General features: G+C 33.9%; 1 protein-coding gene across 1 annotated transcript; it reads right to left on the bottom strand.

Annotated features, from left to right (window-relative positions):
• Window positions 1-202: 202 nt before the first annotated feature.
• On the bottom strand, window positions 203-41,092 carry LOC139481759 (eukaryotic translation initiation factor 4 gamma 1-like). The gene is made up of 11 exons (XM_071265248.1): window positions 41,028-41,092; window positions 32,459-32,675; window positions 31,761-31,898; window positions 28,543-28,602; window positions 28,013-28,156; window positions 18,771-18,850; window positions 18,139-18,295; window positions 10,898-11,002; window positions 10,160-10,322; window positions 8,479-8,606; window positions 203-2,892 (listed from the first exon to the last, which is right to left on the bottom strand). Exons 2-11 carry the CDS (start codon window positions 32,561-32,563, stop codon window positions 1,933-1,935), a joined length of 2,040 nt encoding a protein of 679 aa, XP_071121349.1. The 5' UTR covers window positions 32,564-32,675; window positions 41,028-41,092; the 3' UTR covers window positions 203-1,932.
• Window positions 41,093-60,948: the final 19,856 nt, after the last annotated feature.

The raw sequence follows: 60,948 nt of genomic DNA, 5'->3' as shown, positions 1-60,948 counted from the left end.
TAGCTTGGAATAGTTAAATAAGTTTTCAGAATGTATGTGATGAGTAGTGAATTGGTCTGCCTTTTCTTTCTTTTTGGATCGTGTTGGAATTGCATTATCTTTATTAGTGTTGCGAGGTTCTGGTTTTCATTGTTACACAGTGGGTTTTATTTATATTCATTGTTTCTGTTTTGTGTGTAATGCTACATTTTGGACATACGAAGCGTTAGTCACCTTTATTATATGTGATTTATTACAGTATTGCACATAATTAGACAAATAAACAATAACATGAATGTAACTTTAGGAGACGGAATACATTCCTGCATCTCCATTTTCTTAGCAGATCAGAAGTTTATTCGTCCTTTTGTCATAATAAATTGCTCTTGGGTTTTTAATACCTTCCGGTTTAAAAGACTTGAATGCTGTGCCGTCTGACGAAATACTAGCAATTTGACCTGAGTTTGCACCCGCAACAAAAACATTTGAACTGTTATCAACAGCAACTCCACGCATTTTCTTAATTTCGTCACGATTTTGCCATCTCCAATGAACTTTTCCTTCCATGTCGTAACATGTTATTGTGTCACTCGAGCCACCTGTACTATAAATTTTGTTCTTGAATACAGTAAGCAGACTTGGGGTAATTGTAATTGTAATCGTTAATCAGCTGTAATTGATTACAATTTTTCAAGTAATCATTGTAATCATTAATCATCCAAAAATCTGATTACATGTAATTTAATTTACTCATGACAATTACTTTTCAAAATGCCCTGTTATCCTGATAACATTTTGATTACATTCTGATTACAATGAAACAAATCTTGAACTGTGTTTATGGTCAATACAATGTAAATGAACCTTTTTGCTATTCTTATTTAATAAATATTTAACAAGTTAAGATATTATGGTTAACTTTATCAAGCATGTTAATTGATATGTATACTTCAGTAAACAAAAATAAACTGTTACAATATTAAAAAGTCATCATTAGCCTAGGAAGGCCTTAGTAAAATATATTGTACATATATTCACAATTTATAAAAGATGTATATTTGATAAAAAAAAAAGTTATATTTAAGCAAAATTATATTTTTCTTTCACCCTGAATTATAATCTTATGTTAATATTGTGATGATTGTAAACTTTGAATTGACAGGTAGGAAACCAATTAAGGTTTGTTTTTATTGCAATTTCTAATTAAGTATAGGACAATATATATGATAAAAGATTAATCAGACATGTGAAAATTACTCTAATAAGCACAAACTAAATTAAAAGTTGAACAAATATCTTATTTCAAATAAGCAAATTTTTGTATGTACTTAGACTGGACATGTAAAATGCATTGACTTGTAGTAATTGTATTTTGTTTACAATTTATTTAAACAATTCTATTAATTTTTTACATTATTTTTATCTGGTAACTTTATTTCATTCATATATTAACTTCCAAAAACTGCACCTTGAAATACATATAAAGTCTGGAAGAGGTCAGAAAACTAACAGCAAACTTTTTATAAAGGCTTTAAGCCATATTCAATTGAAGTAAAATAATTCAGAGATCAATGATAAAAAAGTGTAATGGGTGACATAATGTTCATGTATGTCTGAGGTGAACTTTTGTGGTTTATTAAATATATGAAGTTGGAAGTTATCATTTTAAAATATATATAAAAAAATCCTTTCTAAAAAATACTATAGTTATATTAAACGTTAATTCATTCACATCATTCAAAATATTTTTGTTTTCCTTTAATTCATTGTAATCAGATGTAGTCATGATTACTTTGCCAATGTAATCATTAATTTAATCAGACACTTTCAGAAATGATGTAATCATTAATTTAATTTAATCGTACAAATGACAAAGTAATTGTAATGTAATCAATTACATTGAAAGTAATCAGACCCATATCTAAGTCAGTAAGATACTAATTTGCATCATGACTACCAAAGGTCAATGTTCATGTCTTCTACATGTGTGCATGGTGCAGCAACTATTTGTGCTTGTTTTAATTTTGATTTCTCATGAACGATTTTCGTCTGTTCAAACGAACTTGAAACTTCTCCAAAAGTCTTTAAGTCTTTTATAAAATTTCTCAGTTTGTCGTTCATTATAACTGAGATGACGTATCTATTCAAACTGCCAACTTCGCATAAAACTTCTACTTCCCTTTCAGTTTTATACAGTTCCCTGTCTATTTCCTTTGTGCTCAAGAAGGTCTGCAAATTCGAAGCATACTGCTTTATTGGTTCCATGTTTTCAAGTAGACTTTCTATTCGAGATGATTGTACTTCCATCTGCTTTGATATTTTCTCGATATTTCTTTGATGGTGGTTCTCTTTGTTGGACAGTTCGTGCAATATTTCCTTCTCTAAGATATCTAGACGCTGATTAATTTCTATTCGCATCTTTCTGATTTGTTTCTCTATCATCTCACGTTGAACTTTAAGATCATTTAAATTTTCTTCTTTTTCTGTAATGACTTCAGAAAAAAATTTCTTCAGACTATGTAGACGCTCCTCAATATCCGCGAATGCGACTGATGATTTTGCGTTCTGAATGACGTCATCAAGAGCTGGCAAATCGGAACATTTCTTATGATCTGTGTCGATGCATCGTTTGCAACAAGGAGTCTCGTGACTTCGACAGTAGTTTTGGAAACTTGACCCATGTTTTTTACAGTGATGCTTGGTTTCTAATACAAAAGGGGGTAGTTTCAAGTAATTTTCTACAGCTATGACTTGATGATGTTTTGTTGCCTTGGCAATACCATGGTGTTTAATACATTCCGAACAATAGGCTTCTTCACATTCCGGACACCATTCGACAGCTTGTTTTGATATGGACTGCCCAGCACATACGTCACAGGGGGGACTTACAGATGTAGCCATGTGCCACTTATTCTGAAATTTTAAAAGTAAAAAAATGAAGATCAGGGTAAAAATCCAAGGTAAATAAGGCTTAATTCAGCTCTGGGGTAAATAATAGACTTAGGAAGTCATTTAATATTCTAGATAGAAGTCAAATGTTGAAAAGACCCATTTATACACACTTGGTCCGAGACCACAATTATTTCGTACTGCATTTCTTTTAGAACATAAATGAAAATTAAAAAAATCCCACCTGCGCTTTCTCAATGAAATTTTCACAGTGTGTTGTACTACTTTTGAAACAAATTATATCAAAATTATAAAAAACTTCATCGGCTCTAACTCAAAATATGGACAAGTCAGGCCTCTACAATAACTTTTTTTTCAACTTGTCCTGTATATACAAAATTTACTTGTCCGAATGAAATTGTTACTTGTCCAAAAAATTTCTATTAAAAATAACCTGTTTACATTTTTATTTGATTAAAGGAGCAAAACGAATTAAAACAATATAACAGAATTTGGTAATCTTTTTTTTAAATACTTTTCAAAAATATGAGTCAAGCACAACTGCGAAACTAGTCATATCACAGGAATTAGGTTCTAATTTCCATCAATGCTAGTCTCATCAGACTCTAATCATGAGGCACCATCTGATAGGCCTGTACACTCATTGGATTTGTATTCTGTTTGGTTTTTTTTTCAATTAAAAAAAGTTTATTCAAATGCAATCAATAAAAAGAAGAAGATAAGCCATCATAAGGTCTGATTGCCAATGAGACAACTCTCTGCAAAAGACCAAATGACACAGAAATTAACAACTATAGGTCACCATATTGCAAGTATTGTTTTTTTCTACTTATGATCTAATATGATTTTGTGAATTTTATCGTAAATAGAAAAAAATATTTTTGTGAAAAAATTACCAGTATGGTATTTATTATAAGGAACATAATAAGGTAGCAAAATGAGGTACTGATTTGTCTTGGTCTCGAAATGTCTCCTGCCTTGTCAAACTGTTAAAAATTATCGATTGCAAGTAAACATGTTGAAGAAAAAGGTTTTGCATTTGAATAAATAGAATACACATGTCAAATTTATATTTGTTTTCTTGTTTTTTGTTTATGATAAATTACTTTGTTCATCAAAGTTGGATTAAATTTATTTTCTGCAGAATAATTGTACTTGTCCCGACGGACAAGCTTGATACAGCTTTTACTTGTCCGTCCTTTTTATACGACCGCAAAAATTGAAAATTTTTCGGTCGTATATTGGTATCACGTTGTCGTCGTCGTCGTCCGAATACTTTTAGTTTTCGCACTCTAACTTTAGTTTAAGTCAATAGAAATCTATGAAATTTAAACACAAGGTTAATGACCATAAAAGAAAGGTTGGGATTGATTTTGGAAGTTTTGTTCCAAACAGTTTAGGAATTAAGGGCCAAAAAGGGCCCAAATAAGCATTTTCTTGGTTTTCGCACTATAACTTTAGTGTAAGTAAATAGAAAACTACGAAATTTTGACACAAGGTTTATGACTACAAAAGGAAGGTTGGGATTGATGTTGGGAGTTTGGGTTCCAACAGTTTAGGAAGTAGGGGCCAAAAAAGGGCCCAAATAAGCATTATTCTTGATTTTCGCACAATAACTTTAGTATAAGTAAATAGAAATCAATGAAATTTAAACACAAGGTTTATGAATGAAAAAGGAAGGTTGGGATTGATTTTGGGCGTTGAGGTCCCAACAGTTTAGGAATTAGGGTAAAAAAGGGGCCCAATTAAGCATTTTTCTTTGTTTTTCACACCATAACTTTAGTATGAGTGAATAGAAATCTATGAAATTTAAACACAAGGTTAATGACCATAAAAGGAAGGTTGGGATTGATTTTGGGACTTTTTGTCCCTACAGTTTAGGAATAAGGGTCCCAAAGGGTACAAAATTAAACTTTGTTTGATTTCATCAAAAAATGAATAATTGGGGTTCTTTGATATGCCGAATCTAACTGTGTATGTAGATTCTTAATTTTTGGTCCCGTTTTCAAATTGGGGTACATTAAGGTCCAAAGGGTCCAAAATTAAACTTAGTTTGATTTTAAACAAAAATTGAATCCATGGGGTTCTTTGATATGCTGAATCTTAAAATGTACTTAGATTTTTGATTATTGGCCCAGTTTTCAAGTTGGTCCAAATCGGTGTCCAAAATTAAACTTAATTTGATTTCATCAAAAATTGAATAATTGGGGTTCTTTGATATGCCAAATCTAACTGTGTATGTAGATTCTTTATTTTTGGTCCCGTTTTCAAATTGGTCTACATTAAAGTCCAAAGGGTCTAAAATTAAACTAAGTTTGATTTTAACAAAAATTGAATTCTTGGGCTTCTTTGATATGCTGAATCTAAACATGTACTTATATTTTTGATTATGGTCCAAATCAGGATCCAAAATTATTATATTAAGTATTGTGCAATAGGAAGAAATTTTCAATTGCACAGTATTGCACAATAGCAAGAAACATCTAATTGCACAATATTGCGCAATAGCAAGAAATTTTCAATTGGAGTTATATTTCTTTGTCCAGAATAGTAGTTGAATCAACTTAAATCATCTTTTTATACAACATACAATGTATATTTACTTTTACTACCAACTGATAAATTAAAACAATCTTTACCATTCAGTGATAACAAGCACTTTTTTACATTGTAATATTTTATGATGTATTTAAATGAGTAGTTATTGTTGCAAACTCCATTAGGAATTTGAATTGAGATCAGTTTTGGAATAAGGGAAAGGGGATGTGAAAAAAAATGGGGGTTCAATTTTTCTCATTTCAGATTCCATAAATAAAAAGAAAATTTCTTCAAACATTTTTTAAGGAGGATTAATATTCAACAACATAGTGAATTGCTCAAAGGCAAAAAAATTGTTAAGTTCATTAGACCACATTCATTCTGTGTCAATTATTTAATCAAAATCCAAATTTAGAGCTGAATCCAGCTTGAATGTTGTGTCTTATACTCGCCCCAACCGTTCAGGGTTCAACCTCTGCGATCGTATAAGGCTGCGCCCTGCGGAGCATCTGGGTTCCCTCTGGTACCGGACAATCGGACAAGCGTTATTGTCGAGGCCTGCAATTTTATGTTTAGGGCGTCTTGAAATCTTTTGCCAGCTTCCGAAGTGCTAATTTTTAATCTTTTTCAGCTGGACCAAATCACTACTTTCCTTTAAAATTCTGCACCCAAATTTTTTTACAGTGTAATTTCACCCCCCCTAATTACAATTTGAGGCATTAAACATGGAGAAATTAATTTGGAAGGGGTATCAAAATTAATGGCAAGTAACCCAATGTCAACACTAGGGACTATATTCGTGAACAACGAAAATCAAGGGACGACAATTGTGGTCTCGGTCTAATAGGATAGAAAGAGTTGACCAATCTTAAAAAAAATTGGTATGACCAAAGCTTTATACATATATAAGACTGCTTACAAAGTTTCATAACAATATGATATAAATCATAGACAATATGTTAAATTCTATACTCATCTTTGCGCGTTAAATTTTGACGTTAAAATTAAAAAATTTCAACTATCAACATTTGGGGCTTTAAAAATTAAAATATTGCAAAAAAATACTTTTTAATTGCCTTACTATACCAGATGCTTCGCAGGGCGCTGCTTTAGATGACTGCAGAGGTCGAACCCTGAACAGTTTGGGAAAGTATGGAATATGGACACAACATTCAAGCTTGATACAGCTCTGAATTTGGATTGTGATTAAATAGTTGACAAAAAAATAGGTTTCTGACACAGAATGAATGTGGTGTAAGAACTTAAACGTAAAAACTTAAGATGTTTAAATTGGACATGGATAACCGGGGCCAAATATTAAAAATCTAAATACATGGTTTGATTCAGCATATTGAAGGACCCCATATATTCAATTGTTGTTGAAATCAAACAAAGTTAAATTTTGGACCCCGATTTGGACCAACTGGAAAACTGGGCCCATAATCAAAAATCTAAGTACATGTTTAGATTCAGCATATCAAAGAACCCCAAGAATTCAATTTTTGTTAAAATCAAACTAAGTTGAATTTTGGACCCTTTGAACCTTAATGCAGACCAATTGGAAAACAGGACCAAAAATTAAGAATCTAAATACATGGTTAGATTTGGCATATCAAAGAACCCCAATAATTCATTTTTTGATGAAATCAAACAAAGTTTAATTTTGGACCCTTTTGGCCCCTTATTCCTAAACAGTTGGTCATAAACCTTGTGTTAAAATTTCATAGATTTCTATTTACTTATACTAAAGTTATTGTGCAAAAACCAAGAAAAATGCTTATTTGGGACCTTTTTTGGCCCCTTAGTCCTAAACTGTTGGGACCAAAACTCTCAAAATCGATCCCAACCTTCCTTTTGTGGTCATAAACCTTATGTTAAAATTCCATAGATTGCTGTTCACTTATACTAAAGTTATTGTGGAAAACCAAGAAAAAAGCTTATTTGGGCCTTATTGGCCACTAATTGCTAAACTGTTGGGACCAAAACTCCCAAATTCAATCCCAACCTTCCTTTTATGGTCATAAACCTTGTATTTAAATTTCATAGATTTCTATTTACTTACACTAAAGTTATAGTGCGAAAACCAAATGTCTTTGGAGACGACAACGACGCCAACGTCATACCAATATACGACCAATATTTTTTCAATTTTTGAGGTCCTATAAAAATGGCTTGGTTAGAAGCATCCCCTTAGAACTCATTCTAGAGATCACACTATACATCTTAACACATAAATTGTATAAAGCAATTCTCAGCATTTCATTACTTTGTTATACCTCAAACTCACACTGAAAGTGAGACATTAATGCCACATTTGTATATGATGTACAATTGAGAAAGTATACAACACTTTTTTAGCATTCTTTCTTAATCAAAGATTTTTGTGTTTTTAAGTCTCAGAATAAAGTTCAACACTATTTTTATCTGGCAGGGATAACTAATATTCATCATAGACTTTTTTTCATATATGTTCCAATACGAATTCTATATAACGTAGGTGATTTGATTTTGGGTGTTTTAACGACACGTTTAAGCACCGCATTTAGGCTATTTCGTGGCGGTCAGTTTTTATTGGTTGAGAAAGCCGGAGTGCACGAAGAAAACCATTGACCTTCGATAGGAAAACTGACAATCCTATTCAATAAAGATTAGAGTCGAGTTCACCTGCACGAGAGGGGTTCAAAACCACTGTCATCGTATATTTGTTCCGCCTAACAGAAGTTCCACTGGAAAATTTGTTATAAACAATGTCATAATACCTATTCCTGTTGGAATAAACAGTCTATACCATTTACAAAACTGATTTATTCCGTTAGAAACTTATACTGTAATATTTATTCCTGTAGAAATAATATTCCAGAATATTTCTTCCTTTTGGAACTTATATTATGAAGGAACTTCTATTCTGTGACACCACAACCTCAGTGTTTACTGGATAGTGATTACAGGAGTAACTACTTTGACCACTCTGCCACTATAACATAGGTGAGGTCATGTGTAAAGCAGAGGGAAGTACATATATCACATCATTATGCATATGAATGTACTTACTTTGGATAGTCTTAACCTTGCAGGATCAATAGTTTGTCTTTCTCCTTTCCTACTGGGTGGTCCAGCAACTGTACTCCAGCCATCAGGTGTAGCACCCATTGAACCAGCGTCTTTACCAAGTCGTGGATCTAAAATGTTGGTTTTTATATTGTATTGATTCAACTAAGGTACATGTTTTAAATGGTCTACATATTTCAGTTTCACATTTGAATGATTTGTATAGGCGTACATGTTTTAAATAGTCCACACATAATTCAGGTTTTTGAACCATACTGTCCTAAAAAATGAGGGACTTATGTTTATTTTCATGTTGAAATGTTTCATCTATAGGTATACGTTTTAAATAGTCTAGATATATTTCAGTTTCTTTGAGTGTCAATGTTCAACTACTGTAAATTCAGATATTATTGCGATGGTTTTATTATTGCGAGTTGTAAACGCAATAGTTTAAACTTTCATTTTGAAATATTTTATATGAATTTAACAGGATTTTTCACAAAATAGTAAAAATCAATATCGCACTTAAGTCGTAAATGATAAAATCACAATAATAAATGCACGCAATAGTTTCAGAATTTTACAGTACCATTTTTTTAAAATGAATAAACTACTGTAAATGCAGAAATTATTGCGATGTTTTTATTATTGCGAAAAATGCGACAGAGTTATAATCGCAATAATTTAAACTCATGCACATTTTGAAATATTTTTTATGAATATGAAAGGATTTTTCTCAATATCGCAAAGATTTAAATCGCATTTGAGTCTAAAATGACAAAATTGCAATAATAAGTGCACGCAATAATTTCTGAATTTACAGTATCATTTATTACATTCTGAAATATAATAATTTTTATGATAATATGCAAGATCTTTTTTTTTATCCAAAGTAAGTACATTCATATGCATAAGGATGTGATATATGTACTTCCCTCTGCTTTACACATGACCTCACCTATGTTGTAGTGGCAGAGTGGTCAAAGTAGTTACTCCTGTAATCACTATCCAATAAACAGCTGCGCTATGAGCGCATGATACGCCCGACGTCTGGTGTGGAAGTTTAATGCAATAATCATAAATAGTTTCTGAGATACGGCGGGACATGTGAAACCCCCCCTCTTTTTTTTTTTACAAAAAACTATAAATATCACTAAAATCAAATTTTGAATCAAAACCGAAAAGTTTACAGATCTTTAGATTAATATAACAAAGAAGTGTGTAAAGTTTTAAGCAATAATCATAAATTGTTTTTTAGATACGTCGCGACATGTAAAAAAAACCTCCCCCTTTTTTTTTTATACAAAATACTCAATAACTCAAAAATGAAATTTTGAATCATCACCAAAAAGTATACAGATCTTAAGATTAATACAACTAAGAAGTGTGTAAAGTTTTAAGCACTAATCAAAAATCGTTTTTGAGATACAGTTCGACATGTGAAAAAAACACACCCCTGTTTTAGTTACAGAGTGCCGTAACTCAAAAAGTTTTAATTTTATTTTCACCAAAAAGTATACAGATCATTTGATCATCATAAGAAACAACTATATAAAGTTTCATCAAATTTGGATAAGTCGTTCTCAAGTTATGGTGCGACATGTTTACGCCGGACAGACAGATAGACGGACGGACAGACAGACGGACGGACACCGGACATTTGTATACCATAATTGACTCCTACCTCCTCCACCTCGGCCACCACGCCCACCACCTCCTCCAGACTTTGCTTGTGTATTCAATGACTGGACCATTAATTGTTTCTCCTGTTCCTCCTGCTGAGCCTCTTTGTGAATCTGTTCTATCGTCTTTGGATTACTTTTATCTCTTCGTGGTACCCAATTGCTCTTTAAAAATAATAGATATAGTTTAAACACATTAAGGTTGTTTTTTACGTCAAACTCAGTATTGTCTAGTTTATGTATTTCCAAATACAATTACTTTTTATGTAAACAGCAATATATTATTTTTGATGTAACCAACTTCAGAAACGAGGAATTCAGTTGTTCACCAGCATTTATGTAAGCCAGGGATAACTTTTTCATCATCATTAGCTGAATAAACACGATAAAAGCAAAAAATTGGCACCTAAATCGTGTGTGAAAAACAAATGGTGTTTTATGGTCTGCTACCAATAATTCTGCACACATTATAGATTTTTTTTGCAACTTTTGTTGTTTTTGTGCCGTTTTTCAGGGGACTGACTCATATACTAGCTTATAGCAGTCATACATTACGTTTTAATTTAAATAAATCATATATCCATTTAGATTAGCAGTTATTCATATTAATCTGGTTTAGAAGGTTTTCTACATGTACTTTTTATTTGAATATTATTTGGAATGATATCAAGCACCAGAGAAACAGTTGAAACAAGTGGCAACTATCCATTCCCTCAATTTTAGAATGTTTATATTCTTACCATTCTGAGTTCTATCACATCTTGTAAAATAAATTTCACTCTTAATGAGGTCTTCTTTTCTGCTACCAACTTATGCATTATTTGGAAATACTGATCTACTCTTGGCTGAAAAAGAGAATACATTTCAGTATAAATCTATAATCATGATAATCATGTTGTTACAATGGTAATGTGGTAATGTTTAACCAACTTACACCACAAGGTCCTTTCTTTAGATACATTGAATTCCTTTTTATCAATGAACAGTAATTACTGATAGTAAAATTTTTTCAGTAAAGCACAAGTAATTATATTTGCACTTCATTATTTTTTATAATTTCAATACATTTATTTTCAATGTAACCAACTTCAGAAACGAGGAATTCGTTAATTCACCAGCATTCATGTAAGCCAGGGATAACTTTTAATCATCATTAGCAGATTACACTGATGAGAAACAAAAGCTATGTTATAGCCCATCCTTTGTGAGTATTTTACAACTCAATAAATATTTGTAAACTATAAAGTGTGATCTTAAATTAAATACATTGAAACGAAACATGTCGTGAGAAATTTCATTTTGACACAGAATTATTTTCAATGATCAGTTTATACAGCCAATCGGATGTTTTTTTTAAAACTTTCTTATGTTGTTGTCGGGTTGCGATCTGATGTACACTACATTTCTTTATATACATATATATATACACCTAGCAACTTTGTAAAATGAGGAATTGTCCCTCTCCCTTACAATATTTTTTCCAATGTAAACATCTTCAGTTCTAGGAATTCGTCAGTTCACCAGCATTGATGTTAGCCAGGGATAACTTATGATCATCATAAGCTGATTACCAGGTGACTAGGAGTAAAAACAATCAAATAGTCCATAATTTATAATATGTTGAAAGTACTTTTACATTTTGTCAACACTGTTAATTGTAATTCCAAATCAACAAGTAGATAAGAGTTTGACAGACACTTCTTGTCAACCCATATAGTAACCTCTGGACATTTTTGTTTTGTTTTTGTAGATGTCAAGGTTGCTAACTCATTAAATATGTTCCCAACATTTACAACTAATAATTGTCTCAATGTAAGCAGCTTCAGAAACGAGGAATTCGTTAGTTCACCATCATTGATGTAAGCCAGGGATAACTTTGTCTCATCATAAGCGTACTACACTGTGAATGATGAGAATTAGATGCTCCTTTTTTTTTAAAATATCATTTTATATTAACAGTTTAGGATTTCACAACTTATTTATTGTTTTCGCACTGTATATTGTGATCAAAAGTTTATTGGATAACACATACTAAAGGTGTGTTACATCTGAGCATGGGACATTTAATTAAGATCAAAAAGTAACCTCTTGATGCCTTTTGGGTTTTTTGTTAATTGGCTGACTAGCTCATACAATATATACCTACAAATTTTATTCACAGTACATGTTTGATTTTTGGATTTTTTTGAAAATTAGTCCATAAGTTTTAAAGAACTCTCCCTAACATAATACAATTGTCGATGTATACAGTTTCAGTTCGAGGAACTCTTTAGTTCACCAGCATTGATGTAAGCCAGGGATAACTTTAGATCATCATAAGCTGACAAACACTGTTATAGCAGTCAAAACAATTCTACAGTCCATAATTTATACACAGTATATTGACATCCAAAACGTTGAAATAGACAGACTCAAGGTAAATTCTAGCATTTAACAGACACATCTCTCAAGTCTCTATAGTTAAGACCATATAGCAAACTTCAGATGCTTTTTAGTTTAAATGGTTGTGGTCTCGCATAACATATACCCTGTATCTGTTTTCATATTTAAGAAATGGTATTTCTGAACTCTTCCTTTCAAATTAAATGTTCAGGGATAACACCTTCAGCTCGAGGAATTTGTTAATTCAACAGCATTGATGTAAGCCAGGAATAAATTTAGATCATCATCAGCTGATTACACTGTCATGTCCGTCTAAACAGCTGTAGTCAATAATTCACATGCTAGTACAACTCATTTATTATTTCAAAATTGTTAACTGAAATCCAACAAGTCATTAAAATATACAAACTTTTGTGAGTTTGAACATGTACATAGTCACCACACACCATTGTAGAGACATGTACATAGTCACCGCACACCATTGTAGAGACTTTGGGACTATTTAGCAACCTCTTCATGTCTTTGATTGATTCATATGTTTGTTCAGGTTGCTATTTAATTTAACATATACCCCTCCCCCTTTTTCATCTTTAAATAGAATTTCCTGCTCCCCCTTTCCCTTACAAATTGAAATTTCAATGTAAAAAACTTCAGCATTGAGGAATTCGTCATTTCACCAGCATTGATGTTATGAATAAGAATTCAAATAGGCCAAACATGTTAGTATTTCACATCTTCTTTATATTGTAAGCCATGATATGTTAGATAAAGCAGACTTCAGATGTGTTTAGCTTAAAATGGACATTTGCTTCTTTAACAAAGACAAAATTGGAACTTTTAAAACTCTTTTATAGATTTTTGGTTAAGGGATTACTGGCTCATTTTGGCATTAACCTACAGCTACTTTTATTTAATTCCCAGGTTTATTTGGGGATAAAATAAAATCATTTTATTTTTTTAAAAGGGGTGGAATTCCATATGAACTCTATCGTACATAATAAATTAAACAGCTTCCGTTTGAGGAATTCGTTAGTTCACCAGCATTGATGTAAGCCAGGGATAACTTTAGATCATCATAAGCTGACAACACTGTTATTGCAATAAAACAATTGTAGTCCATAATTCAAATGTTAGTTTTCACAATAGATTCGTTATTAACTGGAATTCAATAAAAAGTAAAATCACAAAAATACCGAACTAGGGGAAAATCAATTCGGAAAGTCTATAATCACATGGCAAAATCAATTAACAAAACGTATCAAAAACGAATGGACAAGAACTGTCATATTCCTGACTTGGTACATGCATTTTCAAATGTAGAAAATGGTGGATTAAACCTGGTTCTATAGCGCTAACCCTCTCACTTTAATGACAGTCTCATCAATTTCCGATATATTTACATTGATGCGTTAAATAAACAGACACAATAAATAAAATAGTCAAAATATGGGTACATCAGTCATCATCGTATAACAATTCAATAAGTCATTGAAAGATACAGACTTGAGGTGAGTTTAAACAAGTAAACAGTAAACAGTGCCAATACTATGAGACTATTTGACAATCTCTTCATGTCTTTCATGGACTTTTTTTGTTTGTTTGGTTGCTGTTTAGTTTAACATATAACCACCCCCTCCCCCCTTTTTTATAATTAAATGGAATTTTCCATTTTCTCCCTTACAAATTGAAATTTCAATGTAATCAACTTCAGCAACGAGGAATTCGTTAGTTCACCAGCATTGATGTAAGCCAGGGATAACTTTTCATCATCATAAGCTATTTACACTGTGATGGGTATAAGAAAATAAATAAGCCAACATGATAGTATTTCACACCTTGTTTATATTTCCATTCTGTTGCATAAAGCAGACTGTAAGATGACTTCAGCTTAAAATGGACATTTCTTTAACTAAGGCAAAATTGGAACTTTTAAAACTCTTTTGAAGGTTTTTGCTTTAGGGATTACTGGCTCATTTTGGCATTAACCTACAGCTACTTTTATTTAATCACCAGTTTTATTTGGGGATAAAAATAAAATCATTTTATTTTTTTAAAAGGGTGGAATTCCATATGAACTCTTTCGTACATAATAAATTTTAAACAGCTTCAGTTCGAGGAATTCGTTAGTTCACCAGCATTGATGTAAGCCAGGGATAACTTTAGATCATCATAAGCTGACAACACTGTTCAGGCAATCATAACAATTCTACAGTCCATAATTGTAATTCACATACATATCTTTAATTATTTTAATATTGTAAAATGCAATCTGATAAAGCATTGAAATATACAGACTTGAGGTGAAAAATAACAGTAAACATTGCCAAGACAATATGATATAAAGCAATATCTAGGTGTCTTTATATTGATTTTATTTTTTTTGTGGGTATTAAAGTTGAAGATCGATTCAAAATACGAACTATGTCCAGTGCACGATGTTTTGTCGATATTGTCAACATCGCAATGTCAACTTTATATTGTCGTTGTTGTGTTTACATTGTATCCTATCAATATGTTCTATACCTTTCTGTTTACATCGTTCACATCGTATACATCGGGATGTTGACAATATCGTGTCGATATCGTGTTTATATTGTATATATATAGAGTCTATAGCTTTCTGTTTACATCGTTCACATCGTATGCATCGCGATGTTGACAATAACGTGTCAACATCGTGTTTATATTGTATATATATATATATAAAGTCTATACCTTTCTGTTTACATCGTTCACATCGTATACATCGCGATGTTGACAATATTGTGTCAACATCGTGTATATATAGAGTCTATACCTTTCTGTTTACATCGTTCACATCGTATACATCGCGATGCTGACAATATCGTGTCAACATCGTGTTTATATTGTATTTATATATATAAAGTCTATACCTTTCTGTTTACATCGTTCACATCGTATACATCGCGACGTTGACAATATTGTGTCAACATCGTATTTATATTGTATATATAGAGTCTATACCTTTCTGTTTACATCGTTCACATCGTATACATCGCGATGTTGACAATATTGTATCAACATCGTGTTTATATTGTATATATTTATATATATATATAAAGTCTACACCTTTCTGTTTACATCGTTCACATCGTATACATCGCGATGTTGACAATATTGTGTCAACATCGTGTATATATATAGTCTATACCTTTCTGTTTACATCGTTCACATCGTATACATCGCGATGTTGACAATATCGTGTCAACATCGTGTTTATATTGTATTTATATATATAAAGTCTATACCTTTCTGTTTACATCGTTCACATCGCATACATCGCGATGTTGACAATAGTGTGTCAACATCGTGTTTATATTGTATATATAGTGTCTACACCTTTCTGTTTACATCGTTCACATCGTATACATCGTAATGTTAACAATATAGTTTCAACATCTTGTTGTTGTTGTATATACATTTGTTTTCGTTTTTTTTTTAAATAAGTTAACATGGTTAAGCAGTTAGTTATATAGTTAAAATTGTTTTCCGTTTTTCATGTCGGCGTCTTTTATTGTTAACTATGCCATATAAACTTTGCTCAATGTTAAAGGCCATACGGTTTTTTCATGTCGGCGTCTTTTATTGTTAACTATGCCATATAAACTTTGCTCAATGTTAAAGGCCATACGGTTATCTATAGATGTGCCAGTTAGTATGTATGTACTGGAAATTTTACTTATTTGCAATCATACCACTTCTTTTTTTATAAATACCTTTCTGTTTAAATTGTTCACATAACAATGCTAACAATAATGTGTCAAAATCGTGTTTATATTTTATATTGAGTCTATGGTACGTATATAAACGTTAAACTAACTGCATTTGTTTGCACCTGTCCTTAGTCAGGAATCTGTCGTTCAGTAGTTGTCGTTTGTTGAATTGTTCATACGTGTTTCTGGTTTCATGTTTTTTTTACATTAGACCTTTATTTTTCCTGTTCAAATAGTTTTACACTAGTGTTTTTTTTTTGTGCCTTTCATAGCTTGCTACTCGATAAAAACCAAAACTCCGTATTAATGTCAAACCTATAGGGGTATACTTATAAAAGATGTAAATTAAATAAAAAGTTGTCTCATTTGAACTGATACCGCATCTTCTTATATGTACATGTATACATCGCTATGTTAACGATGTCAACGATGTAAACAATATATAAGAGTTCAAACAATGTTAACAAAGTTGACTAGATATCGGTTTAATATTGTGTACATCGCGATGTTAACGATGTCAACGATGTAAACAATATATAAGAGTTTAAACAATGTCAACGATTTTCACACGACATCGTTTTAACCTTGTAAACATCACGATGTTAACGATGTCAACGATGTAAACAATATATAAAAGTTCAAACAATGTCAACAATGTTGACACGACATCGTGTTTACATTGTATACATCGCAATGTTAACGATGTCAACGATGTAAACAATATATAAGGGATCAAACAATGTAAACGATGTTGACACGACATCGTGTTAACATTGTAAACATCGCGATGTTAACGATGTCAACGATGTAAACAATATATAAGAGTTCAAACAATGTCAACGTTGTTGACACGACATCGTGTTTACATTGTATACATCGCAATGTTAACGGTGTCAACGATGTAAACAATATATAAGGGTTCAAACAATGTAAACGATGTTAACACAACATCGTTTTAACATTGTATACATCGCGATGTCAACGATGTATACATTATATAAGGGTTCAAACAATGTAAACAATGTTGACACTATATCGTGTTAACATTGTAGATATCGCGATGTCGACAATATTGAATAAACATCCTTCACTGGACATGAATGCAAAATACCCCCCCCCCCCTCTTTTTTTTTTTTTGCATATTCAAGACTTTAAGATGATTTTGAACATGTACACCACCATTATCAAGACAAAGTTATTTAGCAACCTTTAGGTGTATTTTGATTGACAATGTCTGAGTGTTAAAGTTTAATTCAACATATACCTCCCACTCCCTTCAATTTTTTTCATATTTAAGAAGTGGAATTTCCCTACAAATTAAAGTATCAATGCAAAAAGCTTTCAGAAACGAGGAATTCAGTTGTTCACCAGCATTAATGTAAGCCAGGGATAACTTTTAATCATCATAAGCTAATCAAATCGGGCCATACAAAAGAATAGTTGTGTTTGTCCTAATCCTAACTACCCAGAAAAAAGCTGCCTACTCACAATCTTTTATTGTCCTGATGTGATTTTTTTCCTTTTTCAGATAGACATGAAGACTAATAAATATCTGATACTTTAAATTTCTCTTTGCAAAAAAAAAATAATGCCTACCTACCTACCCACTGTCTCAATGCTGGGCAGGGCAAACCAAAAAAGTGTGGCCTCAATGATAATTTCAAAAGTTTTTTTTATTATAAATTTAATTATTCATTTATTTACCATTCTTCATTTGTATTTAATTTAAAATGATGCTTTGACTCTGGTAACATTCTTTGATGATTATAGAGACTGAATACTTTTCATGCCAAACCTTGTAAGAAGTTTCAAGCTCTGTAGGATTCCAAATACGTAAAATGTACAAAAATGCATGTAATATTTACCTTGGCCTTCTCAGAGTCTAATTCTTTTCCAATGGTTTGTAACAATTCACATAAACATTCTAAACTCTCCTCGTCTTTGGAATTGAGCAATTTAAAGACACATTCATGCATGATTGGTTCCGTTAACATTTTCAATTTAAATATTTCTCCAATGAATCTGAAAAATAAAAATAGAAACCTATGTACTTTTTTCAAATCATTAACAAATCCTATTCTTTTGATCTTAAATTATAACTAAATACTCAAGGATGGAAGATAAACATTTCAAACTAATGACTTGTGTGTGTCCACTTTCTATAGATCAATCCATGGTAACCAAGCCTTGCTGTAAAAATCTTTTAATCAGAACTTGGAACAGCTTCAACACAAGTGAATATGTTTCAATAATAATATAAAAAAAATAGCAGAATCTCAGAACACGAATCTTGAAAATATTTTTATTTCTACGAATTTGTCTTTAAAAAAAGTTAAAAAAGTAGTTTCTCAAATATCTCAATAGTCAATGTGTAACATTTTCAAATAAGATTTTTACTATATATATCAGTCATTTACTTATTCATTGTACCAATTATTTTTTTTTATCATTTTTTACCACTATATACATGATATATGTGATGAGCAAATGTTCAAACCTAATTTTTCCTAAAGATCTGCGTCTAGCATTTTTCTTAGTTACTACAATCTCTGCTTCAATTTCGGCTTTTTTGCTTTCCTGTGTGAGAAAAAACATATATTTATCAGTTTCATTATCAAAATATAAACATTATAAACAATGACTGAAACTGAACATAATAAAAACAAATATCCAGGATTACACATTCATTTTCTATTGCAAATATTTTTCACTAGCTTCAACAATGAAGATTTCATGTTAAAAAATTTACCTTTCTACCTTTTATTCATGGCTTTTAGGTTTTTCTCCATACATTTTCAAAAGTGGGACTCCCTAACTTGTGGTTAAAGAAGTAAAATTCCAATGTAAACAGCTTCAGAAACGAGGAATTCGTTAATTCACCAGCATCAATGTAAGCCAGGGATAACTTTTCATCATCATAAGCTAATTACACTGTGATGGGAATCAATAGCAATTCAAAAGCCCAACTTTTGTAATAAAATATCTAAGTATTTCACAATTCAGTAATTGTGTTCACAAATATTTTTTAAAGGAACACTTGAGGTTGATTTGAGTTGGATACTTATAGATTATTGTTGATCATCTCAACGAGATTGATTTTCTCGCTTGAGCCGGGACGGCGGAAGCGAGAAAGGCAATCGAGTTGAGATGATCAATGATAATCTGTTTATCGCTATTTTACCTATGACGACGTTTGTCAATTGCATGTCAATTTCGTTAGCAACGTCACGTGCCTGCTTAGTTTCTAGCGATAATTTTCCATCTCAAGCGAGTAGCATGATATGAAAATTATCACAAAAAAAGATCAAAGGAAAAATGCACAAAATAGCGATAAATACGCTTATCTATTGTTCAGACCAGACAATTTAACATGAAGTGGGACACAAGGACGAACAAACAGATGGAGGCAAAGATTGGAAAACATAGTGCCCCGAGGTGGGGCATAAAAAGTAGGATTCTTTTACTAATCTTCTTGTAAAAATTATCCATGTAAGCAGCTTCAGTTCGAGGAATTCGTTAATTCACCAGCATTAATGTAAGCCTGAGGGACAACTTTTAATCATCAGTAGCTAATTACACTGTGATGGGATTCAAGTGTTTAAAAAGCTGAACTTTTACAATTATGTAAACCCGTTGGTATTTTACAATTTACAGAAAATGCAGTCACAAATATTTAAAAAAAAATTAAGTCTGAATGTTGATTCCAGTAGGACACCGACACTTCTCTCCTGTTCAGACCATATTGAACTACCACTATAATGTATTTCTAATTTTTAGGTTTGCTATATCATTTGAGATATACCCAACATATTGTATTTACATGTAGTTTTGAATGTAATCAGCTTCAGAAACGAGGAATTCATTAATTCATCAGCATTGATGTAAGCCAGGGATAACTTTCCATCATCAGTAGCAAATTACATTGTGAAGGGAAACAAACGCAATCAAACAGCATAACTTTTTTTATAAAACATGTTAGAACTATCTCATAATTTGCAGAAACTGTAGTCATAAATATTTTTTAAATAAAGACAAAAGGTGGATATCAGTTAGACAAGACACTTCACTAGTGATAAGGCTATATAAATACCACAAGAGTGATTTTCATCATTTTTTTAGGGTTGCTATGACATTTGACATATACCCAACATATAGTATTTACATGTAGCTTTTAATGTAATCAGCTTCGGAAACGAGGAATTCGTTAATTCACCAGCATTGATGTAAGCCAGGGATAACTTTCGATCATCAGTAGCAAATTACAATGTGACGGGAAACAATTTTATAGCCCTTTTTTTAACAATAAAACATGCAAGTATTTTACTTTTATTATTTCTCCACAGTTTGTTATCTCGAATATTTTGAAATTAAGACCGGGTGGATTTGAGTTGCACACAGACACATCCTAATTGTACATATTCAAACCATGTATTAAACAAACCACTCAATGTCTATTAAGTTATTTTTGGTGTATTTGTGGGGGTTTCTGTCATTTTTGACTCATACCCAACATCTCTTCTTAAAGCTACAAATTTAAAGAATTGGGATTCACTTACTTTTCAAAGTATTAATTTCAATGTAAACAGCTTCAGTTCGAGGAATTCGCTAGTTCACCAGCATTGATGTAAGCCAAGGATAACTTATGATCATCATTAGCTGTTATTAGCATGTATTTCTGATTACTTAGGTAAATTGTAATGAATGGCTCATAGTGTTAGGCAGTTAATCAGATGAACTAATGTTTTTTTTAATTTAAACTAGGCTAACATTTCTTTCTTTTTTTACAATAGACGTGCTAGAATGTAACAGTCAGCAAGAAATCATGTCCCCATGCCTGGTATAGAATTCTGACTCTGAGCTAACCAGTATATGCTCGGTTATTCCTAAATGCTGTGCACATCAGCACAAAAGCGATTTTCTTAACTATGGAAAGCCAAAACTGTCTTGTTATGATCACTTTTCATTAAATGATGTGCATTTACCTTTATATGATGTGCACTTGTCATTATATGATGTGCACTTACCTTTATATGATGTCCACTTGTCAATATATGATGTGCAAACACCTTTGTATGACGTGCAAATATGCTTATAGTATGTGCAAGTATCTTTATATGATGTGCAAACATCTTTATATGATTTCCAAACATCTTTATATGATGTGCGACTACACTTATATGATGTGCATACATACTTATATGATGTGCAAATGTACTTATATGATGTGCAAATTCACTTATATGATGTGCAAATGTACTTATATGCTGTGCAAATGTACTTATATGATGTGAAAATGTCCTTATATGATGTGCAAATATACTTATATGATGTGCAAATATCTTTATATGATGTGCATTTGCCCTTATATTATGTGCAAACATCTTTATATGATGTAGTTGTGTCATTATATTATGTGCTTGTAATCTTATATCATGTGGTTCGGTTAACTTCATTATATGATGTCGAAACGTCATTATATGATGTGCATTTCATCGTCGTTATGGTCAATAAACATGATTACGATTAGAATGATTACTGTCTACGTCATAACTAATTCCGATCTGCTTCTGCAGAATTGCTATCAACCAGGATCAAAAGAAAGATTAAGATCAATTAATGCAGAAACTAATTGAAGAATTTCGCGGCAGCGGCGAAAATATGATAAAACAAATTGTGTGGCTTTTATTTATAGCTTGCTGCTCGGTTTGATTTGAAGGCCGTAATTTAACCTATAATTGTTTATTTTTTACACATGATGACTTAGATGTAGAGTTGTCTCATTTGCACTCATACCATATCTTCCTATTTCTATTCATTTCGAAAGACACCAGTAAACTCAAAGTCAATTTTAAAAATATTTTATAACGATAGCTACAAAATTATCCTCTCTTGCATATATAATTATACCAGTATGGATGATTGGTTGATTAAAATTTGTCGATTGATTGCTTTCAACACTATCATGCTAATTCGTGGCAGTGAGTTTATATTGATGGAGGAAGCCAAAGTCCCCGGAAAGAAACACCGACTTTCGGTATGAAAAACTAATAATTCTATTCAATTGAGATTGGAGTCGAGCTTACCTGCCACGTGTGGGATTCGAACTCACAACTTACATGTAAGTATTGACAGGTTAGATACTTGAACCACTCGGCCACCGAGCCCCCCCCTCCCCCCCAAAAAAAAACAGGAATAAAAGGAGATATGGAATGACCTTCAACTCGGTGCATGACATTTGCTTGCATCTTTTATTATGTTTTAATGCATTTATTGCACACTTACACGATTATGAATGTATGCTTGACGTCCAGCGGAAAATTGATATATAAAAGACTGTGGTAGGATTGCCAAAACTCTCCACAAGACACCAAATGACACAGAAATTAACAACTATAGGTCATCTATAAAAGGCCCCGAAATGACAAATGTTAACGAGAAAACTAACGGCATAATTTATGTACAAAAAATGAACAAAGAACAAATACCGGTGTGTAACACATCAACAGACGACAAACACTGAATTACAGGCTTCTGACTTGGGACAGGTGTATATTCGGACGGGAACATATTAATGTGAAATGAATATTAACCCTGTTTTGTAACAGACCAACACTCTGAGTCGGATTTGTAACATGCTACTTCGCAGAAATCGATTTCACCATACGGTGTTACCCGGACAGATTATTCTGATTCCGAGCCGAACAAGTCTTTGATTTTACTCTTTAATTTAGCAGGGAAGCAGCAAATACCATTTTTAAATTCTTTGGTTTTGAACCGGGCGGAATTCGAACCTACGACCAGTAACACTAGAGGCTAACATGCTTCCATGAAAGCGCCGTTACTAGACAGTTACTCGTAATATAAAAGGAAAGCCGTTTAGATATACAACTCCGTAATCAGGGATAACATACTGACCATTGATTTTTTTGGGATGTTTGCGGGGGAAAGGGGGGCATTTTTGTTAGTAAATGTTTGATTCTAAGTTTCTTGAAAGATATTTTATCTTTTTCAGGAGGGAATAAAAATAATTGTTTCCATTGAAAATGAGAGAAAAAAACAAAACAATAATTCTCGTTTGAAATGTTTTCCATTGTCATCATGGGGCCTTTTATACTGACTATGCAGTATGGGCTTTGCTCATTGTTGAAGGCTTTACGGTTTCCTTGAGTTGTTAATTGCTGTGTCATTTTGGTCTCTTGTGGAGAGTTGTCTCATTGGCAATCATACCACATCTTTTTTTTAAAGAACAGATTTTAAAATAAGTAAATTATAATTATTGTCATTTTCAATTTTTATCATTGGTGGTTGGGACGGGGTAGGAAAGATGGAAATTCCTCTAATCATTACCGTGAAATAAAGAAGAAAAACACAATCATTCCAAAGACATAAACTTTACACCCCCTCCCCCCCTCTAAAAAAACCAACAGAGAACAATTACACACACCTTTCTCAATACATTTGTTCGTAATAACAACAAAAAAACGCATTAAATTCCTTTTGTATTATATAAGTTTAAAATAGCTCGTCAATAGTGGATCTAGAACTTCAAGTGTGGAAGTTGTTTGCGACTTGGAATTTAATTTGGATATGTCGGTTATGGTCTGATTGATATTTATCACACCTTCATTCAATATTACTAGTTTCAGATGAAAACCATATTCTGTAAGAAGAAATTTGTTGAAAAATAAGGATTCAGATTTTAGCAGATGAGGCTAGCGGAGCTTTCGAGTCAAATCTATTGATTTTTACTGGGGGGTGGGGGGGGGGGGGGAGTACGATGAGGGTTGAACCCTAAACAGTTAGGGCAAGTATGGACATAACCATTCCAGCTTTATACAGGTCGGAATTTGAATTAATTCATTATTCAATATCTGACACATCATATGTTCGTGACAAATAATAAATGTGGCCTAAGATTTTCAAAAGTTGAAATTAGGCAATTACCTATTATATTGTCCAATATCCGAAATCTAAATATATTGCTAGATTCAACATATCAAAGAACCCTAAGAATTGCTTGTTTTAAGGGCCGTTTTGGCCCCATATCTCTAAAAAAAAATTGACTGTTAACAAAGTATTTATGGACAACGAACACATCGCAAAAACATTATTCTGCGTCAAATCTATAAATATAAACAATTGAATACCACCATTTTATTTTAAAAAAATCAAAATTAAAGGCTCCCTTAATTTCTTCCTATCCCCTCTTTAAGGGGGTTGCAAATGACCGGTCCATTATATTGATCATTACCCTATCAATGTCCGTTTTTTGTGTATTTTTTGTGTTTTCTTCAGAAAAGTGATACATAAAGACAAACTTCCACAGCTAAGGCCGTGTTCCCATTGACCTAAACTCGGTGTTGTGTAAGTGTAAGTCACACGTAAACTAAACAAAATTACGTTCCCATTGATAAAACTCAATGTTTACATGTAGTGTAAATCATGTTTTGTCTACATGCAGTCGATACTCGATGTAGGCCTTGTGTAGATTAAGTGTACATAAAACTAGGCATTTAAAACATTAGTTTCACCGTGCATATTCAAAGAAGAAACTATTTATGAATAAAATTGATATTTATAGCAATTATTATAAAGTTCTTTACAGAAATATTTGTCTAAACTTGATATATTTATTTGCTTTGTTTAGAAATAAAACTTAACGTAGCTTTATTAAGCCCTTATCAAGACTCAAAGCAGCATCTTTGCCGAACACATAATTCATTTGAAAATTAAGGTATTTCCGAAATAAACTTGACTTACACAGAAATATTTGCCACTGGTCTTTACTCAAACAACGATTCACTCATAAATGGAACACTTAATAAGTGTGAGGTACATGCATTGTTTGTGCAGTATCTCGGATCCGTGAAATTACACTTAAAAGTAAAAAAAAACAAACATTACGCCCCCCTTTTGCCAAATACTTCTTGGAGAAGAGTACCATTTGAAGAAACAGAAAAGATAGAAATATAGTGATCCCTAATATATCAATCCTTCTTCTTCGTCTGTAAGCACGCTGTTGCAGCCTACGTTTTCTAATGCTTAATCGAGACATCTTTAGTATCTTTAAACTACTGCAAATCATCAAAATGGCTTTCATAAAGAAGCAACCACTTAACTTTAAAAGGGGGGGGGGGGGTATTTTGTTTATTCATCTGAGTCAGAATTATTTCTGCGCAAACGTTTTATTCCGGGTTTTTTTTCGATGCTGGTAATCAATTTTTTTTCTTCAACATTTAACACTATAATGTATGGGGAAACTCTTGATTCAGAATATTTTTTATCATCTGTAAAACCAGAATTGTTTTCTTTATCCAATCGGGGTTCGGAATATTTCCATCCTCCCTATTCAGAGTCAAATGGTCGTTCCCTTACTGCTAGAAAAATTGTCCGAAAACTATTCATTCGATTCTACATAATGAACATTTAAGTGTCATAGAGTTTACAAGTGTGAACAAATCTTATGTACAGGTAATTAAACAAAGTGAACAAATTTAATGTGAAACCAATGTCCAGTACATTAAACATGTTAAACTAATTGTTAACAAGTTTACTGTACATGGAGATTGGTGTGAACACGGCCTAAAATGATCAGCAAAGCAAACTTTACAAAACAATGAACATACTTGAAATTCATGTATTTACTTCTTTAAAAAAAAAAGCCATTAACGCAAGATATAAAGATATTGTCAAATTATAAGGCTGGTACAATGAGCATAGAGCATGGCATAAAAGAATCCTTTCGTTAATTTAATAACTTTAACTGTATGTCCATTATTGCAGACCTGGTATGTTCATTAATGTAGACCAGTTGATTAAAACTAAACTTTGCAATTCACAATTTGACAATTTTCCAATAATATCTGGTGTGATTTTTTCATCTTAAATCGAGAAGCAAACATGACAAGGTTTTTTCCTTTTACATCTCAACCATTTTCCAAACGATAGCTACAGATTTTACCCGGGTTTATATTAATTCTGCAGAAGCAGATCAGAATCAGTTATGACGTAGACAGTAATCATTCTAATCGTAATCATGTTCATTGACCATAACGACGATGAAAGCACGTCATGTAATGACTTTGTAAAGAATCACTCTGATTCAAACAAAAAATAACTTTGTAAAGAATCACTCTGATTCAAACAAAAAATTCTCTGAAACCGATATTATCAAGATGCTTGATTTCTTGATTGACAACATATTTGTTACGTTCGGAGGACGTGTTTTTCAACAGACTGTCGGCATACCAATGGGAACAAACTGTGCCCCTCTACTTGCTGACTTGTTTCTTTATTATTATGAGGCTGACTTCATGCAGGAACTTCTTAGGAAGAAAGATAAGAAGTTAGCAATATCCTTTAACTCTACTTTCCGCTATATAGATGACGTTCTTTCACTAAACAATTCAAAATTTGGTGACTATGTGGAACGCATCTATCCCATCGAATTGGAGATAAAGGATACTACAGATACAGTTAAGTCAGCTTCATATCTTGACTTACACCTAGAAATTGACAATGAGGGTCGGTTGAAGACAAAACTTTACGACAAAAGAGATGATTTCAGCTTTCCAATTGTGAACTTTCCATTTCTAAGTAGCAACATTCCAGCAGCACCTGCATACGGGGTATATATCTCTCAATTGATACGATATTCCCGTGCTTGCATTTCCTATCATGATTTTCTTGATAGAGGGTTACTGCTCACAAGGAAGCTATTAAATCAAGAGTTCCAAATGGTGAAATTGAAATCATCCGTTCGTAAATTTTACGGACGCCATCACGAGTTGGTTGACCGTTATGGAATAACCATTTCACAAATGATATCGGATATGTTCCTCACGTTGTAACTACAATCCCCTTCCCTTTCATGAATTTGACCTACCGAATTATACTATTTACCGGATTTGTAATCACATAAGCAACACGACGGGTGCCGCATGTGGAGCAGGATCTGCTTACCCTTCCGGAGCACCTGAGATCACCCCTAGTTTTTGGTGGGGTTCGTGTTGTTTATTCTTTAGTTTTCTATGTTGTGTCATGTGTACTATTGTTTTTCTGTTTTTCTGTTTGTCTTTTTCATTTTTAGCCATGGCGTTGTCAGTTTGTTTTAGATTTATGAGTTTGACTGTCCCTTTGGTATCTTTCGTCCCTCTTTCGACATCATATAATGAAGTTAACCGAACCACATGATATAAGATTACAAGCACATAATGTAATGACACAACCACATCATATAAAGATGTTTGCATATAAAATAAGGAAAAATGCACATTATATAAGGATGTTTGCACATCATATAAGGATGTTTGCACATCATATGAGTATATTTGCACATCATATAAGTACATTTTCACATAATATAAGTATATGTGCACATCATATTAGGATATTTTCACATCATATAAGAATGTTTGCACATCATACAAGTATGTTTGCACATCATATAAGAACATTTGCACATCATATAAGTATTTATGCACATCATATAAGTATATTTGCACATCATATAGAGATGTTTGGACATCATATATAGCTACTTGCACATAATATAAGCATATTTGCACGTCATATAAAGGTGTTTGCTCATCATATAATGACAAGTGCCCATCATGTTAAGGTAAATGCACATTATATAATGACAAGTGCACATCATATAAAGTTAAATGCACATCATATAATGAAAATGGCCATAACAAGACAGTTTTCGCGTTCCATACTTAACTATCAAAAACTTACTTCTGCATCTTTTAATTTTAATCTCAGTGCTTCTATGTCATCTTCAGCAGGTTTGTCTTTTGTAAATTCCTTTTGACATTTAGTCAGCAGTATAACACGGAAATTTACAAATTCTCCAGATTTCTTAGTGGAAGGCACTTTAATCTAAAAACAAATTCCACATTTTTTCTAAATATTCTTTAGATACAAGAAATCCTTCATAGAATTTATAACAATCATTGAAAACAACGCATCTCTTGTCAGCTAAAAAGTTAAAACTACATTAAGACTATTTGAAAGTTACATGCTGATGTTTAGATACCAAAAATTTGTGTTCATAATGAAATTAAAAATGAGTGTGTTTTGTGAGAATTGGCCTTGGCATCTAGAGATAATATATTTTTATTTTATATTTGCATGCTGAAATTTTCGTCTTCTTCCAATAAAAAGATTGTACCATTCCGCTATAATTTCCTTTATACACTCTTACCCAAAAAATGTTGGAAATTTTTCTGTATACATATATGCCATTTATAATTACATGTACCTACTTGGGTTAAGTAACGGCACATGCTGGCATAGGCTACACTAAATCTTGGTTCTGCAATGGCCTGCAATAAGAAATCAATTGTGCTTTAAATAAGACTAAAAATATACAATAAAGTTCAGCAGCAACTTTGTCTTGAATGAGAGGTTCAATAGAGTTATGTTGTTTTGATGGATATATACTTATTTACATATTGTAAATAATTTCTTGTCGGACTATCAAGTTTAAAAAATTCTCTATAGTTTCAGTGCTTCCCACTGGACAATGAATAACAAAGTTCAAATCCCTTTCCACTTTTCCAAAATATTGTGAAAAAAAGGATTAGTTGTTGCTTTATTAGCCTTCTATAAAATGTTACCTGCAGTAGTTTTCTTTTGTAATTATTTTATTTTTGATGATGAAACATGTGAAATTACATACTGTGCAGTATTCGATACACATTATAAAAAATAAAGTAATACTTGACAGATCAATTAAGTCATAAGGATATAATAATATATAAATATAAATATTACAAATGATTTTGTTAATTAATCAAATAAATCAAATAAAATAAATTACATAAAAGCTGCTTCTAACAAATGCCATTTCTGATCCATTATTACTTTTTGTACAGGGGTTAAGAAACATACAGAGTATTTTTCTATATTAATCCAATATTTTAAATATTCTACCCCACCATATTTTGTGGGGGATATGTTCTTACATCTACATTTGTATATATAATATTTGAGTAACAAAATATAATTAACTGTTTTACTGTTGACAAAATCCTCAGACACACCTTAGTAAAATGACTTCTTTTGCACTGAAAGGCAGGAGAATGCCATAATTTTTAATCCAATCTATAAAGGATAGCCAGAAGTTTTGTGATACATTACATTCCCCAAAAATGAGAAAAATATTTTCTTTAATTTCTGAACAAAAAGTACAAAGTTCAATTTCTTTTAATTTACATTTCAATAAAAATGAATTACATAGTAGAATCCTATGAACAATCTTAAATTGAAAGTTTTGCAAAAAAGAGTTTCTGGTTATAATGAAGGGCACAGAATAAATAGCATTCCAATCCTCAATCTGCATATTTAAATCTCTTTCCCATTTTTCACGGGAAGATAAAGATATCATTTTATTAGCCTCCAAAAATAATGTATAAAAAAATGTACAAGATTTTGGTTCCTTTTTAACGTTTAATTTTATCTATTAATTTATTTTCAGCCATATGGTCTGGGTCAGAATTTCAGTATTGTTTTCAGCGTTAAGCTTATTTTTTAACTTGGAAAAATTTACCAGGATATCATGCCAAAATGGATTAACCTTCAGTGGCGTAGCCAGGGTTGAAATGATGTGGATGCCTTCGCCGAGCTGAGCGAGGCGAATTTTTTTTGGACTATTTTATGCAGAAAATTATATTTTTTCAGACATTGTTCCTGTAGGCACATTTGCGCCCATAGTTTATATACACTGGTTATATAGATTTTTGTTTAATTTCAAAATACCCACCAATTCATATAATTATATTTCAAACGTAATTCTAATGTTTTCTCGAAATTCTCGAAACTGAATGAAATTCATAATTTATTTATTTGATGAAAAAGTTTCCCACCAATCTTAATATTTGACATCTCATAAATGGCCATATCACAGTGGCACTTCTGTATAAAGGAACTGAAGTGACCGCTTTTTCTAGCATTTCTCAAAAAACGGCCCTATCACAGCGGCACTTCGGAATATAGGAACTGAAGTGACCCTGTTAACGCGTCGCAGGGGACATCATCGAAATACCTGGTGTCCGTCCATCCGGTCTTGTTTGCACTCTCATGTGTACAATTCTTGCCAGATTTTTATATCATCAGCAATGACAATTTCGAAAATAAGTCCTAAGCTTTGACCTTTTGAAATAAAATGGAAATCCCATTGCATTTTCTCTAAAGCTTTTATTTCTCCATTAAAAATAAAAGGAAAAGGAAAAACATTATTTTTTATTAGTTATTGCTCTTGTTCATTGGTTACATAAAATATGTGCAATGCAGGGGACATAGGAACTTTGTTCTTTTATTGAAAATAAAATTAATATGTGGCCCTAGATAGGAACTGGAATTTTCTGATAAGCCTAGGAATGATCACACTCTATTACAGATTAGTTTTTTTCACGTCGTCGTTCGTTTCACAGGAAACAATATCAGGATATGGTGGTTTAGTTGTCAGTTATGTTGTTAGTCAGTTGTAGAAGCCATCGCTCCGCTAGGCTCAATTTCAGATGAAACATGTCCGAGAATATGTGCATCATTTTCTGCACTTGCCGTAGCCGACGACGTAGTCTTTTTCCGAAAAAAATCGAGAACACTTTTCTGCGATATCTTGTTTTATTACATGAACTAAATTATCCTTAATAAAAGACCACGCATACTTCATCGGAAATAACTGGATCCTATCCACATATCCTAACTTTTGTTACATACGGATACCTTCGAGTTTAACTGCTGCGAACATATCTTTATTTATATTTTTTTCCTGTCAAAATGATGTGGATGCTTGAGCATCTGAGCATACATGCAAGCTACGCCACTGACCTTTTCTGCTAAATAAAGTAAACCTTCTGGACTTAAGTGTAAAATTTGCCCCCCCCCCCATTTTTTGCATATAACTAAGTAGCAAGACTTACCAAGGAGAGTAATTTTGAGGATCTAATAATTTATACAGCAAGACATTTTTACACCATAGCAAAAATAATAAATATTAGGCATCTTAAGACCAACATCACAGTGTTCAGACATTTTCACTGCCCTTTTCACTTTATCAGGTTTACCTTTCCATAAAAAGAAAAAGTTAAAAAAATTATTCTGAATCTCCTTCAAAACCCCTTCTAGGGGGTAAGGAAGGACAGTCAGAACTTGAACCAAAATGGGAAGTGCTAAGGTTTTAATAACTACAACCCTTCCAATATATGTTAGTTCTCTAGAAGCCCAAGTATTGAGTAATGACTTGATACTGTTTATCTTGGCTGTAAAATTACATAGAGTTTTATCCATTTTAGCAAGCTCAAACCGTAAACCTAATAGTTTAAACCTCCCAGAATGGTTCCAAACAAGATTTTCTTCTGGCAACAGTTTACTGCAGTAGTTTTCAAACCAATGGGTACATTCATATTAGCCAGATATTCCTAATGTGTGCCATACACATTTCAATGACCTCTAAGTAACTTCTGTTAGTAACTCTTACCTTTTCAAAAACAAGGTTGACAACACCCTGTAGATGATCTTCAGATGTAATTTCAAGTTTCGACATCTGTTTTACAAGGGTCTGGAAATTTTGTGGAGTAAGTTTGTTTAAGATACCCCTAGCTTTCTTGTACAATTCCTAAAAAAGAAGATGCATTTAATATCACATAAAAGAAACATCATTTCATTTTTCAGCTTCAGATTATTTTTCAATATTACTTTCCTAGGGCTGTGCAGGACTTCAATTAGGTTTTCAAAGAAAAATTCTAAGCATCAAATTGAGTCTCTGAATCCAACACTCCTTCATGCCAAAACCAATTTTCTACAGGCTTATACATCGCATTTTCATGTCTTCATTTAGGAATTCAGTTCATGCATATTAGAACAAAGAATATTAAAAAATTTGCAGTTGAAAGAAAGATATTATTTGCTTATCATCATATATTCCAGATGCACTTCTCATTTAAATTTCGATTTGAAACATCAAAATCAAATCTACTCTTGCAAAACAATCAAAATTGTATAAGGTTTTATCTTTGATAGAGGGAGTCGCACCCTCAGTTTTAGTACAATACCACACCTGTTTTAGCAAATTTACCAAGTTATAATGGAGAAGTTTGATGCAAGTTCAAAATCCATCCTTAAAATACTGTGACAACGTACATACAAACAACAAATAAATCATCTTGTTTTACAAACCTCTGTTTTAGTTTCATCTTCATCCTTAACTTCCATAGTTTCCTTAGTATCTTTATGTGTAGGTTTCCAAGGGGATTCAGCTTTGTGTAATTTTACTTCCTGCATGTTGCATCTAGGATAAATTGATTACTTTCTGAGCACTTGGTCGATCAGGAATTCTCTTATGACTTTGTTGAGAGTTTCGTTTCGTTATACTTCCACCACCACCGCCGCCACCCTACAAAATCAAGGGACGAAAATTGTGGTCTCAGACCACTTGGAGGTAATTTCAACACAGTAATGAGCAGCAGCTAATTAGATAAACATAGTACTAGTATGAGTATAATCAGAAGTCCATTACTAGTAAATAAACTCATCATAGATACCAGGACTAAATTTTGTATATATACGCCAGACACGCGTTTCGTCTACAAAAGACTCATCAGTGACGCTCGAATCCAAAAATTGACTTCTTGTATAATATAATACAGTTTCCTCGGAATTTATCTGAACTTACTCAAACTGTTATTAAACCAAATTGAATCTTTAAAAAAAATCTCGTTTACTTGATCCATTTGTAAATTCTTTTTAATTTGGTAATTTACATTCTTGGATTCAAGAGGGGCTAAACAGGGGGTAAGTTTCTCCCTGCTCCCGCCCCTCCTCTCCCTTCTCCCACCCTCTTTTCCCTTCTCCCTCCTTTTTATCTCTCCATTACCTTTCCTGACATATATTTCATCAAAATCCATGCATTAAACATTCAGGAAGAGTTTCGCTTAGACGATTAGTAATGCCATAAATCATTTTTACATTAAAGTAACAAGTATCTCCCCTGTAGGCTGTACCATTTAGAACTTTCTCGTGTAAATATTTCTTCCATATCCATCCAGATGTTCAGGAGGAGATACGCTTAACAGATTTACATTGATAATAATATAATATTAAAAACTGATCATGTCGTCATGTTTATTTTTTTTCATCACATTTTATCAAGTTGTATTAAACATTATTATCATACTTGACTTTTTATACTATTGTATGCAATGTATATGTTTGCATATTTTTTTTTATTTCTCATGATGAGGGCCTCAGGGAAGATTAGTTATATAGCTAACTGTGTAACCCTCTTAAAATAAAGTATTGTTGTTGTTGTTGTTGTTGTTGTTGTTGTTGTTGTTGTTGTTGTTGTTGTTGATAGACAGATAGGGTGCAATATGCCTGCAACGTGATCAGATGCATCTATATAGGAGGGACTTTCCAAAGCAACTGTCCATATTTTCGATTTTTGACAAATTCTAATCGGGAATAAAAATTGTGAATGTGTAACCCCAGTTTAACTCTGACTGCACGCCGTTTCGGAGACGATGTTTTTTTTAAAGTATAAGTCCAAATTGTAGAAACGCAGGATAATGTGTGAAAATACGTGGAATTATTGTGACACTATCAGTGCAATTTCGCAAGAAACCAATTTGTTTTGAAATGGTTGCCAAAAAACGCTGCTTGCAAAAAATAAAAATAAAATTCTTTTAGAAAATAATACAGGAAATAATTAATCATGTTAATCGAAAATACACAGTACAAGGAGTCGTTGAAAATCAGGCAGAAAATGATTTTTGAAATGGAATTAACAAAGAAGAAGAAGAAAATTGTCCTTGAACTTGGTTATTTTAGCGCACAACTTTCCCTTTATATTCCAAGTGTAACAAGTTTTGGAATATTATTGGACTGTACAGAAAATATGGTTCCGAAAGCTTGTAAAAATAGATTGCCAATACTGTAATTGAATAAGCGCAGTTTACACAGGACAGTAACATCGGAATGAGGAAAAGTTAACAAAGGCCTGTCATTTTGGGATGTCAACACTTAATGCGCACCCGTTGGGACAAAATAAAATTAGAAATTCAGACGATTCATTAAAAAAAAAACCAGTAGCCAACAATAAATGAATAATCGGAATTTTGATGAAGGTAAACCCATAAAAGCGCTCAGGGCGCAAAAAAAAAAGAAAGAAGAGATATGTTTGTTTGCCTATATATTTCTTCAAACGCAGAAACAAACTGAAACACTTTTTGGTACGCGTTAATTTACACTTTGGTGTTCAGGAATGGATGTGTGTTTGTTGTTGAGTTGGGCATGATGTACGTTGAGATTTTCCAACTATATTCCACTATGATGCTTATTCAAAAATAAATGTTGTCACTAAATGCTTTGTAAAATAGAACACAATCATAAACGCTTATTATACATTTTGGTCCCTCTACAAAATGCTGCGAGCGTACTGTTTTACCCGTGTCCATGCATTTGGCCACCCGTTCATCACGTAATCGGTATATAGGATGTAGCTTAGGGTTTATACAACTTATTTCGAAGTGCTAGATTTTCTTTATGTCAACTTTAAAAAAAAAATTATATATACCAAAAGTGCGCATATTCAGTCAGCAAGACTTTTCTTAAACATATGTTAAATGACAGGTTGCTAAATTTGGTGTTTTGAAAATATATAAAGGCACGCAGAGCACATAGTCCGACTTCCTCCTTCTTCAGTGTACAATTTCAAGCTGGAACTTTTATAATGTACCGAGTGTTTTACATATAGGGGATGCATGTATACATGATGTATGTTCTCAGATTTTTTTTATTGTATCCTTTTTCATGAATGGCAGAATGTTGAACTTACATTGAATAAAATAAGATTTGTCTGCAACTATGCACACTGCCCAAACGTTTACATCATACAGAGAATATACTATATTAAAAACATGTATTATGTATTTTTCACTTTTACTGATGGAATGTTTTAAGAGGGTGTCCATGGAAAAACCAGGCAGTGGATTGGACATGACATATTTTGTTTTCAATTTGTTTTCATCTATTTCATATCACAAATTCATTCTTTCTCAAAGTTGATTTTTGTTTTTTTTATTAACTGCAACAAATAAAGAGAAGAAAAAGGCAAAGACAGCACTGAAAATCATTGAAAAGGGGAGATAACTCTTCATTTTGTACTAAATGTTGTTGCATTGTTAGTAAACTTTAAAATCATTTTCTGAGCCATCCACTGTTGATTCAAAAATATCTTTGACATATATATCCTTTGTATGATATAAACATTGCATTGGAACCAAAAATTCAGTGTGAAAAAAATTATGTTGTGCCACCCATATTATAGGATTTGCCTGATATTTTCTTGGACAGCCTCTTAAATAGTAACCTTTATTGAAGGCTGCATTTGAAATGCGTCTTTTTGACACAATTAAAATTTCAAATTGTATTGTATCGTCCTGAATATGCCTGAAATATTTGCCACTGGACATTTGCAAGCTCAAATCAATAAGTTCAAATTGTACACGAAAATCACTGTTCACTCAATAACATTTTAAAAGCTGAATATGCACCCTGTTTATAGTTGAAAATAAAACTAAATCAGTAGAATTAAAAGAAAAATTTACGAAACCAGACCGAGGAAATGAAAACAAAATAACAAACACCATTCAGATCCCGTTACATATTTTTGCAATACCTCTCAGAAAAAAAACACGTTTCTCTATATTAAGAAATGTCATCCCTTTTCAGCCAAATTATATGCATATCGGTTAACTTTGAAGTAATTTATCTAAAAAAAAAACAACAAGGATGTGTCTCTATATACATGCACGGGCTCACAATAAAATCCTGGAATTCGGTAGTTTTAGTCTTTAGTTTAAACATATTTATTTATAGTGGATTGGGAAACAAGTTTTGCATTTATATTAATCCCTTTCCATTTTGCTGGTGCGAGTGCTGCCTTGTAGCGGCATTAGCCTAATCTTTTTCGGCGAAATCTACAAGGGTGTCTTTTACGTGCAAGAGATATGGCTTTCTCTTAACACGGGTCAGCCATTTATCGTCCCCTTCCGACGGACTATCACCGTTTCCTCAAGACCATACTCGTAAATGGTGTCAAGGGAGAGCCGAAAATTCAGTCCCTGAAATGTTCATCCCGGACCGGGGATCGAACCATGAACCTTTTTGTTCTCCATATATAATTAGAGATCGTAATGAATTAGTGACGAGGTTTGGAATATTTTTTTTCGTTTCTATGTCATTTTGGGGAATTTTCTGCGACTGTCATACAAGTGAAAGATTTGGTTAGCCACAAAACCAGGTCAATCCACCATTTTCTGCATAAGAAAATGCCTGTGCCAATTCGGAATATAACAGTTGTTATTCATTCGTTTGATTTTGCAGTTAGATTAAGGACTTTCCGTTTCTATATTTCCTTGGAGTCGTTTGTTTGTTTGTTATTTACTTTTTATTAGCACATTCTTGAATCTGTTAATTAACTCATTTATTAAATAATTGTTTTCTTGCTAAATTTTAATAATTTTAATATACATTTTTGTCTCCTTTTTTACCCCATTTTCTCCTTTCTCCTGTCCCTCCTCTTCTTTCTCCTGCCCCTTCTCTCCTTTCTCTCAACCCCTCTCTCCCTTATCCCACCCCTTTCCCCCATGCTCCCAATACCCTGTCCAGACCCTCATTCAATACGAACTGGATTACTTTTCTTTTCCTATTTCAATGGTGGTGATTTCCTGTTTGTTTCATGTATCGAACTATCATCATTTTAATTTTACAGTGATATCTCGTGTTTCTATTATAAAATCAAAATTTTCATTATCAAACTTTTAACTTTTATCAAAGCTGAAAGCTTTATCCAAAACATGGAAATCTAATATTGAAGTTTGAGTTAAAGCAGCAGGATTTTGTAAAATGTGAGGCGCATCAAAAAAAATTCCGGAAACATTGTTGAAAAAAAATGTAGCAACAATAAGCATTTAAGGATTTACTTCTAAGGGGAAATAAAATAAATCAAAAACTTAAAATTGATACTATTAGTCGGTAGAGCAAAATTGGTTAAGGAGAAAAATAAGTTAAAAATATTGATAGGTCAAGGAGCTCCTTTTGACCAAAATTACTATAATGGGTGGATTTTGTTATGTTAAAAACATTAGAAATCAGAGCCCATCAAAGTACACATACATGGTATATGCACATTGATGTGCTTGTCCCAAGTCAGAATCATCGAAAGTTGTTGTTTTGTATCCCTGTATATCATTCATGAACTATGAAAGGTTGGTCACAGTATGAATTAATGTCAAGTTTTTAAATTATCCAGTTTTTCCACAGGCACTTGTCTCAGGAAGAAAAATCCTATATACCGTTATAATGTGTTTTCCCTTTTACAGCGTATGTGAGGGCATTCCGGTGTATTTCTATCGCCTAGATTTCCATTACGTAAGAAATGTTATGTTATATGTACATACATATAACTGGAAAAAATCATTAATATCTATGCACACGCATGGGGAAGATTATTTCAAGAGCGTCTTAAGGAAGAATTAACACTTTGAATGAATGATTAAACATTTTTTGCGGAAAATACGAATGCCTACTCAAATCCATTCTATTAGAAAAATCGAATTATTACAGACATTTACAGAAGAGTGATGATTCCACCGTGCACTTGCACTGCACTGTTATTAATATAATAGAATAAAATGATATAAAAATGCATAAAAATTATATATACATGTAACTGCATGTAGTTTACAAGTATATAAATATAATCAGAGACATATAATACAATTATACAATTGTATTATATGTCTCTGATATAATATATAACAATAAACCTGAATATACTGATTTGTATCAATACAATATTATAATAGTCATTACGTTGAGGATGAATTCCCTGTCATTAATTTATCATCAACGCACGAACTTGTCCCAGAAAAAAATTATATCAGTACATCAACCTCACTTTCGGGTATAGAGATGTGATTTTATTCTGAGAAAAGTGCTTGTCGGACCAGGGCCGTAACTAGCCTCTTTTAAAAGTGGGGCCAAATATATCCGCCGAGCAAAGCGAGGTGAACAAATTTCGGCGAGGGGTCTTGGGGCCGCAAAAGGCCCCCAGAAGTTCTGAAAAAAATGACGCAAAATCGTGCATTCTGAGCGTTTCTCAGACTCTTTCTTACTTTGAAACGCTATTAATTTTAGCTATTTTTTTCAACAATATTCTGGTCTCAAAGCAAAATATATAGATTCATTGTAATTTAAGACTTTTAGGTTTTAGAGACAACATCAACAGACCGATATGTAGGATAAAGCAAAAATCGTAATGGTCATAATCATTAATACCGGATCTGTCTGTTCTTGTCTTGTATTATGTTTAGACTTTGGTGATTTTTTTAATGACCATCTTGACCTTGTTTTATGGTATTAATGATTCTTTCATTGTTGAAGAACCTCCAGCGACTATCAAGATGAAGAACAAGATTAACAAGAGTGCACACGCTGAAATGTCTCGCCTTATATATATGTTGATAGTCCTAAATATAAAGCTTTATTACAACTGTCACATAAACTCAACATTAACCAAGAAAACTTAACATTAACAAATGAACAATGAAAATGAGGTCAAGGTCAGATGAACCATGCAAGGCAGGCATGTACATCTAACAATTCTTCCATACAACAAATATAGTTTAAGAAAAACAGACTAAAACACAAAAACTTAACACTGAGCAATGGACCATGAGGTCAAGGTCAAATAAAACCTGCGGGACTGACATATAGATCATAAAATATTTCCATACACCAAATATAGTTGACCTATTGCATATAGTATTAGAAAAAAAGACCAAAACTTAAAAACTTAACTATAACAACTGAACCATGAAAATGAGGTCAAGGTCAGATGACACCTGCCAGTTGGACATGTAGACCTTACAGTCCTTTCATACACCGAATATACTAGACCTATTGCTTACAGTATCTAAGATATGGACTTGACCACCAAAACTTAACCTTGTTCACTGATCCATGAAATGAGGTCGAGGTCAAGTGAAAACGGTCTGATGAGCATGAGGACCTTGCAAGGTATGCACATACCAAATATAGTAATCCTATTGCTTATAGAAAATATAGTAATCCTATTGCTTATTAGAAAATGCCTGTACCAAGTCAGGAATATGACAGTTGTTATCCATTCGTTTGATGTGTTTGGACTTTTGATTTTGCCTTTTGATTTTTGATTTTCCTTTTTGAATTTTCCTCGGAGTTCAGTATTTTTGTGTTTTTACTTTTTACAATAAGAGAGAATTTAACATTACAAAAAATCTTAACTTTTTTTCAAGTAGTCACTGAACCACAAAAATGAGGTCAAGGACATTGGACTTGTGACTGACAGAAACTTCGTAACATGAGGCATCTATATACAAAGTATGAAGCATCCAGGTCAGCCACCTTTTAAAATATAAAGCTTCTATGAATTTAGCTAACGCCGCCGCTGCCGGATCACTGTCCCGGCCTATATCGAGCTTTCTGCGACAAAAGTCTCAGGCTCGACAAAAACCCTGACCATTGATAATTTGTCTTTTTTCTATGTATTGACTTTGTGTGCGATTAAGTCCCGTGAACGTTTACTCCACATTCCTTTCTTTTCTATTAAAGGGTCTGAACACGACTTAATGCAACTGTCATATACAGTGATCAAAAAGATATTAGACAACCGAAGCGTTAGACATAAAGAATGATTGATTGATTGGTGTTCGCTTAAAACCGCCTCAGAACGAGACAGCGAGTCAGATTTAATCAAATTCAAATACTCTTACAATTTAATGTAGTATAAGAAAACTCAAGTTTAAAACAAAATTACTAGATTTACACTTAGGCTATAGTCATAAAGTATGACAATAAATGAACATAAGACAAACCCGGGTACAGATAAGACACATAACTACAAACAGTCAATAGACCATCAACACTGAAAACTAAAAGTAGATTAGAAACATGGACCACGAAAAACATGTAGCGGCGACATCAGAGAGTGAAGAGAACTTTCTTCTTGCAAGACACTCGCCGTGAAAACATTTGATATGAAGACAAGCTTTTGTTTCAACACTTCTTTTTTTATTTCCAACATGAGGCATTTGCCTCATTTGCCTCCATGTAGTTACGGCCCTGCGGACCATCCACAAGAACTTGCGGTCATCCGATGGTCAGTACTTCAGTACTTTGATTATTTTCCCTAAACAAAGCCAAGAAGGAATTATTACTAGTATGTAGTTTAAATGATATATAAACTTATTTACACGACATCTCTAAACTATATAATACTCAAAAAGGAGAATCGAATGATGCCTTCCTGATCGAGAATTTTTATACAATAAAATTCAATCTGGTAACAAACAAATATTAGATTTATATAAACATGTTTAGAGGTATATTGCTGCTTAAAACTTTAATTTTTGCGAATCTGTATGGTTTTATGGTTGTCGTGCAGACTATAACTTACTGTTAGGGAGGACATCAAAAGTTCAATGTAGGATAAAAAACTTAATTCACATAGTTTTTTCGCTGACCCCCCTACCCCCCTTCTTAACTTAATTTGGGAAAAATTGATTTACCTATATGGATATATGTAAAATCGATTTTAGATTAACAAAACTTGCAGCAATGTTGACCCCCCACCCCCAAACTATTCGATTTAAGTTTTTTATCCTACATCGATCTTTTGATGTCGTCCCTTAGTATCAAATCTTACCGATTATGTTCGTGATGTGACTTGTCTAAAATCCAGTAATGGTATGAGGAAGTAAAAAGGTCCCATTGTGTATAAAAAATGGGGCTTGATTGGGGTATGTATAAAGTTCAAAGTTCTTTATTTTCCAATTTAAGGCCCCTGACGGGACATAATGACAACAATACACAATACATTCTGATTCTTAACACATAAACATATAATGAAGATAAAATTAAAATTGTAATTCACATGAAGAGATTATAATATCATAGAATATATATATCATATAAAATGTCACATCATAAAACAATTGTTATTGTTTTATTTTATAAGTTATTTTAGTTCTCTCAAAGTTTCATATCTTTGATTTTTTTCTGCCATGCCAGAGTGCCAGCAAAAATAGTTTAATAATTCATTAATTCACCATGATATTAAATTGAAAATAGAAATAGTTTGCTAACAGAGGTCCACCTCGTCTCTTATCCATAAATATAAGTTGAAGGAATAAACAATACAAGTCACTAAAATGGAAAAGAGACAAAGGTCAAACGCACTTGGAAAGGTTAGTAAGTGGAATTTTAGATACCCTCTTAACCTCCTCGTGACTAGTGCACAAAAGTAAAAACTTGTTCACTTTAATGCAGAATTCACCAAGGGATGATACTAAAAGGTTTTGGCATCCAAAATCGTATGTAATTATATTTACAAATGCATATATATATATACATATTCAACACTCTAGCATAGCAGTAGCAGGTGCAAGTGAAGTGACAAGGTCCCACTACTCTTTAATTACTATGTTCATGTTTGGCTATAAGACAACAGATTTTACATAAAATTTCATGGTCTTCATTACTCATCATCCAAATAAATTTTTCAGGATTTTGTAATTGGGTAAAATTAGGACATTTCAAACAAATAGCATTTATAAGATCATAACGTTCACCTTTATACTTTGAACATGTTGGAAAAAATGGTTCTCATCTTCTACCTCGCCAGATGAGCAATGAATACACAATCTATTTTGCCTGATAATACCTTGATATCTTCCTAACTCTATTTGAAGTCTATGAGCTGATATTCTGAATCTGGTGAAAATTCTCCTCTGTCCAAAATCTTTTATAATATTTAAATAATTTTCAAATCCAAAGTTTTGTTTAAACTTGAAGTACGTACGTAGTTTGCCATCTGATAATGATGTTTTTTGTTTTTGCCAAAGATTAATATAAATAAATGAATTTTCATATATTTTTTATATGTCTTCTTAAAACTATTTATTTTTATTGACTTTAAGCATGTTAAGTCAGTATGGTTATCAAAAGTTTTTTTGTGTGTATAAGATAAGATAAGATAAGAATTTTATTAATTTAATCAAGAACCCATAAAGGGCATCATTTTACAACACAATATGATTGGAAAAAGCAAAACAGAAAACTAATACATACTATAACGTTATGAACAGGATCAGAGCCTAACACAACATGTGTTTTATATAACTATTATATTAAATCTTATAACAATAAAATACTAAATTACTTCATATATTTTGTTTACATCTGGATCTCATTTCTAAACCTTTAATAATGTAATTTCCTAGGCACATGAGAGTTGGTAAATGCTCATTTGTGAACAGCCAGAAATATTTCTTGTCATTAGGTAGTTCTTTAAAATTAGTACAAAAAGTTATAACTTTATCAAATAATAATTTCCTCTGTTCATCATATAATGGACAATTTACTGTAAAATGGGTCTCATCTTCAATAGATTTTGATCCATGTGATAAGCAGTGATGACATAGACGTTGAGTTCTCTCTATGTATTTTTTATTATATCTATCTTTCTCAATTTTAAGATCATGAGCACTTATTCTCATTTTACATATAGCTCTTCTCATACTAAAATCTTTAATTGATAAATAAGCCTCCTTTACAAAGTCAGTCTTGAGGTTGAAATAATTCTCTAATTTACTATTACCTTGTGATAAGGTTTCAGATCTTTTGACCAACCAAAATGTTTTGAAACTATTACAAAGTTTACATTTTACAAATTTAATTAATTTATTGAGCTTTGTATCTAAATTTTGAATATCAAGTGATTGAAGTACATATTTCATAGATGAATACCAACAATTAATGTTTTCTGCATCTAAAATTTTATTACAAACATAAGCATCATAAAGTAACCCTGTGTCCAACTTGTTAAGCCTGTGTACATATTTGACCATAGATATAATGACAGAAAAATAAAGAGGAAATCTTGCAACCTCTGATAACACTGCTAAATTTGAGGCTTTCTTATTTACACCAAGAATATGCTTTAAATATCTGAAATGTGATTTTTCCAAATAATCATTTATGTAGATTAATTCAAATAGATAATCACTTTTTTTCTTGCAAGCAGCAGAGTTAATTTTAAATGAACCCCAAATTTCACTACAATATAATAAAATTGGTTTTATTGTGTGATCATATAAATGAATTGCAGTATCAATGCTTGGATTACAAGCTGACATGGATTTTTGTAATTTAAATTTTGCCTTTAAGGATTTTTTGAATAGCTCTTTGTATATATTTGTATATAAACAGAGCCATACCAAGAAGGATGTTTTTTTTCGTACATCTCTGTGGAAGTTAAATATGCATCTTTTAGAATTGGAAATTGATTATATTATATATAAGTACGTCTGAGCCAGTGACAACTCTACAACAGATTTATCCATCAGATCACCAACAGTGATGGTGATACATGGCTGTGTACATTGTTGGGTACCAGGCAGAAGCTAGCGAACAATAGCTAGCGAACAATAAGCCAGCGAACAATAAGGCGATATATCGAGAAACCAAAAAACAGAATAAGACAACAACGACCGTTAAATAAAAAAATATTTTAAAAGGCAGAAAATCAGTTAAAATATAGCAATTTAAACTCAATTTTGAAATGGTTTTTATCCAATCTATTGATTTAACAAGTCGCATAACTTTTTAGGCTAATATTCAGTACCACAATAACTATGCATCTATCAACGGATTATTTGTAGGTGTAGGGCCACCTATGCACCCTCTTCAATTTAGAACGTATGTAAAAGTAGTCCTACCCTGTAAAATATAGCACCTTTTATGTCATTGTTTAATCTAGAGCTCAAAATTTGAAAAAAAATGTCAAAAAATTAGGAGGGTCGGCCTATTCCAGGGCTTCTAGAGAAAAATAATGAGGGGTGTCACGGGGAATGACTATATAGGTCTTGTAGAGGAGAAACAGGCGCTTCTTTTGCGCTAGGTATCGAAGGGCGCTATGTTCAAAAATTTGAAACTAGAGCTCAAAATTTGAAAAAAATGTCAAAAAATTAGGGGGGTCGGCCTATTCTAGGACTTCTAGAGAAAAATAATGAGGGGTGTCACGGGGTATGACTAAATAGGTCTTGTAGAGGAGAAACCGGCGCTTCTTTTGCACTAGGTATCGAAGGGCGCTATGTTCAAAAATCTGAAACTAGAGCTCAAAATTCGAAAAAAATGTCAAAAAAATGGGGGTAGGGTCGGCCTATTCCAGAAGTTCTAGAGAAAAATAATGAGGGGTGTCACGGGGAATGACTATATAGGTCTTGTAGAAGAGAAACAGGCGCTTCTTTTGCGCTAGGTATCGAAGGGCGCTATGTTCAAAAATCTGAAACTATAGCTCAAAATTTGAAAAAAATGTCAAAAAATTAGGGGGGTCGGCCTATTCTAGGACTTCTAGAGAAAAATAATGAGGGGTGTCAAGGGGTATGACTAAATAGGTCTTGTAGAGGAGAAACCGGCGCTTCTTTTGCACTAGGTATCGAAGGGCGCTATGTTCAAAAATCTGAAACTAGAGATCAAAATTTGAAAAAAAAATGTCAAAAAATTAAGGGGGTCGGCCTATTCTAGGACTTCTAGAGAAAAATTATGAGGGGTGTCACGGGGTATGACTATAAAGGTCTTGTAGAGGAGAAACAGGCGCTTCTTTTGAACTAGGTATCGAAGGGCGCTATGTTCAAAAATCTGAAACTAGAGCTCAAAATTCGAATAAAATGTCCAAAAAATGGGGGTAGGGTCGGCCTATTCCAGAAGTTCTAGAGAAAAATAATGAGGGGTGTCACGGGGTATGACTATATAGGTCTTGTAGAGGAGAAACAGGCGCTTCTTTTGCGCTAGGTATCGAAGGGCGCTATTTCAAAAATCTGAAACTAGAGCTCAAAATTTGAAAAAAAAGTCAAAAAATTAGGGGGGTCGGCCTATTCTAGGACTTCTAAAGAAAAATAATGAGGGGTGTCACGGGGAATGACTATATAGGTCTTGTAGAGGAGAAACAGGCGCTTCTTTTGCGCTAGGTATCGAAGGGCGCTATGTTCAAAAATCTGAAACTAGAGCTCAAAATTCGAAAAAAATGTCAAAAAAATGGGGGTAGGGTCGGCCTATTCCAGAAGTTCTAGAGAAAAATAATGAGGGGTGTCACGGGGTATGACTATATAGGTCTTGTAGAAAAGAAACAGGCGCTTCTTTTGCGCTAGGTATCGAAGGGCGCTATGTTCAAAAATCTGAAACTAGAGCTCAAAATTCGAAAAAAATGTCAAAAAAATGGGGGTAGGGTCGGCCTATTCCAGAAGTTCTAGAGAAAAATAATGAGGGGTGTCACGGGGAATGACTATATAGGTCTTGTAGAAGAGAAACAGGCGCTTCTGTTGCGCTAGGTATCGAAGGGCGCTATGTTCAAAAATCTGAAACTAGAGCTCAAAATTTGAAAAAAATGTCAAAAAATTAGGGGGGTCAGCCTATTCTAGGACTTCTAGAGAAAAATAATGAGGGTTGTCACGGGGTATAACTATATAGGTCTTGTAGAAAAGAAACAGGCGCTTCTTTTGCACTAGGTATCGAAAGGCGCTATGTTCAAAAATCTGAAACTAGAGCTCAAAATTTGAAAAAAATGTCAAAAATTTAGGGGGGTCGACCTATTCTAGGACTTCTAGAGAAAAATAATGAGGGGTGTCACTGGGTATGCCTATATAGGTCTTGTAGAAAAGAAACAGGCGCTTCATTTGCACTAGGTATCGAAGGGCGCTATGTTCAAAAATCTGAAACTAGAGCTCAAAATTCGAAAAAAATGTCCAAAAAATGGGGGTAGGGTAAGCCTATTCCAGGAGTTCTAGAGAAAAATAATGAGGGGTGTCACGGGGTATGACTATATAGGTCTTGTAAAAGAGAAACAGGCGCTTCTTTTGCGCTAGGTATCGAAGGGCGCTATGTTCAAAAATCTGAAACTAGAGCTCAAAATTTGAAAAAAATGTCAAAAAATTAGGGGGGTCGGCCTATTCTAGGACTTCTAGAGAAAAATAATGAGGGGTGTCACGGGGTATGACTATATAGGTCTTGTAGAAAAGAAACAGGCGCTTCTTTTGCACTAGGTATCGAAGGGCGCTATGTTCAAAAATCTGAAACTAGAGCTCAAAATTCGAAGAAAATGTCCAAAAAATGGGGGTAGGGTCGGCCTATTCCAGGAGTTCTAGAGAAAAATAATGAGGGGTGTCACGGGGTATAACTATATAGGTCTTGTAGAAAAGAAACAGGCGCTTCTTTTGCACTAGGTATCGAAGGGCGCTATGTTCAAAAATCTGAAACTAGAGCTCAAAATTTGAAAAAAATGTCAAAAAATTAGGGGGGTCGGCCTATTCTAGGACTTCTAGAGAAAAATAATGAGGGGTGTCACGGGGTATGACTATATAGGTATTGTAGAAAAGAAACAGGCGCTTCTTTTGCACTAGGTATCGAAGGGCGCTATGTTCAAAAATCTGAAACTAGAGCTCAAAATTCGAAGAAAATGTCCAAAAAATGGGGGTAGGGTCGGCCTATTCCAGGGCTTCTAGAGAAAAAATAATGAGGGGTATCACGGGGAATGACTATATAGGTCTTGTAGAGAAGAAACAGGCGCTTCTTTTGCGCTAGGTATCGTAGGGCGCTATGTTCAAAAATCTGAAACTAGAGCTCAAAATTTGAAGAAAATGTCAAAAAATTAGGGGGGTCGGCCTATTCCAGGGCTTCTAGAGAAAAATAATGAGGAGTGTCACGGGGTATGACCATAAAGGTCTTGTTTTCCGCTAGGTATCGAAGGGCACTATGTTCATAAATCTGAAACTAGACCTCAAAATTTGAACAAAATGTCAAAAAATTAGGGGGGTCACCCAGCAGCGGCATAACAAAAAAAAACTCATCATAAATACCAGACGCGCGTTTCGTCTACAAAAGACTCATTAGTGACGCTCGAATCAAAATAATGGTTGAAAGGCCAAAATAAAGGACGAAATTGAAGATCATTGAGAACCAAACATTCCTAGCAGTTTTGCCAAATACAGTTTATTCCTGGTGTAGAAAAACCTTAGTTTTTTTCAAAAATTCAAAGCGGTGTTAATTTATAAGATTATATTAATGATAAGCCAAGTCAACACACAAGTGCCAACTACTGGGATGGTGATACCCTCGGGGAAATAAATCTTTACCAGCAGTGGCATCGACTCAGTGGTTGCATTTTAAGTTTTAACTCATCATAGATACCAGTATTTTAATTTTATATTTACGCCAGACGCGCGTTTCGTCTACAATATATCAGTGAATGTCTTGTGAAGGGAAAACAGGCGCATCGTTTGCGTAAGACTTCAAAAGGTGCTATGTTCAATTTTGTCGAAAGGAACTAAAAAAAAATACAAACTCAACTGTCAGACAAGAACGCAAAAACCAAAAAAAAACTAACCAACATATCAGAGTCAGTAAAAACTAATTTTCAAAATCTTGTCATATAAAGTCATAATTTTCCCATCCGAATAACATGATAAAAGAGTTTGTAAAATGTGTTATGTAAATACTGATAAAAAGAATGCTGATTACTTGATGATTTTCTTTTTCAAGGGTATGTCGAAAAGAAAACGACGAAGATGAAAGAACTTTAGTGCGAATACTAGCTGGTATATAACCTAAAGTTTTATATACACTTACATACTTAATAGACAGTCTACTTTTTATTCTTTCAAAAGTTTTTTTCATATGAGAGGTTTTGTACCAGATAACCAAAATCAGCAAAGAATACTGCATTGTTAAAAAAGTATGATAGTAAAACTACATACAGACCAGTTAACTTTATCAATGACAATACAAGCGCCACAACCTTAAAGACGGTATAAGTACCCTCGTCCACGTGCGGGTGTTGTCTGATAAAAATTGATGTACATGTATACACATGGAAAAAAGTATTTTGTAAAATGTGTTATGTAAATACTGATAAAAAAATGCTGATTACTGGCTGATTTTCTTTTTCAAGGGTATGTCGAAAAGAAAACGACGAAGATAAAAAGAACTTTAGTGCGAATGGCAGCTGGTATATAACCAAATTGGAATTGAAATTAAAAAACACTCTTTATTTTTTTATGATATAATTTGTTAAAATAGAACTAGTTAAACACTATTAAAATATCATCTGAGTTTGATCAATAATTATCGACTCGATAAGTTCTTATCTGCACATGCAGCTCCTGTACCCATACACAGCAAAACATGTGTTTCATCCTCATTGTTTTCAACACTTTAAATAACCAAGTTTATAAAGTTATGTGATTGACACCTTGAAATAGGTCCTCCACAACTCATAACAGCAGCAAGATGGCAGATTATCAGCATGAGAGAGGCAGGAATGTCGCTGTGACAATTGCACGTATTGTCGTTCATCACTTTTCCACTATAAGTCGTTTAGAGATTAAAAATTAGGCAATACACGATATAAAAGACTATCCGAGATCAAAAAGACCCCCTATGCCACCTGCTAGGGAAAATCAAGCATGATGAAGCTTAGTCAGAAAGAAACCCATTGCATACAATACAATCCTGAAAAGAGAGAGGTGGGCATACATGGGCCTTTTAACAATAATTGTTCGAGATTGAATCATCTCTACTGGTTATTGTGCGATAAGACCATTTCAGGGACGTTTGCTTACGAACAGACACACAGTTATCCGTATCAAATGTAGTGCAGAGCTCGCCAAAATTGGAAATAAGCATCGTGGAGGAAGATCCATTGTTCAAATGGAATTCTGTTTATCTTCTTTGGTCCAATCATAGCCCGGATTTGAACCATATCAAGGATGTATGGGACACTATTGGGCGTAATTTGCACAAAAGGACACCCCAGTCCAAACACGTGATGAAATAAACAATGCCCTTCATCAAAAATGGTTGCTGCTACCTAAGCAACAAATTAGTCGATTTATGGCAGAAATCATAAGACGTTAAGTGGCGGTTGACCGTTTAAATGGAGACTGCGCACAAAGTGCTATTTCTTTGGCGTATAACGATTAACCATGATGTGAACAATCATCTTAAGATTAATTTTGAATTGTCTGACATTGTAAAGTTCGACTACAGTAAAAGTTGTAAAATGCAGTTTTTTGTACAAAAAACACCTCATTTTGTTTTTAGAATTGTGGTTAGATAAATATTTTTTTTTTCAAATATTTTTTGTTCGTTAAAATGCCAATGTTTTCATAAACTATGTTTCAATATTATTTTACAAATATTTTATCATATTCCATCCAAAATAAAGGCTGATTATTCAAGTTTTAAAAAATCAATATTTTGCAATACTTTTTTCCATGTATATATATATAAAAAAGAAACATTACTTTGCTTTTTAAGTAAAATATATTTAATATATTAGTTTGTAATATTTTCACGATTAAAACTAATGACCTGAATAATCTATTCATGATCATTTAGTATTTTCTTTTAAATTCGAAGATAACTTTACGCCATTTTCCGATTTCAAACAAATACGCATTTTTTCAACCATTTACCTTTATAGAGATGGAACTGAGTTGTCCTTTTGATCATTAAATGTATCGAGCACTATTCAATGTCTCTAGAATGACTTTGAAAGGCGCTAAAGACACATCTTAGATATACTGGTACAACATTTTAACGTCCCCGAGGTTGCAACTCACGTGAAACGAAGTTATGTGAAGATTGGCAAATCCGCATTATTTATCTCCGTAATCGATTTGGAGAAACTCATGGAAGAAACAAAAATAGGCTATATGCGCAAACAGTTTGTAACCGACTTCATCTGGGCAGCCTAAGAGCTCGTCGTTCGTTGAAGTGATCTTTCCTTACGCAGAATCGAAGGATGTCGCGAGTTGAATGGAGAGGGTACGGATTCGATGACATAGACTAACATGGAGACTAATCCTTTTTACCGCTGAATCGAAATTCAACTTGGCGAATTAATGGTATGGGATGGATAATCTACCAGGAACGCCCCGATCTGACAATTATTGAAGGAAACCTAAATGCAAAAGGGTATAGGAACGAAATTCTGGCTCCACTAGTTCTCCCGTTTCTCCGAAGGCATCGTTAAACTACATTTTAAACAGAAAACGCCCGTTGTAAACACATTTTAATGAATTTTGGAGATTACTCGCATTCGAGTGTTGCCGTGGCCAGTATTGTCTTCAGATTATCGCCAACGGGACATCTTTGGGACGAACTTGGACGACTCACCAAAAAGAGCCCAAATCCATCGGAAACGGTCATCCAACTTGAATAATACTTTTCAGGGAAAGTAACAACAGAAAGGGTCATTGATAAAAAGGACGATCAAGAATAGTTTCTTCAGATACTGGAACATGAATTACCACAATATCACCATCCTGAAACCTCTGAGGGCCATTTCGGATTCTGTAATGAAATGTTGGTTCATTCAAAAGCACGTATGAAACGGATATAAAATTGATGCAAATAAAATATGATGCAGCAATAAAAGAACGTGAAAATAAAATAATGAACAAGCTGGACAAGTATGACCACAAATTCAAACATGCAGAACCATTGATTTGTTAATTTCACGAAAATAAAACGGCAGCTGAGATCCAGGTGATGAATGTTTGGTAAGCAAAACAAGAAGAACAAGAAAGAGAAATTGAATAGATTCACGGAGTGAGATGTGTTGAGACAAACTAGAGTAGATATTGAAACCTTAAAAATTGAGGGTAATACGTTGCATCATACTCATACCTCTCGTAAATACCACACACATGGCGTTTACTATGTGCCGCACGCAATGTAATGTCACGTCACTTTGACATCTTTCTATGATTAATACATCTCTCACATAGTTAAGAAGTCCTTTATTTCTATTTTAAGAAAGGAAAAGTAATACAAAGCTAAAAGCCATTTGTTCCGGAAATGAACGAGCACTTACAAGACTTTAGAAGAATTTTGGATACATAACTGGATAGTTTCGATATAAAAATTGAGAAATTTTAGATTCATACTCACAAAAAATGACATTTATATAGGTCATCATGATAAAATTGCAGAAGATTCCTCTTATAAAAAGGTGGTGGAAGAGATTTAGCAAACAAATCCGTAAATGTTCGTTAAGATTAAGAAATCCGTCAAATTATATTTTTTTTTATTCAATCCTCACAATCATCTAGTTATAACTTACCCGTCAATACACCAATACATATCATAATTTCACCTACAGACAATGTGTACCCGCAAGTCACTCCTCTCAATAGCACCGGCACGCAAATTAAATTAATGCACGTCGACATCTCTTGTTTAATAGAATGCAGCATATATTCATAGTAGTTACTCTGATTTATCAGAGAAAACCGCTGAATCATTGGTTACAAGTAGTAACCTTTACATTCTCATAACCTTTACAGTCTTGGAGAGTCATCAAGAATATACACCTTCTAGAGATGTTAGTTTAATCATAGTTATTTCGGAAACAAGTTATTATGAGTTAAATTACTAGTAATCATACCCCTTTCTACTTTTATTGTGCGAGTGCTGCTCTTTTTTTTAAGCTAACAAGTTGTCTTTTACGTGCAAGTGGTATGACTCTCTTTTAACACGTGATCAGTCGCGTATCCTTCCGACAGACTATCGTTGTTCCAGAAGATAATACTCGCAAATGGTGTGAACGAAGAGCCGAAAATTTGGTCCCTGAAATTGTCTCCCAGAAACGGAGATGGAACCACGAACCTTTGTGTTTGAAAATAGAGGTTGTGACTCCATGTCTTATTGTTTGAACCAAGAAATAAATGACTGAGAATACCTTTCCACTCCTCCAAGAGATCATTTACATCACCCTAATTATACGATTATAGATGCGATACGCGGTATTCAGAAGTTCGGGAACCCTGTTTTTCCTCATTGTTAAAATTCTGGAATTGGTAATCACGCGGAACTGACCCTGCTGTATAATTAGTATGTCTGCATACAAGTTACACTTCACCTTATTATCTTTCATATTTCTTATAAGTTGCGGCCACATGTCCTAAGTCGGTCTCTGTTTGGTGGTGTTTTTGTTGGTTAAGAGATCATCTAAAGTACCAATCACGCAAGTGCGAATATATTTGGCTTTAAAGTATTAGTTCATCTTCCCCATCATGGTATGATCTCAGTGATCGAGAAAAACTCGAGTTTCCTCAAATCTTACGGGATCGATAGAGTAGACATCAACGCAGTGTATTATACATAGTACTTTGATCTCTTTGTTGTTGAATTCGGTAATCTTTTCCGTCCATAGTTTTATGAAAATGCTTGACTTGAATATGGAATGAAAAGCAACCTGGATCATCACAACTTCTTGGTCTAGGGCGACACTTAGTCATATTGGCAAGTAAAACATAAATGATGCGAAGAATAAACGTGAATTCTTTATTCTGTTGAAACAGATTTGTACTTTTGTGAAGATGAGGTTTGTTAAACGGCTGACTAGATGAAGTCGGTTATATAGTGCATAGTTAACAACCTATGTTCTTTAACTCACATAGTTGCGAGTCGTTGTATTCTTATGTTGAGCATCGACTGCTTATTTGCAATAGGCGAGTGACTTATTTCAAAAAAACGCTTAGTTAACAACATTAATGGACCCATCTTACGCACGGCTGTATTATATATACACATGGAAAAAAGTATTGCAGCACCTTGATTTTTTAAAACTTGAAAAATCAGCCTCTTTTTTTGGATGAAATATAATAAAATATGTGTAGGATATTATTGAAACATAGTTTAGGATAACATTGGCAACCACAATTTTAATAACAAAATGTAGTGTTTTTTGTACAAAAAATGCATTTTTCAACTTTTACTGTAGTCGAACTTTACAATGTCAGGTATTTCAAAATTAATCTTCAGATGACTGTTTGCATCATGGTTGGTCGTTATACGCCAAAGAATTAGTACTTTGTGCGCAGCCTCCAATCAAACGAATTACCGCATCTCAACGTCTTTTGATTCCTGCGATGAATCGGCTAATATGTTGTTAAGGTAGCAGCAACCATTTCTGATGAAGGGCATTGTTTATTTCATGATGTGTTGGAACTGGTGTGTCCTTTTTTGCACTTTCCGCCCAATAGTGTCCCAAATATGCTTGATATGGTTCAAATCCGGGCTACGATCTGGCCAAGGAAGATGAACCGAATTCCATTTGAACATTGGATCTTCCTCCACGATGCTAATTTCCAATTTTGGCGAGCTCTGCACTACATTTGATACGGATAACTGTGTGTCTGTTCGTAAGCAAACGTCCCTGAAATGGTCTTATCGCACAATAACCAGTAGAGATGATTCAATCTCGAACAATTATTGTTAAAAGGCCCATGTATGCCCACCTCTCTCTTTTCAGGATTGTATTGTATGCAATGGGTTTCTTTCTGACTAAGCTTCATCATGCTTGATTTTCCCTAGCAGGTGGCATAGGGGGTCTTTTTGATCTCGGATAGTCTTTTATATCGTGTATTGCCTAATTTTTAATCTCTAAACGACTTATAGTGGAAAAGTGATGAACGACAATACGTGCAATTGTCACAGCGACATTCCTGCCTCTCTCATGCTGATAATCTGCCATCTTGCTGCTGTTATGAGTTGTGGAGGACCTATTTCAAGGTGTCAATCACACAACTTTATAAACTTGGTTATTTAAAGTGTTGAAAACAATGAGGATGAAACACATGTTTTGCTGTGTACGGGTACAGGAGCTGCATGTGCAGATAAGAACTTATCGAGTCGATAATTATTGATCAAACTCAGGTGATATTTTAATAGTGTTTAACTAGTTCTATTTTAACAAATTATATCATAAAAAAATAAAGAGTGTTTTTTAATTTCAATTCCAATTTGGTTATATACCAGCTGCCATTCGCACTAAAGTTCTTTTTATCTTCGTCGTTTTCTTTTCGACATACCCTTGAAAAAGAAAATCAGCCAGTAATCAGCATTTTTTTATCAGTATTTACATAACACATTTTACAAAATACTTTTTTCCATGTGTATACATGTACATCAATTTTTATCAGACAACACCCGCACGTGGACGAGGGTACTTATACCGTCTTTAAGGTTGTGGCGCTTGTATTGTCATTGATAAAGTTAACTGGTCTGTATGTAGTTTTACTATCATACTTTTTTAACAATGCAGTATTCTTTGCTGATTTTGGTTATCTGGTACAAAACCTCTCATATGAAAAAAACTTTTGAAAGAATAAAAAGTAGACTGTCTATTAAGTATGTAAGTGTATATAGAACTTTAGGTTATATACCAGCTGGTATTCGCACTAAAGTTCTTTCATCTTCGTCGTTTTCTTTTCGACATACCCTTGAAAAAGAAAATCATCCAGTAATCAGCATTCTTTTTATCAGTATTTACATAACACATTTTACAAACTCTTTTATCATGTTATTCGGATGGGGAAATTATGACTTTATATGACAAGATTTTGAAAATTAGTTTTTACTGACTCTGATATGTTGGTTTGTTTTTTTTTGGTTTTTGCGTTCTTGTCTGACAGTTGAGTTTGTATTTTTTTTTAGTTCCTTTCGACAAAATTGAACATAGCACCTTTTGAAGTCTTACGCAAACGATGCGCCTGTTTTCCCTTCACAGGACATTCACTGATATATTGTAGACGAAACGCGCGTCTGGCGTAAATATAAAATTAAAATACTGGTATCTATGATGAGTTAAAACTTAAAATGCAACCACTGAGTCGATGCCACTGCTGGTAAAGATTTATTTCCCCGAGGGTATCACCATCCCAGTAGTTGGCACTTGTGTGTTGACTTGGCTTATCATTAATATAATCTTATAAATTAACACCGCTTTGAATTTTTGAAAAAAACTAAGGTTTTTCTACACCAGGAATAAACTGTCTTACCTGTATTTGGCAAAACTGCTAGGAATGTTTGGTTCTCAATGATCTTCAACTTCGTCCTTTATTTTGGCCTTTCAACCATTATTTTGATTCGAGCGTCACTAATGAGTCTTTTGTAGACGAAACGCGCGTCTGGTATTTATGATGAGTTTTTTTTTGTTATGCCGCTGCTGGGTGACCCCCCTAATTTTTTGACATTTTTTTTTAATTTTGAGCTCTAGTTTCAGATTTTTGAACAAAGCGCCCTTCGATACCTAGCGCAAAAGAAGCGCCTGTTTCTCCACTACAAGACCTATATAGTCATACCCCGTGACACCCCTCATTATTTTTCTCTAGAACTCCTGGAATAGGCCGACCCTACCCCCATTTTTTGGACATTTTCTTCGAATTTTGAGCTCTAGTTTCAGATTTTTGAACATAGCGCCCTTCGATACCTAGTGCAAAAGAAGCGCCTGTTTCTCCTCTACAAGACCTATATAGTTATACCCCGTGAAACCCCTCATTAATTGTTCTGTAGAAGCCCTGGAATAGGCCGACCCCCCTAATTTTTTGACATTTGTTTCAAATTTTGAGCTCTAGTTTCAGATTTTTGAACATAGCGCCCTTCGATACCTAGCGCAAAAGAAGTGTCTGTTTTTCCTCTACAAGACCTATATAGTCATTCCCCGTGACACCCCTCATTATTTTTCTCTAGAAGCCCTGGAATAGGCCGACCCCCCTAATTTTTTGACATTTTTTCAAATTTTGAGCTCTAGTTTCAGATTTTTGAACATAGTGCCCTTCGATACCTAGCGCAAAAGAAGCGCCTGTTTCTCTTCAACAAGACCTATATAGTCATTCCCCGTGACACCCCTCATTATTTTTCTTTAGAAGTCCTAGAATAGGCCGACCCCCCTATTTTTTTGACATTTTTTTCAAATTTTTAGCTCTAGTTTCAGATTTTTGAACATAGCTCCCTTTTATACCTAGCGCAAAAGAAGCGCCTGTTTCTCCTCTACAAGACCTATATAGTCATTCCCCGTGACACCCCTTATTATTTTTCGGTAGAAGCCCTGGAATAGGCCGACCCCCCTAATTTTGTGACATTTTTTTCAAATTTTGAGCTCTAGTTTCAGATTTTTGAACATAGTGCCCTTCGATACCTAGTGCAAAAGAAGCGCCTGTTTCTCCTCTACAAGACCTATATAGTCATTTCCCGTGACACCCCTCATTATTTTTCGGTAGTAGCCCTGGAATAGGCCGACCCCCCTAATTTTTTGACATTTTTTTCAAATTTTGAGCTCTAGTTTCAGATTTTTGAACATAGCGCCCTTCGATACCTAGCGCAAAAGAAGCGCCTGTTTCTCTTCTACAAGACCTATATAGTCATACCCCGTGACACCCCTCATTATTTTTCTCTAGAAGCCCTGGAATAGGCCGATCCCCCTAATTTTTTGACATTTTTTTTAAATTTTGAGCTCTAGTTTCAGATTTTTGAACATAGCGCCCTTTGATACCTAGCGCAAAAGAAGCGCCTGTTTCTTCTCTACAAGACCTATATAGTCATACCCCGTGACACCCCTCATTATTTTTCTCTAGAAGTCCTAGAATAGGCCGACCCCCCTATTTTTTTTACATTTTTTTCAAATTTTGAGCTCTAGTTTCAGATTTTTGAACATAGCGCCCTTTGATACCTAGCGCAAAAGAAGCGCCTGTTTCTTCTCTACAAGACCTATATAGTCATTCCCCGTGACACCCCTCATTATTTTTCTGTAGAAGCTCTGGAATAGGCCGACCCCCCTAATTTTTTGACATTTTTTTCAAATTTTGAGCTCTAGTTTCAGATTTTTGAACATAGCGCCCTTCGATACCTAGCTCAAAAGAAGCGCCTGTTTCTCTTCTACAAGACCTATATAGTCATACCCCGTGACACCCCTCATTATTTTTCTCTAGAACTCCTGGAATAGGCCGACCCTACCCCCATTTTTTGGACATTTTTTTCGAATTTTGAGCTCTAGTTTCAGATTTTTGAACATAGCGCCCTTTGATACCTAGCGCAAAAGAAGCGCCTGTTTCTCCTCTACAAGACCTATATAGTCGTTTCAGGTGACACCCCTCATTATTTTTAGGTAGTAGCCCTGGAATAGGCCGACCCCCCTAATTTTTTGACATTTTTTTCAAATTTTGAGCTCTAGTTTCAGATTTTTGAACATAGCGCCCTTCGATACCTAGCGCAAAAGAAGCGCCTGTTTCTCTTCTACAAGACCTATATAGTCATTCCCCGTGACATCCCTCATTATTTTTCTTTAGAAGTCCTAGAATAGGCCGACCCCCCTATTTTTTTGACATTTTTTTCAAATTTTGAGCTCTAGTTTCAGATTTTTGAACATAGCGCCCTTTGATACCAAGCGCAAAAGAAGCGCCTGTTTCTCCTCTACAAGACCTATATAGTCATTCCCCGTGACACCCCTTATTATTTTTCGGTAGAAGCCCTGGAATAGGCCGACCCCCTAATTTTGTGACATTTTTTTCAAATTTTGAGCTCTAGTTTCAGATTTTTGAACATAGCGCCCTTCGATACCTAGCGCAAAAGAAGCGCCTGTTTCTCTTCTACAAGACCTATATAGTCATACCCCGTGACACCCCTCATTATTTTTCTCTAGAACTCCTGGAATAGGCCTACCCTACCCCCATTTTTTTGACATTTTTTCCGAATTTTGAGCTCTTGTTTCAGATTTTTGAACATAGCGCCCTTCGATACCTAGTGCAAAAGAAGCGCCTGTTTCTTTTCTACAAGACCTATATAGGCATACCCCGTGACACCCCTCATTATTTTTCTCTAGAAGTCCTAGAATAGGCCGACCCCCCTAATTTTTTGACATTTTTTTCAAATTTTGAGCTCTAGTTTCAGATTTTTTAACATAGTGCCCTTCGATACCTAGTGCAAAAGAAGCGCCTGTTTCTCCTCTACAAGACCTATATAGTCATTTTCCGTGACACCCCTCATTATTTTTCGGTAGTAGCCCTGGAATAGGCCAACCCCCCTAATTTTTTGACATTTTTTTCGAATTTTGAGCTCTAGTTTCAGATTTTTGAACATAGCGCCCTTCGATACCTAGCGCAAAAGAAGCGCCTGTTTCTCTTCTACAAGACCTATATAGTCATACCCCGTGACACCCCTCATTATTTTTCTCTAGAAGCCCTGGAATAGGCCGATCCCCCTAATTTTTTGACATTTTTTTCAAATTTTGAGCTCTAGTTTCAGATTTTTGAACATAGCGCCCTTCGATACCTAGCGCAAAAGAAGCGCCTGTTTCTCTTCAACAAGACCTATATAGTCATTCCCCGTGACACCCCTCATTATTTTTCTCTAGAAGTCCTAGAATAGGCCGACCCCCCTATTTTTTTTACATTTTTTTCAAATTTTGAGCTCTAGTTTCAGATTTTTGCACATAGCGCCCTTTGATACCTAGCGCAAAAGAAGCGCCTGTTTCTTCTCTACAAAACCTATGTAGTCATACCCCGTAACACCCCTCATTATTTTTCTGTAGAAGCCCTGGAATAGGCCGACCCCCCTAATTTTTTGACATTTTTTTCAAATTTTGAGCTCTAGTTTCAGATTTTTGAACATAGCGCCCTTCGATACCTAGCTCAAAAGAAGCGCCTGTTTCTCTTCTACAAGACCTATATAGTCATACCCCGTGACACCCCTCATTATTTTTCTCTAGAACTCCTGGAATAGGCCAACCCTACCCCCATTTTTTGGACATTTTTTTCGAATTTTGAGCTCTAGTTTCAGATTTTTGAACATAGCGCCCTTTGATACCTAGCGCAAAAGAAGCGCCTGTTTCTCCTCTACAAGACCTATATAGTCATTTCAGGTGACACCCCTCATTATTTTTCGGTAGTAGCCCTGGAATAGGCCTACCCCCCTAATTTTTTGACATTTTTTTCAAATTTTGAGCTCTAGTTTCAGATTTTTGAACATAGCGCCCTTTGATACCTAGCGCAAAAGAAGCGCCTGTTTCTCTTCTACAAGACCTATATAGTCATACCCCGTGACACCCCTCATTATTTTTCTCTAGAACTTCTGGAATAGGCCGACCCTACCCCCATTTTTTGGACATTTTCTTCGAATTTTGAGCTCTAGTTTCAGATTTTTGAACATAGCGCCCTTCGATACCTAGTGCAAAAGAAGCGCCTGTTTCTCCTCTACAAGACCTTTATAGTCATACCCCGTGACACCCCTCATAATTTTTCTCTAGAAGTCCTAGAATAGGCCGACCCCCCTAATTTTTTGACATTTTTTTCAAATTTTGATCTCTAGTTTCAGATTTTTGAACATAGCGCCCTTCGATACCTAGTGCAAAAGAAGCGCCGGTTTCTCCTCTACAAGACTTATTTAGTCATACCCCGTGACACCCCTCATTATTTTTCTCTAGAAGTCCTAGAATAGGCCGACCCCCCTAATTTTTTGACATTTTTTTCAAATTTTGAGCTCTAGTTTCAGATTTTTGAACATAGCGCCCTTCGATACCTAGCGCAAAAGAAGCGCCTGTTTCTCTTCAACAAGACCTATATAGTCATTCCCCGTGACACCCCTCATTATTTTTCTCTAGAAGTCCTAGAATAGGCCGACCCCCCTATTTTTTTGACATTTTTTTCAAATTTTGAGCTCTAGTTTCAGATTTTTGAACATAGCGCCCTTCGATACCTAGCGCAAAAGAAGCGCCTGTTTCTCCTCTACAAGACCTATATAGTCATACCCCGTGACACCCCTCATTATTTTTCTCTAGAACTTCTGGAATAGGCCGACCCTACCCCCATTTTTTTGACATTTTTTTCGAATTTTGAGCTCTAGTTTCCGATTTTTGAACATAGCGCCCTTCGATACCTAGCGCAAAAGAAGCGCCTGTTTCTCCTCTACAAGACCTATATAGTCATTCCCCGTGACACCCCTCATTATTTTTCTTTAGAAGTCCTAGAATAGGCCGACCCCCCTAATTTTTTGACATTTTTTTCAAATTTTGAGCTCTAGTTTCAGATTTTTGAAATAGCGCCCTTCGATACCTAGCGCAAAAGAAGCGCCTGTTTCTCCTCTACAAGACCTATATAGTCATACCCCGTGACACCCCTCATTATTTTTCTCTAGAACTTCTGGAATAGGCCGACCCTACCCCCATTTTTTGGACATTTTCTTCGAATTTTGAGCTCTAGTTTCAGATTTTTGAACATAGCGCCCTTCGATACCTAGTGCAAAAGAAGCGCCTGTTTCTCCTCTACAAGACCTTTATAGTCATACCCCGTGACACCCCTCATAATTTTTCTCTAGAAGTCCTAGAATAGGCCGACCCCCCTAATTTTTTGACATTTTTTTCAAATTTTGATCTCTAGTTTCAGATTTTTGAACATAGCGCCCTTCGATACCTAGTGCAAAAGAAGCGCCGGTTTCTCCTCTACAAGACTTATTTAGTCATACCCCGTGACACCCCTCATTATTTTTCTCTAGAAGTCCTAGAATAGGCCGACCCCCCTAATTTTTTGACATTTTTTTCAAATTTTGAGCTCTAGTTTCAGATTTTTGAACATAGCGCCCTTCGATACCTAGCGCAAAAGAAGCGCCTGTTTCTCTTCTACAAGACCTATATAGTCATACCCCGTGACACCGCTCATTATTTTTCTCTAGAACTCCTGGAATAGGCCGACCCTACCCCCATTTTTTGGACATTTTTTTTCGAATTTTGAGCT

Source organism: Mytilus edulis, chromosome 7 (genome assembly GCF_963676685.1).
Source record: "Mytilus edulis chromosome 7, xbMytEdul2.2, whole genome shotgun sequence".
Lineage (NCBI taxonomy): Eukaryota > Metazoa > Mollusca > Bivalvia > Mytilida > Mytilidae > Mytilus > Mytilus edulis.
This window is presented reverse-complemented; position numbering and strand designations above follow the sequence as displayed.

What these genes read in the sequence shown, in the direction of transcription:
- LOC139481759 (XM_071265248.1), bottom strand. Translation starts at nt 32,563, where the DNA reads ATGCAGGAAGTAAAATTACACAAAGCTGAATCCCCTTGGAAACCTACA. An exon ending in AGATCTTTAGGAAAAATTAG is followed by an intron (nt 18,296 to 18,770) that starts GTTTGAACATTT and finishes TTTATTTTTCAG; the next exon opens with ATTCATTGGAGAAATATTTA. An exon ending in ATGTGATAGAACTCAGAATG is followed by an intron (nt 10,323 to 10,897) that starts GTAAGAATATAA and finishes TTATTTTTAAAG; the next exon opens with AGCAATTGGGTACCACGAAG.